Source organism: Ornithodoros turicata, chromosome 2 (genome assembly GCF_037126465.1).
Source record: "Ornithodoros turicata isolate Travis chromosome 2, ASM3712646v1, whole genome shotgun sequence".
In the NCBI taxonomy this organism is placed as follows: Eukaryota; Metazoa; Arthropoda; class Arachnida; order Ixodida; family Argasidae; genus Ornithodoros; species Ornithodoros turicata.
The window spans coordinates 50,292,455-50,364,543 of record NC_088202.1 but is presented as its reverse complement, the minus strand read 5'-3'; the positions used below and the strand labels follow the sequence as shown (position 1 = coordinate 50,364,543).

At 46.4% G+C, this 72,089-nt stretch overlaps 3 protein-coding genes across 3 annotated transcripts; 2 read left to right on the top strand and 1 right to left on the bottom strand.

Moving 5' to 3' along the window:
- Positions 1 to 23,398: 23,398 nt before the first annotated feature.
- Positions 23,399 to 26,501, top strand: LOC135384627 (myb/SANT-like DNA-binding domain-containing protein 1). The gene is made up of 3 exons (XM_064613823.1): positions 23,399 to 23,610; positions 24,182 to 24,323; positions 26,112 to 26,501. Exons 1-3 carry the CDS (start codon positions 23,399 to 23,401, stop codon positions 26,499 to 26,501), a joined length of 744 nt encoding a protein of 247 aa, XP_064469893.1.
- Positions 26,502 to 26,600: 99 nt separating this feature from the next.
- On the bottom strand, positions 26,601 to 27,206 carry LOC135384626 (uncharacterized; the record flags this gene model as incomplete). The annotated part of the gene is made up of 1 exon (XM_064613822.1): positions 26,601 to 27,206. A coding segment is annotated over one exon (606 nt), but the record flags the coding sequence as incomplete, so codon positions are not given.
- Positions 27,207 to 37,508: 10,302 nt separating this feature from the next.
- On the top strand, positions 37,509 to 38,687 carry LOC135384625 (uncharacterized). Its single transcript, XM_064613821.1, has one exon. It carries the CDS (start codon positions 37,509 to 37,511, stop codon positions 38,685 to 38,687), a length of 1,179 nt encoding a protein of 392 aa, XP_064469891.1.
- Positions 38,688 to 72,089: the final 33,402 nt, after the last annotated feature.

Here is a 72,089-nt window from a genome sequence, read left to right as displayed (position 1 = left end):
TTTGGTAACGTGTACAACTCTGCAAGAAAGGGAGGATCACAGCACCCTGCACAGCAATCCCATAATTCGCGGTCACCCCTCCGCCGGCGCACTCCGCCACTATGCTCAGCCGTTATGCGGGAAGCGGCCTTTCAGGATGTGAATTCAATGGGAGACAGCGCTTATGCCAATTAACAGCAAAACAGAATGGATTTTTAAGATGTCATCATCTACTAGAGAAGAACACCTTGTAAAGAACCCATGGAGACATAAAAGGCTCTAGCAGAACATAAACCTAGTGCACCCTGGCCAGATGAATTTTAGTCCATTGCGCCTATGGGGATTCCGTCGATTTTTGCAGAGCGCCCATGTTTACACTGCGATTTTTCGACAAAGACAGTGAAATTTTGAAAATGCCATCGCCTATTTTTGTTCAGTACGTCCTCCAGGCCATATACCAACCACGGCACGATGGTTGATGGATCCTGATGCACCCAGGGCCTTGAAAGTTGCGACTCAGACAGGGTTCCCCTCGTAGGCGCTCGACGGACTAAGTCCCAGTATTATCATAATACACATGCGCTGAGACTGTAAGGCTGGTCTGGAGAAGTTCGAAAGGCGAACGGTCATTTTTTTACAGAACTCGAATGCGCTGACAGAATAGACAACTTTATGATGAGTGAGTAATATACAGTAATATACCGTTTTGTATTTTATATCGCTTTTATATTAAACTATACAACTTGGTAAAACTGTCCATTTCGAGTGCCGTTGTGGAAGGGATTTTGTCAAACGCGATCTGTCAGGGTGCAACAGGGGAACAAGGTACGGGGTTCCAACCCCGTGATCTTACTTTCAGATATACATATTACAAAATTAGCTTAGAACATCTTTAATATTATTGTTATATCAAATGATATTAAGACCCGAAGTTGACGAAATTGGCCATTTGGCCACTTCGAGTGCCGGTTTGGAAGCGATTTTATTAAACGCGACCTCTCAGGGTGCAATAGGGGAGCAAGATACGGGGTTCGAACCCCTTGATCTTACTTTCAGATATACATATAACAAAATCAGCGTAGGATATCATTAGTATTATTGTTATATCAAATGATATTAAGCCACGAAGTTGACGAAGTTGGCCACTTGGCCATTTCGAGTGCCGTTTTGCAAGCGATCTTGTTAAACGCGACGTTCCAGAGTGCAACAGGTGAACAACGTACGGGGTTCAAGGCCCGTGGTCTTACTTTCAGATATTCAAATTACAAAATCAGCTTAGAAGATCTTTAATATTATTGTTATATCAAATGATAGTAAGCCCCGAATTTTATTGAATTGGCCATTTGGCCATTTCGTGTGCCGTTTTTCAATCGATTTTGTCAAACGGGACCTCTAAGGGTGCGACAGGGGAACAAGGTACGTGACTCAAACCCCGTGATCTTACTTACAGATATACATATTACAAAGTCACATTAGGACATCTTTAATATTATTGTTATACCAAACGATTACGCCCTGAATTTTATGAAATGGGCCATGAAATGAATGGGCAATGAAAGCCGTTTTGGTGGCGATGTTGTCAAACGCGACCTCTCAGGGTGCAACAGGAGAACAAGGTACGGGATTCAAGCCCGGTGATCTTACTTTCACATATACGGATTACAAAATCACCTTCGGACACCTTTAATATTATTGTTATATCAAATATTTTAAGCTCCGAAGTTGATGAAATTGACCATTTGGCCATTTCGAGTGCCATTTCGGAAGCGATTTTGTAAAACGCGACCTCTCAGTGTGCAAAAGGGGAAAATGGTACTGGGCTCAAACTCCGAAATCTGGATGTGATGCATACATTTTGTAAAACGAGCTTAAGACATTTTGTTATATTATTTTTATATGAGCTCATATTAAGACCCAAGTTTGATACCGTTTCTTTTTTTCTTTTTGCCTTCGCCCCGAGTGTCGTTTTGGAAGCAGCTTCTTCAAACGCGACCTCTGCATGTACAGGGGAAACAGGTACGCCCTGGCACCACGATTAAAGGGGCTTCGCACGTTTTAAAGGGCTCCATCTGCTGCGGAACGTTGCGGTAGCCTCTGTTACAATCCCAGTAGAAGCCGTTCATAGTATCTTTTTGGCACCATGATACAAATCATTTCAGCCATTGTAAAGGACCCTGCTGCCGACCTTTCAAAATTTTGTGGTTGTTTCCGATGGAATCACAGGAGAGGGGCATAACATAAGCCGTCGCGCCTTTATATGTGTGTAAAATGTCAGCCACTATGATTAAAGGGTCGTATGTCCGTTTTAAAGGGCTCTGCTGCAGCCTTTTATGGAGTTTGCGGCCGCATCCGTTATAATTCCAGTAGAATGGCAATAGCATAAGACGTTCTGAATACCTATATGACTTTGGGACTATGATACAAGGGGTATCGACCGTTTTAAAGGGCTCTGCTGCCGCATTTTTCGTATTTTGCAGTAATCTCTGTTACATTCCCAGTAGAAGGGCATAGCACAAGCCATTGATGACATGTCATTGGCAGCATGATACAAGGGGTCTCGCCCGTTTTGAAGGGCTCTTCTGCATCTTTTTCAGATATTTGCGGACGCCTGTGTTATGATCTCGGTAGAATGGCATAGTATAAGTTGTTGATTAATAAGTCTTTGATAGTATGACACAAGGGGTTTTGCTCGTTTAAGAGGGCTCTGCTGCCACGTTTTCCGAATTTGGCGATCGCCTGTGTTATAACTTCGGCAGAACAGCATTGCACAAACCATTGATAATTTTCTTTCTTTCGCTCCACGATACAGGGAGTGTCGCCCGTTTTAAAAGGCTTTGCTGCCGCCGTATCCGAATTTTGCGGTCCCCTCTTGTGCAATTCCGGTAAAAAGGCATAGCATAAGCCGTCATGATTATGCCTTTGGTACCATGATACAAGGGGTTTCGTACGTTTTAAAGGACTCTGCTGCTGCCTTTTCCGAATTTTGTGGTCGCTTCTGTTGGAATCCCAGTAGAAGAGCATCATAAGCCGTTGATAATATCTGGTTGGAACCACGATTAAATAGGTTTCGCCCGTTCTAAAGGTATTTTAGGGATTTTTGCGGTCACCTCCGTTACAATCCCAGTGGTAAGGACAATAGCATCAGCCTTCTCGAATATGGCTTTTGGCACCATGATACAAAAGGGTTTCGCCCGCTTTAAAGGGCTCTGCCGGCGCCTTTTTCAAATTTTGCGGTCACCACTGTTCCCAGTACAAGATCCTAGTAGAAGTCGTTGATAATGGCTTCGCTATGCAGAATATACCAGTGACTCGGTGTGGTGTATTCCTTGGATGCCCCTGCCATCATCGTAGTTGCCCCAGAAATGTTACTTTTTACATTTCTCAAAGAAGGTGGCAAATGATGCAATTTTTCAGAAGGAGACTGTGGGTCATTTCTTGCAGGTATAGATGCGAATCATGGACTTCTCTATGCGTGCTGCATTTCGAGAAAAACTGGTTGATTGCCATGAAGAGTGAAATTCAAACGGCTTCGTAACGGATATGTATTTTCATCTACGATGTCTTTTCCTCAGACTGTAGAACCAGTGCTCGTAGGTGTCTGCTGCCGTGTAAATGTTCGGACTGCCGGCGATTTGCCGTGCAAGTTCACTTTTGTGCCCCGTATCTTGGCAAGTTTTTTTTTCCTTGCTTTGTCTTGGCGGCTCTCTCATGCTGAAATCAAACGGCAGGTATCAGCTTTTAGTCCGTTGTGCAACTCGTATCAGCACCGAAGAGCAAGGACAATTTCTTCTTTGTCATTGTTGTTGCGACTGGCACTATCATCAATGCGCATAGAAGCCAAGATGCGGTACCCGGCGTGATAGGATGTCTGCATGATTTCGAGTGGAGCGAGCCATGGGGCGGTATATATCTTTATGGATACCTATCTATGGGTATATGCATTGGTGGCCAAGCTGTATCAGGAAATCTCATGAATTACACGGCTGTGGTTGGAAAAATTCAGGAGGTGTGTACACCTCCCTGGGAAATGGGGGTAATGAAACCCATGGAAAGGAGCGCAGTTATAGCAAAGTACCTTAGCCTAAACAGCTGAGCGGTACAGTTATTAGGCATTCGCATGTGCAATTCGTCAATGAAAAACTTCACTTGGCATACCAACAGAAACAAATCAGCTTCTTTCCCGAATGAGACACGGAAAATTTGAAAGGTGTTTCAAGTTCTTTGTACATAGTTCTTCGCGAACGCTTATCCCAACGTTCAGGAGCACTGAAATTGTCGGATTACACACTGTTGATTTTGCTTGCATTTTCAACGTGAAAAAGAAAAAAAATCAGGGAAAGTCATTACAAATTTTCACACAATGAACCTCGTACATAACTACTCAATCTCTCTTTTTCCCCTTTTGTTCTCTGCGCCTCTCTGTGCTGCGCATGATATCCGGAGAGGCTGCTGCTATGCTGCAACCCCATAACCTTAGTGTAATAATTAAGATGATGCCATTCTCTGCACTTGTCTCCACTATTACATTTATCATATTACTTACAGTGCAGTTTATCAAAATGCACATTCAGACCTGGTCGCTATAACTACTTGTTGAGGTTCATGAGTCACAAGAACTGCTCGAATGTGAATGTACTTCTTAACGTCGACAGGAACAGCACTACATCGAGCAAGGGTAAAAACGATGCCTGAAGACCTGGTTTCATTCCGAATTCTTCATTATTGGGGGGGGGGGAGGCAGGGGGGCAGCTTTATTCTATTTAGTGGTCAACAGCCCTCGGGGCACAGGATAGCTGACTGCAAGCCATGTACATGCGGCCTGCGTGTGTGAGAGCCCCGATTACCCAGATCTAAGCATCGCTTCATCTTCATCGAGCAATAAATAATGTACCCGAGTGCGCGTAGCACTTGTTTAGCGTTATCTCCAAATCTGCTAATGAACAACTTTATTTTTGATGTTCGGGTGTCTAACCGCCACCGGCGATATTCTATCCTGTTCCAGTTTCTACTTCCCTACACAGGCTATACTCAATCCCCATGACAGTCTTCATACCATGGATCCATACAACTGGTTACTGGAATTCTACAATAACATTGGAGATCAAGTTGAAAGGTATAGGATGATATTGAAGGAACGGGTCGCACCATCAAACCGCGTTATTGTTGTTTCGCTTCAAACTGATCTAAACTGGCTGATTGCTATGCAATTAATTTTCGGAGACCCTTCCACGTGGAGTCATTTTCCACGTATAATTATACTACTGAATACAACTGACATCTGTCGACGTCTGTACGCCGCTCATAGCCATAGTTACTTCGCAGCGCTTACAAGTAATAAAAAAAAACTGAATGCAACAAGATCCGTACGGTGCATCCGATGCACCCTACATTTGTACTTGTAAGGGACTAATGTCGCCTCGGTAGAGATACTTCCATCCGCTGGATAACGTCACGGGAATGTTTCCTTTCCAGGCGGGGGGCGGCAGATTTAGCTTCCTTGCGTAGTCGTCTGCTATCACGTCAAGCCGGCTTTCAGAGGGGGTGTCCCTGAATGCTGCTGTTGATTCAGGAATTTTCAGGGAATTACATAACGCGTCAGCATTACAAAATCGCGCTGGCACTAAGGCGTCCAGATCGGGCATCGGGGACAAGGTAGCCCGTAGTTCCGCTGCGTACTCGCCCATGCGCCTTCGCATACCTCCAGCCGCGCTATCCCCACGAGCTTGCACCTCCGTCTGCACCGTTGCCAACCTTAACCTTTGAAGCTCAATCTGAGCGCCTCCAAGTCCCTTCGATCCACCCCCAGCTTAGCGGTCGCATTTACCAACTCCTTACTACTCTGCCTCACGGGGTCTCTGCGCATACTGTCCTGCTCAGAGTCGGTCGGTCCTTCTATATGCCCAGGAGACAATGGCGCCTGATGTGCCCCTTCTAGTGTCAGATCCCTACCCTGTTCTGCCCTTCCCATTCCCCTCGTCCTCACCTGGTCCTTCCGGAGAAAATCATTGAGGTTCTCACCCGTCCCTGAGCTCGCCACCTGTCCGCCACTGCAAGAATTCTGCTGCTGCAGCCGATATCACACTGCGCAAGGTGATTGACGTTGCCCTAGATCGGCATGCCAGAAGTCCGGTCCGCCGTGCTGCCCTTGCTTCGTAGCGATCAGAGTTGTGGTGTAGGTTGGCGGGGAAACTCCGTCAACCTCTCCTGTTAGAAGCGTGAGGTTGGGTGGTCCTGTCAAGTGATCCTGTCGACTGCGCCAGTTAAATCTCTCCCGGACCTACGACCAGACAACGTCAGCAACGTCGTGTTCAGGGTTTATTGTTCTTCGTCCAAGGAGACGATGGCCGTGAGCCACTAAGGGAGATTGGCCAGGACAAAAGGGGCGAAAGATGTTTCTCTATGTCTATGGCTGTGCAGTAATGGTACGGTCTAAGGCCAGGTCAGATCCAAGTAACTTATGACATATATATGACGTGTGATGACTAATACATGAACAACTGGGTATGTACGTATGTAGGAATATGCGTATGACAACTACACACGGCCAAAAGTTTGACTGTATGAATGTGTATGTACGTGAAAGTGTATGAGAGTAGGAAGGAAGTGCCTAGAAGCAGTTGGAGAGCACGATGTACGATACAAGACCCGCTAGCACAGCCCTATGACAGAGCGCAGTGCGTGATGCTCCGAGAGACAGCACTGACGCCAATGATAGTGGGGCACCTAACAAGCGCAAGGGGCTCCAGTGTACCTGTGGCGTAATTGGCCAAACTCAGAACAGGTTAGCAAAAAGTGTTCAGTTGTTTCATCCAGGCCACAGTGGGAGCAAGCAGGGGACAAAGACCGTCCAGCAGGGCGGAGGTGAAAATTTAGCGGTAGCGGCAGGCATCGAGCTCTCGTCACCAAGACTTCTGTCTGCCTGGAGCTGCAGAGGTTAGGGTTCCCGAAAGGACGAGATGTTCATATGGCGGGCGTGGGGGGGGGGGTGCAGCTCGAGACAGACTTGTGAGCCGTCTATACCTGGCAACAGAAGTGCGAACAAGTACTGGGAGGAGTGGAAGAATGTCTCCGAAGAGGGACATTTTAGTGAGGGTGTCAGTGGTTTCGTTAAGGGTGAGTCCGCAGTGGCCAGGAATCCACGTGATGATGACGTTGCGAAGATGAGTCGGGGCAAGACGTACCAAAATGGATACCAATGACTCTGAGGACGGCAGGAAACCTGAGGGCGACGCCAAGGCTGAAATGACGGATAGGGAGTCCGACACCAAGAAAACTTGTTCGAAGGCGGGAGGAACCCTCCTAAGCAGGGTGTGGAACCGAACCCGAACCGAAAACCGTACCCGAACCGTTATTTTTGTCGAAACCGAACCCGAACCGAAATTTTCATGACACTGTTGAACCTGAACCGGAGCAGAACCGGAAAAAAATAATAGCGGTAACCGGTTCGCAACAATACGGTTCGGACATAAAAGAAGTCAGCCTAAGAGTTCCTCTCTATCCCCGAACGAAGACACATTGGTATCATCACGCGCCTATATCATGGATTTCAGAAATTTTCACCTAGCAGTCAGACGACGACGTACGAGTAAGTATACTTTCAGCATCTTTTTAACGTGTTGAAGCGCAGTTGTCGTCGTGAGCGCCGCGGCTAGCGCCCCACGCACGCGGTGCGGCATCTATACTCTTCAGAGACGAGGTGCCACGCGGACGAATGAAACAGGAATGGAGTAGGCCAGTTATGTAGCTCTACAGGACGAATATGTGATCAAATAAGCGCCCAAGATTTCCCTTTACACGTGAGCAGTGAAAATTAAACAAGTCAGAAACATGAGAAGTGGAGAAGGAGCGTACGCAGAACGGTGCCTGTTTGATTGGTCGTGGTTTGAAAAGTAAATCTGGTCCTGCTTATTGGTAGTGCAGTTGTGTCGTGACACATTGCCTTTGTGTTGTGGACTAACTAGCACACTGCTGTGAGCTCGGACAGAGTAAGGCTGGCAGGCTTATTTTTGACATGCTTCAGTATATGGTTTCAGATCGATCCACGCTGCGAAGGCAGTGTGCCGGCAAGTACTGTCGTCTATGTTACGCTGTCCATCTTATTAGGCTTCCTTTAAGTGTATCTTGCTGGCACTGTGCGGAACAGAAAGTAGCAGGACTTCACCGCTTCATCAGCGTGGACTCTATTTGCAATAGTGTTCATCCATTTCTCATTTCTCTCGCTAAAGGGCTACCTCATTGCTAATGCAAACAATGTCTCAATGCAGACAACAGCAGTAAGCTATTAGCCACGCATTGCCTGATAAAAGCAGTTTTATGGAACATATAAAACGCAAGCGTTGAACCGGTTCGCGAACCGGTTCAATTTTTGGCGTGGCCGAACCGGAACTGAACCGGAACGAAATCAAAACAACGCGAACCCGAACCCGAACCGAACCCGTATTTTTTGCGGTTCGACACCCTGCTCCTAAGGGCAAGGGCCACAGCTAAGAACTCGCTGTGAAAGGGTGGGGTAAAGTCAGGGAGGCGAACCGGAAATTGGAAATCAAGTTGTGGGAAGAACAAGCCAGCTCCAGCGCGCTCCGCAGAAACCGACGCGTCCGTTGCAACGATCAAGTACTGCGCGTAGCGATTTAGGTGGTACGTTAATGTCCTCTGTAGAGTGCTGAGTGGAAGACGCTTGGCACCCGCATGAAATATCTCGGAGACCTGAATCAAGGGGGCATCCCGGTGAGGACCAAGTACACAAACATCCACCAAAGAGATCCTCAGTGGCGCGAGGAGCTGTTCAGCGAAAAGCAGCTGTGGTGTGTTCCTATACCGTGCCAACGACGTGTTAGCCAAAGCCGACAGTCTCTCATCGACTCATTATTCCCCAACGCAACCGGGTGTTGCGTTTGCGAGAGGTAGCAACAGATAGCAAGAGACCGAAACCGTTCTTTCAGTGAAGGTAGACGGGCTTCAGAGAGGCGTGCGTCGTTTGCCGTATATTTAGGGAGACCTAAGAAGAGCCGTAGGGCGCGCCTCTCTCAGATGTATAGTTTACTCAAGCGCCAGTCAGGAAGAGAAGAAAACAGAACACAGCCGAACTCTAATATAGGCCGGATGTACAGTTTATAAATATATAGCAGAGCAGCTCTGCGCGTACCAATGTGAGGGCTGCAGCAACGATGAAGTATGCTGCGAGCTTTCGACGCCTTAGCGCTCAAGTAGTCGATGTGTTGGGACCAGCACAGATTCTCATCATACCACACACCCAGGTATTTTAGCTGGCTCACCTGACGGACAGACTGGAGCCCCACCCTTAGATCAATAGGGATGGCCCCATCCAGCGGGAAGACGAGGATAACAGACTTTGCCACGTTGAGCGACAGATGGATATTCTCCAAGTTCCAAGTAGACTCGAACTGCCAGTGTGTTCTTCTTATTCTTCTTCACCTCGCCACGAGCCATATTAGATGCCACAGCCTCATCGTCGGTCGCCGGAGCTGACAACATGACAACAGCATTCAGCAGCTAGTCATATTGCCACTAGCATTCCACCAGAAACCAGCACAGGGTGTAGCTCAGCCCTGTTAGATTTTGCTAAAAAAAAGCATCCCGTTAGGGTCAGTATAGCTGCTCCAGTACAGCTTACACGAATCCCCGTATAAATAGCTACCTCTACCTCATGTAATACATATTTGTTTACATGTGACCTAAATTTGAGTCATATGTCTATCATGACTGCTCTTACCTGTGAAACAATGGCATCTTTTGAAAACACACACCTCTTTATTTCTTCTGCGTGTTACAGGTACACTGTATGAATGAGTAAGGCTGGCCTGTGTAACGGCAAGTATAAGGAAGACAAGCAAAAGGGTGTATTACATAGCAAAAAATGACAAAAACAACGAATGAGTAATGCCGGAGAAGACCATTAAACTCTTCTACAAGATTCTTGGTAAATGACCCACCAACCCGACACATATAATGAGGTTAACATTTGCTCGGCGCGTAGTAGACGCCCAATGCGGGAATCGTGGTTTCGGAAACGGGGAACAAAGAAAGGCGGCTATGGTGATTGCATAAACCGTGGTATCATTTTGATACGAGTGCGCCGAAGGTGGATTTAATTCATTGGCATAACACGCTACGTTGTCACCTAAAGAAACGACTTGCGATAAAGTTCATTTACCCTGTCGCGTATCTAGCCTACGTAACGGATACTGAGTCGCAGTCGCCACTACATACAGGGTGTATGCTATAAAAGGTCAGTCGCGTGGCGCGATACCTACTTGACTTCCGCTGCCGCAGAGTGAAGAAGTTAAGGCGAGTTCCCACATAGAGCGCTTCGCTCTATAGGGCTAGAAAGTAGCGCTCGAAACCTTGTTTTTCCGTTTGCCGTTCTCACATACAACCGAGCACATAGCGCTATGCTGCTGGGGTCACGGGATATCTCTTTGCGACGTGATGCACCGGTGCTACCGTGATTGCTTACTGTCGGCGTAGGGTATCCGCAGCATCCAGGGGGATGACACTTTCGATGCTGTGATCGCGATACCAGACTTAGTAACCAAACACCCATGCATTGGCAGTTGAAACTCGTGGCCATTTTCACGTCGTCGTCGTCGTCATCGCCTTCCCCCCTTGCTGCTTCGAGAGATCGGAAGCAAAACAAACCCCAGCTTCCGCGACGTCACGGCTGAAAGAAGCTCACGATTGGTTAACGCAGACTCACCGCTCAATATAGCGCTAGAAAAGTTGACCGGGGCTCTACTTCGGCAAGAGCGGTTTTATAGCGGTTCGTAGCAATGCGAGGAGGAAAATATAGCGCAATTTTCTAGTGCTATGTAGCAAAGCGCTATATGTGGCAACTGGCCTTGATCGGCCAGTTCGCACTTGCAAAGCGGTACTAGCGCTATAATTTAGCGGAAGTTCGGTGGTCGTTTCCGGTCTCTCCTATCATGGGCGCCTCCGGAGTTCGACGACACGCGGACGAACAAGTTCGATCAACTGAGTGAACGAAAAATTACCAGACATTTTGAATGACAGACTCGCCGGTTCCAATGCGGTCGCCGTGCAGTGAAATGCGGAAGCAAAACAACTCCACGACCTCTTCGACGTCATCGCTGGAGGGCCGCCTCATTGGCCACAAGAATGTAGTGCTAATATTAGAGCTGAAGAAGTTGACACGAGCTCAACTCCGGCAAGCGCTAACTTTTAGCGGTTTGGACCGCTGCGAGGACGAAAATATCGCCCTATTTTCTAGCGCTATATAGGAAATCGCTATATGTCGGAACTGGCCTTTACGGCAGGAAACCATAAAAAAAAATCGTCGATATCAGGCACTGCGTAACAAAATAGATACGGCCACGCAAACTTTCGTCTTCATACATATCCTATGCGCTATACCGACGTAAACACGCCAGTCTGTCGATAGTTGTTTGTAGCTTCCGCATGGGGCGCGAGTGACGTTCAATCCACATGTGTACGCTCCTGAACGGTCAACTGGCGCACAGCAAGCACAAATGATACAAAATACGACAGAAACAAATGGAACACGAACAAATATAATAACAGCAATAATAGAGTCCAATGAAACTGTATAGAGACACAAAATGAATGAAATAAAAACGTTAGAAGGGCGGCTAAAAGTGTCGTTCTCGCAACAAAGCAATCGCAAACAGACAGCCGTCTGGTAAGAGAAGAAGCAGAAATGTTTCGCTAGGAAGCGGCATACGAACCGCTACATGTGCAGAAAACATCTAAAACAAATCGTATGTAGCTTCGTTAAACGTAAATCTCAATGAGTACCACGGGTACGTACCGTGCATAACAGAAATACGCGCCCACATGAGTTTGTTTCGGATTCAACGTCATTAGCGCCCCATGCGGAAGGTACAAACAACTATCGACAGACTGGCGTGTTTACGTTGGTATAGCGCATAGGAAATGCATGAAGACGAAAGTTTGCGTGGCCGTATCTATTTTGTTACGCAGTGCCTGATATCGACGATTTTTTTGTAGGGTTTCCTGCCGTAACTTCTTCACTCTGCGGCAGCGGAAGTCTGTCTGTCAAGTAGGTATCGCGCCACGCGCGAAAATGTGACTGACCTTTGATAGCATACACCCTGTACTTCGCTACATATTTGATATTCCACACTGCACTGAAACCAAACAGGGACTTATGTTGTAAAGTTCTCACCTCCCAGTTGCACAACATCGGCGACGTAGAAATGAAATGCAATCACGAAAGACCTTGGAGCTGGCATGGCATGCATCGCTTTGTCCGCTTTGAAACTTTGAAAACGGTTAACGGATACGCGGTTCAAAAGGAGACTACGGATATGGATTACCTTGTCTACAAGCGGCTTTTTCATCCCCCTGAACATCTGCAACCACCACTGAACCAACTGAACAAACATGATTTTTAAATTCATTCTCAGCATTGTCATAAAATGTAAATTAAATTTGAAACAGGAATCGTTATATTATTGAAATTTCTTTCGCCACAACTAGCGGACTCCGCCAATGGCGGGCAACTCTGCGACGCGTAAAGGTCAACCTCCATGGAGCGAATGTACAGCGAAAAAGCTGCGAACTTCGCTCAGCGTCGGATGCCCTGCGCGAGGCGTCAAAAATATGAGCGTTCGCCGCCGATCTGCCCATGCCAGCGTCCGCGATTCCGGAAGCGTCAACTGCAGATGAACCAATCGAAGTGCTCTTCCGCTACGAATCTACGCCAGATCGTCTGCACGTGGTCGTCTGCTCTCGTGAATCATCGTCATCGTCCTCTTCCTGCAACTGGATGCTGTCGTCTGCTCGCTGTTTCGCCAACTGCATCGTTAGAACGTGAGGCATTCTCTGCCAAAAAACATGTTTTCTTTCTTTCTTTCTTTTATTGCTCTCAAACAACGAAAAACAACATACAATAATAAACAGGACTGCGAGGGCAAGCCCTGGGAAACCTGGGAAACTGCAAAACTTTCCTTTCGCAGTAGTGAATATGCCTTTCGGTACGTTACTGGGCGCATCTTTTCAGACAGTTGTTGGATTTAGTTGCAAAATTTGTGACATAAAATGCACTTTTTCGAGCAACTGATTTCACTAAGCTTTCACCTTATACCCTGGCAACAGTGACATCACAGCATGACTTCCCGACGCCGTCCGCTGATTTTTCGCTCCATGGAGCTGGTGCCGGCGAACAACTGGCGTCGGAACGCGCGTGGCAGTCTGCCGCGCGAACTTCGTTGCAAAAATTCGCTCCATGGAGGTTGCCCTTAATGGTGCTTCGTGAAATCAAAATGATCGAAATGTGTTCTGCTCCTAGTGGTGGAAGAAGAAGGCCCCTTGAAGAAGATCGTTGCGTGCAAGCTTGCTTGGTGAAGGCTGCTTCTCCGATAGCTCCTGCGGGAAACGGTCTGTTAGCGAAAGCCACTAAGTGACTTTGCTCTTGGCCTCTGGGTCTGCCACTTGCCCATACCATGTGGGTGACCGGCGGTGTCGAGGTAAGGGGGTTTGGCCGGGGCTCCCCGCGGTCGTAAGATGCCGGTCAGCGGCGGGGCGGACCTGTACTGGTCCGCGTCCAGCGACATTGGTTCCTTCCCTTTAGAACACTTCTTAGAGAACGGGCTCTCTGTCATTCCTGTTGTTCTAATGCCTACGAATGGGTCTACCATGGCTCTAAAAACCCTAAGATACTTATTCAGTGCCTAGAGGGTGTAACTCCCGATTTTAAGGATATTAATGAGGTACGTCAGTACGGAAAAGACGGCATCTTTTGTAGGTCCTCTAACCTGAACGTGGTTCGGTCTTTGCTCCAAACCTCTACATTCGGAGGCCTTCCTGTCAAGTCCTACATTCCCCATCACTTAGCGTGCGTCAAAGGGGTGCTGAAGGGGGTTGATGTCTCGTTGCCTGCCAATGAGCTCCTTGACCTTTTCTCCCATCTCGGGGTGCTTGAAGCTTACCGGTGTAGCGCACCCGGTAACGACAGTCGTGTATCTACAGCGTCAGTCATAGTGACCTTCGCGGGGCACAACCGTCCTTCGGAGATAAAGTCGTGGCCGCTGATATTTCGCGTGGACTTGTTCAGACTAGACCGCTACAGTGTAAGCGCTGCTACCGCTTTGGCCACGTCACTAAGCACTGTAAGTCCGAGATGCGCTGCCAGCGCTGCGGTGATTCCCATGACGAATCTGCTTGTTCCCCTGATTCCTCTTTGAAGTGCTGTCTATGTGGAAGCGATCACAACGCTGATTTCCCGGCTTGTCCCTGTCGCGATCAGGAAATAGCTCTCTTGGATCTTATGGATTGACGTCACTGCTCTCGTGTCGAAGCTGCTTCTGTGCTTATGGGTCGTGGTGATTCGTTTGCCGCTAGGACTCAGGCTTCCGGGCTTGCCAAGGAGAGACTTGAGAAAATGATTAGTGATGCTGTGGAGTCCGCTGTCGTCAAGCTAAAAGAGGACATTTGCTCTCTCAACTCCCTGCTAGCTTCCTTAACTGCTGCCCTCCAGGACACTGTGTCCTCAGTGCTTCTGCGGCTCGTGGTCCTGGCGGCTCGGTGTCTGCCGAGGCAACTCCGCCTCTAGGTTGTACGCCCATTCTTGCTCGCCCCCCGGGTGACTGCCAGGATTCCGAAATGGATCCCGACATAGATTCCGTACGTTCCTTGCCCAAGCGCGGCGCCTCCCCTGCTGCTTCAGGATCGGGCTCCCCTCAAGGCAAGCGCAATAAGAAAGGTCGTAAACAGCAAGTGAGTAGTGACGTTCTTGCCACCGCCGTTGCTGAATCCATACTCGCTGATGAATAGCCTTCGCATACTCCAATGGAACTGCTACTCTGTACTCAACGGCCTTCCAGACCTTAACACACTAGTTTCCTCTTGTTCTCCAGATGTTATTTTACTTCAAGAGACTTGGCTTTCTGCTTTTCGGTCCTTTTCTCTTCCCGGTTTTCATGCGTACCGCTTAGACCGACCAGCTGGCTGCGGTGGTGGCCTGCTGACACTTGTTTCCACATCCCTCATTCACTCTTCCTCTGTTTTCTATGAGCAATCATCTCTGGTCTGCGAAGTGCTCGGCGTTCGCCTTGCCTCGCCGTCCCTGAATATCTCTATCATCAACGTCTATTGTCCTGGTGGCTTTCTCCCCGCCGGGCCCGTGGATGCTGCCGTGGCCAAGGCTTCTGGTGATGTTTTAGTAGCCGGGGATTTCAACTCCCACCATGTCCAGTGGGGCCATAAGACCGACTCGCGAGGCCGGGACTTGTGGGCTTGGATTTGCCAGCGAAACTTTTCTGTGGCTAATGATGGATCGTCTACGTTTCTCCGAGGGACTGCGCGCTCTGCGATCGACCTGACCTTGTGCTCTCCCCGGATCAAGCTGTCTTCGTGGAGGGCCATCGATTCGTCCACCAACAGCGATCACCTACCCATTTAATGCGAACTCCTGTCTCCTGTCCTCCGCACTGTCTCTGTGTGGTCCCACTGTAACCGCTCTCTGCAGGAGAAGGAACTTGCTTCATTGTTGGCTGGAAGCGACGATCTCCCTCCTCTGGACAGCGCAATCTCGTCTCTTTCCTCTCTCTCTCAATCTCTGCAGCAGTCCACTTTTAGGGTGGAGAAACGTACTTCCTCAAGCTGTGCTCCTTGGTGGACCGGTGACTGCACAAGAGCCTACAGACGCCGCAAGGCAGCCTGGAAACAAGTGCTTGCTAACACATGCTACGCGAACTGGACACATTTCTAGCGTCTCAAGGCTCTTTATAAACGCACTATTGCAGCCGCCAAGCGTGACTTTTATTCGGGTCGCATCTCATTCCTCTCAGCTCCGAACTGCAGGAAAGCGCTACACAGACACATTGCTTTTATCCGCAGATCCTTCTCCACAGCACCCCCTGCCCTAACCGTCCTTGCCGATGCCGACTCTGGCTCGCGCCTCGAAGGAGTCGCGAGGGGGCTTGCTCTGCGGTTCTCGAATGCGGTAGCCGTCGTATTACCTGCCCTTCCAGCTCCATCCTCTGGGTTTCATGGTGTCTCCCCCGCGGAGCTGGAATGTGCTGTGGGGGCTCTTCCTAACAGTGCTCCCGGTCCTGACGGGGTTAGTGCAGCGGTGGTTAAAGCTCAGCTCCGCCGATTTTCGACTGCGATAGAATGGAGCCATGCTTGGGCTGTGCGTTCGTTTCCGCACAGGGAGCATACATGTGAAAAATTTTCACCCATTTGTTTGTAGTTTTTAAGAAAACAATTTTTAAAATTTCCCTGGTACGGCGGTCCTGTGGTCGGCAAACCCTGACCAATCCCGGCTTCGTCCTGGCTTAGCCGCGCTCGTGGCTTGGCTAACGCCGAATCGTCGATGCGATGGCGGAGATCTATGGGCGAAGGTGAATGTTTTGGGTCTGTTCCGTGATAATTGCTGTCGTTAATAGCCTCAAAGATAGTTTTGCCGGTCTTCTTTAACAAGCCCTACAGGATGGCCTCGTTGTGCAACGACGGCCGTCGTGAGCGGACATTCTGTGCCCGCACTGTGCTTCATGCTGCCAACAAGACCTAACACCTAACGTGTGACGAACTCGTACGCATTCTCAATAGCTTTGGCAGCGCACTATACGTGGACTTGCTGCGCGTGCAGAAAGCGCCACCAAAGCTATTGAGAACGAGAACGAGTACGTGCTCGAAGACGAAGTATTTCTTATAAGAAACATGATAAAACGGTGCGGTGGTCCCCGATAGCTCGTGACAGCTATTTCAGCACGATACAGCGGCCATGACGGAGTGTAAACACAAACTGGTTGCCAGGCAGAGCTGGCTAGGTGTGGCTATCCAATCCGCGCAGTTCCATGTATGACGTCACAAGTGGTACCGCCGCCCGGTAGTTTTTCTCAAATTTCTCACGAAGGAGTATGGAAATTTGGAAAGCAATGTGCGTTTATGAATGAAGTTGGGACCACGGTTCTGAATATCACAACGTCTTCATACTTTCGGAACAGCAGCGGAGCTGCACTTTAAGTACCTTTGGGCGAACCATCGATCTGTATTGCTGAATATTGTGAATTCGTCCTTGGAGCACGCATGGATCCCCCAGGTCTGGAGGCGGTCGCGAATTGTCGTCGTTCAGAAGGTGCCCTCCAGGGGCCTCTCTCTCGACAATATTAGGCCAATCGCACTGACGTCAGTCCTTTGTAAGACTGTCGAGCGTATCATTCACCGCCGGCTATCGGCGTTTGTAGAGTCCTCTGGTGTTCTCAACTAAACACAAATAGGTTTTCGCGAGCATTGCTCCATTTGGTTGGCCCACACCAGCCTCGAGTGCCAGATCCGCCTCGCCCGCGAGAGGGGATTTCTCTCTGGGCTGATGGCTCTAGGTGTTGCTAAAGCCGATGACAGCGTAGAGCATTCGGTGCTCCTCCAGGAGTTAGTGAACGCTAACACTCCCCCTTAGCTGATTGCTTGGGTCATGGCCTTCCTCTGTGATCGCTCTTAAATTCCTAAAAATAGATTTTGCTTCAGAAAATTCTGAAAATGCTTCAAAAATTTTGCAAATCAGCTGTTAAAATTGTTAGAATTTTAAGAGCTGATTTACCGAAAGAGAGGCAATTTATCACCGCATGCAAGCTGCTTGTGACAACAACAAAAATAAATAAATAAAATAGAAGCTACCCTAATAACAGCTGAAGACAGCCGAAAATATGTCGCTGGATGAAGCATGTCTGGTGAAACTCGTGTTTGCGAAAGTTTTTGCTCCATCTTTATTACTCTACTCTTGGGTCCATCTTTACTTTAGACAAAGCAGAAACGAATGATCAAGACCTACTCCAAGGGACCCAGCCGATCATTATCAGTGGATGACTTCTGATAAGAGACACATTGATAAAGGCGAAAGGCATGAATGGGGCATAGTTTGTTTTCTATTACACACAAGGAAGTGTATTTGGAGGGTAGCTAGCGCACTTTTGCCCAGCGACTGAATTTTGGGTTTCAAATTTTGTTGTCGAAATGTTGTGAAAACCTGTGTGGTTTTCATCGGAATAGACCTATCCCTGTTTACAAGCAAATGACGTCAGATGGTACAACAGCGCCGCCAACTTGGTAGAGTGGAACTATTATAGCAAAAAATCAATAAGTCTCAAGAACGCCACGTTTAAACGTGGCTTCTGATACTGTAAGATTTTTTTTTTTTTTGCAATTCTTTACATATTGTTAGTTGTATGACCTTTTTCTCCTCCATTCTACCGGAAGCCCCTTCTTTTCGGTAGCCCTTTCTAAAGTTGGCTACCGGGCTCTTCCATCTTCTGGAGCATGAAGGGCACGAGTTTCTCTCGGAGTGCACGTGGTGTCTCTATACAAAGCAAGCGCGAACGAAGTCCTAATAACAAACAACATTCATCACAGGACTATGACATTGACTTTCAGACGGTGCAACTCTTGGTATGAAGCCGCCTTTTCTTTCCGCGGTGGACTGGGAACGCGAATGAAGACAAGAAAGCGACTAAAAACGTGACCCCATTTGTGTGTACCACTAATACAAGAAGCCACCCGTGACCTGCGTGAAGGAATCTGGCTTCGTGAAACGGCGGTGTTGTCAACGCGCCCTGCTTCGGTTTCACTATGTCTGTCAGCATCATGATAATGTCACGGTGACGCTTCTTCGGTAGAGGTCTATAGAGTGTTGTCCCCAGAGGCTTCTGAATTCAGGGGGGAAATGCTGAGTTTGCTGAGCAATGTTTAGAGATTCATTATGCAACTTCGTGCAAACAGCCTGTTTGCACTGCGGTGCCTTAGTTCCCGCTTGTTTGCCTGTACTTCAACATTCTTTTTGACAATCTATTTTTTAGGATTTTTCTTACCAACACTGCATTGCGGAAACCCAGCCTTTCAAGTCACTTACTGAAGAATGGAGCTGTGGCCCGTCTTATGCATGCATGAGTGAGCAAGTCTGTGAGGCAGGAATAAGTCTGGGGTAGTTGGCACATTATGCTTAGGGTTCTTCTTTTTCCGGTTAAACCCGGTTTTCCACGATAGCTCCCCTCGAACAAGTTTTCAAGAATCCGGGTGAAACCCAATATCTAGCCGAAATCCTTGCGGTCCAAGTTGTGGTTGTAGGTAAGCTGTCGGAAAAGTGAATCATAATGTCAGCAAAGAGAGCTATTTGTGTCAGCCTATTTGTACCTTTGATAATCCTCTGCCGCAGGAGAAAAACTTTTGTAGAGCTCGGACATGTGTATGAATACCACGGTCACTCACTGCCGCAGTTCCCAGCGGGAATATAAAAATTATTCTTTCTCGTCCCAGTGTCACAGCAGTGGCTTGTTTCATATACCTTTTGTTTCACCCGAAAATACCCCGATGACATATCAGACAGAGATCGAAGTGCCCGATTTCTCCCCGAGTTCTCTTATGTAAATAGCACCCGATTTTTACCCCCCAATTTGAAAAACCATGAAACCCGAAAACGAAGAACCCTAATTGTGCTTGTTGTTGAGGAGCAGCAGCAGACAAAGCCATGGGTTAGAACGCATAAACATAAAAACAGTCGGCACAGATTGCAGTAGTGGTGTCTGTTATATGTGTTCTAACCCTCCTTTGTCTGCTGCTGATCCTCAGTACCAAGCAAGTCTGCATGCGGTAAAATTGCATTAGAAGTGAGTGGATGTCTGTGTAGTTTGTTTCATCCTCGTTGTCTTTTTACAGCCTTATCATGCAAGCAGGGATCTGTACCGAAACTGAACTGGAATAAATTTAAGCCGTCACCAGTTCGCGAAAGGATTCATACTTAATGCGCGTTGTGAGAGATCGGAACTAAGATTTACACAGCGGATTGAGCCGTGTAGCCAAAAAAATTCGAAACTGGAACTGAACGAAACAAAACGGCAACTGCGCGAGGTATTTGCTCCTCGTAGCAATTGAGTTCACTCAGTTTTTGGGGTTGTCCTTTTGGCAGTTAAATAGGCTTCCTTGTGCGCGATTTTTGTTGTCCAGCAGCCCAAGTTTTCATTTTGTGCTCTGAAACTAACGGCCATCCTGGGGGCAGGGACTGGGACTCACAACAAGAAAACAGTACGTATTGTCATCAAGTAAGAGAGCTGCTATGGAGGTAAGCCCTTTTACACCGACTCTATCTTGTACTGTTGACTGATTAGATGAGTCACAGAATTTGTGCGCCCATACCAGATAACAACGCTCCAAATATATTTTGTTTTGTTGACTTTGAGATCTATGTATTGGCATCGTAGCGGGCAACGCTCCAAACAGTGCATTTTAAGAAAAAATCTTCCTAGGAACATCACCGCAAGCGATACTGCCCCGAGGGCTGTTTTATGTTGAATTCCAATGGCAGATTCGGAGCGCCTCCGGAGCAAGTTTTGTTGCTCCGCCGAGAGCAAGTCTGTTCGAATGGCAGATTGAGAACAGTGCTGGAGTCTTCCAACGGGAGCTTCGGAGCGGCATTCGAGCCAAGGTCGCTCCAGGGAGCAACCCAGACTGCTCCGCCAAAATAGGCAGCTTCAACCGGAACTCTACGTGACGTGTTACTTGTCGCTCGTGCTTCCTATTTCCTGTCTCTATTTCGCCAACATGGCTGCTTTGCAACGCGTCTTCGCTGTGACTAGTATTTCGCGTCGTACGTTGGCGATTTTGTTTCATGAAGGGCGAGAATGCGACATTACCAGGGCAACGTTAGGAGATTAGGAAGACCTTGATGTTGCAAAACATGGCGTTATAATGTTACATGAGCATCTTCTTCTTCTTCCTCCGTCTCTGGCCGCCATCCACCAAGGGACGTTACCCAGCGCTAACTCCAAGTTGTGCGGAAGTGTTCCAGTCGCAGATTCGGATCACTTGCTCTAGGCCAGATCAAGCCGCTCCACTGCGGAGCCTGCCACTTGCTCCGACTCTGCCATTGGAATTCAACATTATAGGCCGCGCGTTCAGAGGCAGAGGAGTGTAACCTCATCAAACAAGAGAACTACTGTAGGCAGAGAGTTAGACCTAACGCTGGTGAAGAACATAAGTCGCAATGCAGTATGTATTAAGTCGCATGTATTACACAGAGCTTGAACTACACATGTGACGGTGTGGTAAATAATCTCAGTCATTAATTGTGACGTGGCATTGGGTGTAGCCCACCACACATCGGGTGGCAGGGGATTTGCGAGTATTATCTTCTTCCTCAATATCTTCAACATGCGCGACACTTCTACTTTGTCTCCAGATCAGAAGAAAATTTCCTTGCACTTGTAATTGACGAACCATTTCGTTGGTCCTATGGTAGACCGGTTGCTGCGAGTCCCTGGTCAGTCCCTGAGCAGGATGTAACGGGTTGTATACGATGGGTGAACATCGGAAGTATTCATGGTGTCCCAGAAAACGTGTAATTGAATTATAATAAAAAACTACGTCACCTAGAATCATGCGGTCAACATCGTTTGTTCTTATTAGGTTTGTAGAGGACGGTGGTCTTCCTCTACATGAGCCCCGACCGGCGATGATGGTATGCCACGGAGAGGCGATGACGGTGGCCTATCTCCATGGCCGCGCCGGTGGAACTGAGGCAGGTGCTTCAGGCGCGTGGCCATCTTCGTCATTGTCCACGGCCCGCTACAGGGCTCCCCCCTCAGACGCGGAGCGGCGATAAGAAAGATGGAAGAATCACGTCTATACCGGAGGGAGAGAGCGAGAGCGGCCGTGGATGACGTGCACTACTGGACGAATTCGTGGGACGGCACAATACCCGTTGCGTGAAGCTCTCGATGAGCGAGGCAGATGAAGGGCGAATCGTTGGGCGTCAGGATCGTGGCCTGGGGTGCCGGAACCGGCACGGGCGCGTGAGCTGATAGGGTCCCAGGAAGTGATGCTGCGTACCCGTGAGGACTGCCGTGAAAACTGCCGAGACGCCGGCTAATGCGGGCCGTGGCGTCGGCGGCCGCGACTGCCGAAACCGGCAGGCGAGCACTTTGCTCTGTTGTCGCGGCCGGCTGTGAATGAGCGTCGAGAGGCGGAAGGGAAGTGGCGGGTAGTGAGTGTGCCGGGGTCCGTGCACAGCGCAGGGCGGTCCCCGGGATCCGTCAAGCGATGGTCGGTTAGAGGATCGTATGACCAGTGAGCGGTCGGAGCGTTGCATGGTCGTCTGAACCGGTACCGTGGAGGGGGGCGGTACGTAAGCGGTCGGCGAGTCAGTCGCTAGGAGAAGGGGAGACGTGATGTTGTCGTCGTGAGCCGGACGGTGAAATGCTGCACGGCTGCAGAGGTGGGCGGGCAGTGCTGGACGGTGAGGCCGCAGACGGAAAGGCGCCGGGTACGTTAACGGCGGGGTTTGCTGGCGGTGGGTCCATGTATAGAGCGCTGTGGTAGTGCTCGTCGAAGGCGTCGTCAGGAATTTGGGATAGTAACAAGCCGAATTGCTCCGAACATGGTGTTCGTTGTTCGGGTCACCAAATGTAGAGGACGGTGGTCTTCCTCTACATGAGCCCCGACCGGCGATGATGGTATGCCACGGAGAGGCGATGACGGTGGCCTATCTCCATGGCCGCGCCGGTGGAACTGAGGCAGGTGCTTCAGGCGCGTGGCCATCTTCGTCATTGTCCACGGCCCGCTACAGGTTTTTGCCGCTTCCTCATGTGAATGTCATGTATCGTAACTTTAATTATGTGAATATTTGCAAACTGAACTCGGAAATTTGCCAAGTAAAGGTCCCTTTTTTACCCCACCAATATGAAGAGCGTGCTAAATTCACTCAAATTCACGATAATTGACAGTGATATTCACGAGTTATGCCATCGGAAGAAATAGCGGAACATCGTGCTTTTTGGAGCAGAGGACTATAACGCGCCATGACTTTTTTAGCACAATCGCACTCAGTACCACGAAAAAAGGTTTGAAAGCCAGCCCACAGAGTGATAGTAGAAAATGTAACCATTCCTAAAATTGGGAGAGGGAAAGCATTATCCAAGCGAACGTCGGACGCGATAAGCCATGCCTGTGTTATCTCTTTCTGCGATGCCAGGGTGGGCTGGGTTTCTAATACCCCTGTCACACGGACTAATTTAGTGTCACTTTCAACGAGTGTCACTTGCAGTTAGTGTCATTCGGGTGCTGTCTGACGACATCGTTTAGTGACACTCGGTAGAAAGTGCACTTACGATTTAGTGAGTTCCCCAAACTCACTTCACTTGGTTTCGGCGTTCCAAGTGCATAGCCTCGCCGGCAGGCTTTGGCGCACGGGTGAAAAATACTGAAGAAATCAAAGGGTCATTGCGATTATAACATTTCTGCACGAGTATTTTCACTTGTGCGTTTATTTTTTATAAGCACAGTGTAACATTCTGCCGAAACAATACGTAGTTACTCTCGTTAACAGCGTGTGAAAAGCTACGCGCTGTGTGGTTGCCGTGGTTGCCCTCGGAAGACCATAGTTGCAATATTTTTTTCTGCTAGTGCTGCGATGGCAGAATTAAAAAAAGATCGAACGTCCTGGACAGAGCAAGAGACTTTTGCTCTGATCACGACGTGGGAAGACCATTTGGCGGACCTGCGACGTACAAAAAGGAATGCAAAGGTGTACGCCGACATCGCGGACGCCCTACAAGCCCAGGATGTCTCCAAGTCAGTCAAGGAGGTCAAAAAAAAGATAGAGAACCTCGCGAACAAGTACAGGTGAGTGACACAAAAGTTTTGTAATTAAGTTTACTGCATATACGTACTTACAACACGTTAATACAACGTTATGTGTTGTGTAGTAACTGCTGGAATTTGAGAATCTGAAGGCTCCGAGCGATGGACGGCATTCGTCATCCCATCAGTCGCCGTAGTGCTTCGCTACTCTGCTGCCTAGCATTTGGTAAATGTGTGTATGTGTGTGTGTGAGAGAGAGAGAGAGAGAGAAACCGAGCAGAGTGATCTTAGCCCCAAGCTGTATGCAGTCCTCGGTAAGTAGCCTGTAAATGAGGTTCATTGTTTGTTTATTAAAAGAACAGGCATATCATGATGAAATAGTATTGTCAAGAGGCAAGGGGTCAATAGTAGATGCTGAGGTATAAGATTACGACAGTGGGAAGAGTGGAAACAACAAGCACAGTGCTTTGTCTTGAAAGGTTTTTCGTTCTCGATAGCGTAAAACATTTGATATGAGAAGCAGGTAGCTCATTCCACAGTATTGCTTTTCCATATTAGCATGTCGAATTATGCTTGTTGAATTAAGGGTGTGTTAAAACATGATTTCTCGCAGGTCTCTGTGTCGAACAAGAACAACTGGCTCGGGGAGCGTCACCTGGAAGTTCTATTGGGACCTGCACAGATTTTTGGGGACGCTGCCGGCAAATGATATCAGCCTGACAGAAGAGTCTGTTGCTGTGCCCTCTCCAGAGCAGGTGAGCTTGGCTCTCGAACTGAAGTGGTCTATAGCGCCAAAGTGAAGTTGGAAAGGGAGCCCCAGAAACTCCAAACATCTGACTCCAGACGTAGCAGATATACGCATTGAACTTTTGTATATGAACATATCAGACACAACCTGTTGGGCGCACATCGAGAGTAGGGGCGACAACATGATGGTAACACAGGACAGAAAACAGCATAGCAGTACTTTAAACTAGGGATGTGCCAATCGAATCCGCCAATACTCAAATCCTAGGCAGGGATTGGAGATTCGCGAATCCAAATCCTGGTGCCTAAAACGGCGAATCGAGTCTTTAGAATCCACCAACCGCGTTTGTATGTTCAGGGACTTAATGTTAACGTTGCAGCACTATCATTATATCAATGTGTCTGCTGTATTTCGAAGGATGCGTAGAGCCAACAGTGTGATTCTCTTGCAAGAGCAATGTGGCACCTGGTAGATTGGGGAAACGTCGCAGCTTAGAAATGTGACCTCTAGGCAACGTCTGAAACATTGCAGCAACATCGAAACAAACATTTCTGCAATGTTGCACGTTCTGCATGCAGCATTTCTGAGGCACTTGCTCCGAGTGCGCCAGAGCACAATGACTGCACGATCTTGTTCTATCTGTAATTCCAACCAATAAACAGAGAATGGAATCTTCGGAACTTCCCGTGACGTTCACCCGCCATTTATCAACTTGTTTTTGACGACGTGTTCAAATATTGTGGCAATGTTTCATGTACAAATGGAATGTCACCACAATGCTTCGGGTGCAATGTCGGTGCAACATTTTGAATGAACGAATTTTTGAAATGTTGGTGCAGCATTTTGAACATCACGAATATGTTGCTCAGGCATTGTTTCACGTGCGGCAGTGACGGAACATTACAGTTATGTGACCATTATGGGAAGAATTAATTCAGACTGAGAGAGAGACATTCTGGGACAACACCGCAGACGCACTATGGAAGATGACTATTGACAAAAGGATCGAGACGAGGACAACATAATGTCAAAGAAAATTAATCTGACTGAGAACTTGAAATTCGTTGCAATCCATTCTTACGCACATGTGAATGCGCGCTGATCCTCGATATGGCGTTCTTCCATAGCATCGGTGTTGTCAATGTTGTTGCAACGTAACGAAGCTGGTCGTTAGCAATGTCACATCAGCATTGCGATTTCACATTTTTCCAATGTTGCTTCAGTAACGTCGTTGCAGCATAACGAAAGCGGCCATTAGAAACATAGCATCAATATTGCATGGCACTATTGGTGCAATGTCACTGCTACAATTTGTGCTGACTGGGTGGGTATGTCTTCTCCCGAAATTTGTTTTTCTTGATTTCTCGAAATTCTGGATTCGTGCCATCCCTACTTTAAACCTTTACTATGTGAAATACAAGAAGAGGAAGCATACTTGCTCGAGATGGCACTGCAATCAAATATGACACATACACTTGTTCCCCCGGTAGAAAGTGCGGCTGCTGTTCATCTGTCCTGTCTCACTGATGAGGAATGTAGGGAAAATATGGAGAGATGGGATCCTGCTCAATCAAACTTTGGAATAGACACCTACATGTTTTGATGTCACCACAGCCGATAATGCCACGTCCCAACGTGCCATTTATTTATGTGTCTGTATGTTATCTCTGTACCCTGTATGTATTGCCATAATGCCTTTAAGGGTCTTTTTAAATGAAATGAAACCAACATGTTGTTCATCACTTTGTGCTCCCTTTTGTGAATGTCTGATTTTAATGGCTACACATAACTGCAGCTCTTCCTGGATATGGTGGGGGCATCAGGGTCAAAGGACGGCCTGGAGGACGACGATGTGGCGCCGGTGGCTGCAGCATCAGCAGAGGAGCCATCACAGTGCTCCTCTGGCTCACCAGAGCTCTGTGGTGGCAACAGTCCATCACGTGCCACACCCCCTCCTCCTCAGAAGACGAGGAAGAAGCGCCAGGCAGCACAGAGCACGCTCCTGGCGCAGCTGCTTGAGGAGCAAAGGCAGCTCAGGTACGCCCTTGAGCAGTCTAGGGCGAAAGAATTGGAGCTCAGGGAGCGGCAGCTAGCTATTCGGGAGCGGCAGCTGGAGCTCCAAGAACGTGCTGCCCAAAGGGAGGAAGCACTTATAAACGTGCTTACTGAAGCTTTACAAAAATGAGATAAACAATGAAATTTAAAAAAAAGCTTTAGTATGCAACTTGTGTCATATATTTAACCTTGAGCTCGCAAGAGCTCACATTACCACAGTCATATTGTCCTAGTGTTCTTTCCTGTGTGGAGCATTCTTCCAGAAGTACTTTGTTAGTGCACCCCTCACTTGATCACCTCTACTGCTGCACACGTCCGTGTTGTGCGAAGGCTGGCCGCACTGGCCGTCGACAATCTGTGCCTCTTGCAGCCACTGTTGCTCTACACTGTCTTTCAGAGCTTCACAAATATTGTTCAATGTGCAAGCAGCACGGATAGCACGTTTTGCTGTTGGAATTCGGCATTCCATGCGCTTCATTATAAATCGAAAACGTGCTTTCAGTCGTCCAAATGCGTTTTCAACAATGCGTCTTGTTTTTGACAGATTGTAATTGAATGCTGCCTCGGGCGTGTCCTTCGATGCATTCGCAAATGGCTTCATCAAATTTGCAGTGAGCGGGAATGCCTGGTCACACAGTATTATCGGTGCGACGCTGGTTTCCTCAATGATAGTCACTGGTGAACGGAAATGATCACCATTAACCAGAGCACACAATCTGGAGCGCCCATACACATGCGCATCGTGGCACCTCCCAGGGCTTCCCAGGTTGATGTACCTGAACCGATAGTGGTGATCCACTAACGCAAGGAGTATGATGCTGTACCTGCACGGAAAAAAAAAGAGAGATTATGCGTTTAATGGCAATGGAAAAAAGAGCACAGATTGATTGATTGATTTTATTTATTTTATGCCTATAAAACTGAGATAAAACTGCATGTATATTGGTTCGATAGGACGAGTAACAGTCAATTTGAAATGAGTCTGGGATGAAAAAAAAAAACACTCTTAAAGAGGTTGGGACAGTTTCATAAACGTGACTCTACACCATGGTCCCATTGTACTGCATGCCAAGACACTGAGGAAAAAATTATTATTCTTCTATGTAGGGAATTGTCTCAGAACAAGAGCCATCAATATTTCGAACAGAGACTGTTCCGTTTCCTCACTGACAGCAGCTCGGGCTGCGATGTCAGAGCAGCATAAGTGAGTTTCGGCATCCGCGATGCCAATTTTCTCTGCTTCTATTATCCTCTTCGCCATGAAACTTTCAATGCTGCTTCACGTCGATGCAACGAACAGTCCTTTGTATTTATCTGGGATAACTTGTCGCAACCCTTTTAACTTCAAAGTCTTACAATTTACACACTGCTACACTTTACTCATTCTTTTTGTGCTGTAATCCTAGTATGTGATTGTATAGTTTCAATCAGCCCTACATAGTAATTATCTGTGCACTCTACACACAGAGATGTGGTATTACAACACTAAATTGATAAAGGAAGGTGCTTACCACCCCTTGTAGTTGTGGTAGTCAACTGCATGGAGCTTTGGGGGGGAGACGGGAAAGTGGCAGCCGTCCAGCGCGCCGACAGCATGTGGAAAACCGCTGAGAGCAAAGAACTCTCGCATATGCGACGCCATTTCATCAGGGCGCACCATGCGTAGCCACTCGCTTTCGAGGTGCTTTATCACTGCGCCACAAAACTCCCTGAATATTGTGCTCACTGTTGATCGACCAACGCCGAATAGATGAGCAATTGTCCTGTCCTCTGCTGTCGAGCACAGCCTGTAGAGACCGACAGCAACACGTTTCTCGAGCGATATTGCTCCTCGCATGTTCGTATCTTCACGCTCGAGGCTTCGTAGAGATTGAAGAAGGTACCGGAATGTACTTGGTGACACACGCGGGGCCTGCTTGAAATGGAAGTCCCCCAAATGCGGCAACGTGTCCTCGAACCACCTTTCGTTGCGTTCGAAGGCCCACCGTCTTCGATGCACTCTCGGAACGCAATCTGCGATCACGGCGGCTATTGTGAACATGTTGGCATGTAGCTGGTCCTCAATATGCCTTGAAATTCGTGCCCTTGCCTCTATGTCCATATCTAGGTCGAAATGCATTTCGTCACGCATTTCGTTATGCTGCCGCCTAGCTCGCAAGTACAGCAGCGCCGACACAAGATGTTTCTTGCGTTCATCATCCATTCTTGGGGGATCGTCGCACGTCGCAAACGCGGTCGCCATGTTCGCATGTGGATTTTGGATCTGCTTCATACTTGTTCTGGCATGTGGCGCTTGGTCACAATTATTTATTTTTGACCAGGCTAGTAAATTTTTTCCATCGTTTCTACAGAGACAAAACTCGTCTCATGGCATAAATCATTGTGAATTGCTTCATGGATCGTCGAAGTTCCACCTCTTCTATCGTCATCGCTATCATCCCTTAGTGACACTTACTTATCTCGTGTAGCAAGCACGTAGTGAAAATGAACTTCGCTGGGGTGAAGTGCACTTCATGAAAATGACACTAAATTAGTCCGTGTGACAGGGGTATAACCTCCTTTCGTTGGACTGACGAAGATTGCGCTGAAAAATTCATCGCGCGCTATCCTGTGGGAGCCCTGTACAGCATGATGTCCGGCTATTTTTTCCGATGGGATAGCTCAATATCCCTGTCAATTATCATTGATTTGATTAAATCAGACACACTCTTCACATTAGTGGGGTAAAAAAGTGACCTTTACTTGGCAAATTTCAGACTTAAGCTCGCAAAAATTTACATAATTAAACTTACGTTACATGACATTTATGCATGTAGGTGGCAAAAACCTAGTATGAACAAATGCAGTTGACTGGATGATCCTAGGTGGTGTGGTTTTTTTATTATACTTCAATGAATTGTTTTGTGGGACACCCTGTATATAGTATGGTACCGTAGCGTTGCACCTGAAATATAGACCTGTCACACGCAGTGTTGCTGTGAACTATTGCTGTGTCGGCAGCAACAAAAGTACATTTGTGGCCGGTTTCGCGTCAGTTCAGGTAGGGAGGTCCCATCGACGTCTTGGATTTTCATTATTTTTTTTATATTTAGAAGCTCATCGTACTTGATGACCAACAGCGGTAAAACGAATAATTTCTACGGAATAGTCTTCGTGCAAAAAAATCGAGTGTTTCTGTTTTGCCGTGTTTGCACGCGTATATCTCCCGAGTATTTAAAGATACTGCAGTGAATTTTTTTTATGCTTTAGTATGCCTACAGGCCAGCAGTACGAGCGCAAATTTTGGCGCGCAGGAGCAACGGTCTGTGATATAAAAAATGGCGAACATGCTCTCTCGCGCAGTTTTGTTCCAAATTCGACGCGTGATTTCTCTGGCTGTAGATATTCCTGACTACCACATTTGGTATCACTTCACTCAGCTTTTCATGCATTTTCATCTGATATATATATCGCGCGTATCAGGTATCTGTTGAAACAGGCAAATGTTAAGGTATATTTAGAAAAAACAAGGATTTTGAGCGTCCGTTTCTCGATAAGGCCCGTTTTTATTTCTTTTATATTTTGCCAGGCCATGGCCCGATGTTAGACCTTTCATCTTACGTAAAAGAATTCTGCTTCAAAATGCGTACACCGTCAATTAGCGCGTTAAAACGCGGCCCTAGTCTGCGTGCGTACGTGTCGGAGCCCGGCTGCCGGTACCGCGGGATGGCGGGCCTCGTGTCGATGCTCCCTTTGCCTGAGCAAGGTTGTCTGGCCTTAGCCTTACCTGAGCTATTCGTCAGCAAACTTTTGACGTCCTGCTGGAGAAATAATTCACTTCTGGGAATTTGTTATTTCCAACAAAACATCTGAGTGAAATCCTACGTTGCCATAAAGCCGTATTTCAACGGCTAGGTCAAACTTAATGGCCAGCGAAGGTAAAACGTCACTCTTGCAAGCTCCCTACACGGCGATACCAATACTGTGCAAATAAATATCGAGTTAGGAATTGCGTTTTTCAGGGTTCCCACAAGTTCCTGCGAAGCTTGCATTACTTCATCTTACGATATTTTTAAGTTATGCAGAGGGTTTTTAGCACAAAATGCGTGTTCTGTGCTGAACTGGCAGCAGTACATTTCTTCTCAGAGCTAGGGAAGTGAGCGGGTTCTCGCATTTGTCATAGTTACATTAGAGACGTGCAGAGGAGGGCCATACAGGAGACGCATCTAATGCACTTCGATTTCGCTCAGAACTGGACGGTAGCCATGCCTAGCGAAATACAAGTGTGCCCCTGTAGAAAACAGATTTCGATATTCACATGTGGGGTAACAGCTGGCATGGAAATGCACAGTTTTGGTGTGGTGAGTGAAGACTTTTGTCACGATTCAGCACAGTCACTGTTAGCTTCCATAGCTGTTCAAAAATGTCTTGACGAGAATGTTCCTCTTGCTGCTAATGAATCACGTTTCAGATGGAGCGGCGAGCCAGTTTAAAAATCGGCATAGGCTCTATGAGCTCTCCAAATCTACTTTTGCGAGCGCGACATGGCTGTTCAGGGACAGGCCACGACAAAAGTGCGTGTGACAGTATCGGTGCACTGGATCGGTGTGACAGGAATCAAGCACCATGCCACGACACCTAACTTGCGTTCACTGGAGCAAGACGTCATCTTAGAGTCACAAGATATGATAACGTGCTTGTCAAGACACCTAACGCGCGTCCATTTACTCCATGTACGGGCTGAGGACGTGGCTTCTGTTAGAGTGCAAAAAAAAAAGCAATGGGTAAACCTATACCGCACCAAGGTGGCATACAGGTTTCGCATGCGTGGCAGAGCAAGACACCGGACAGACTAGGCCGAGACAGACATGTACAAGATACTCAAAAATGTATTTAAGATAAGATAATAAATACTGACGTTAGAATGTAATTAAGATAGAGTATAAATACATGAAAATTAAAGTAATTAAGATAGAGTACGAAATACTTCATTTAAGATACTATTTATCCTTGAACTGAAAAAGTCACCAGTCACTGGTCAATGCGCCGAGTCGCCGCTATGTGACATGAATCACCTAAACCCCGCGTACTATGCAAGCCGTTCCTGTATGATAGGAGTCATCTAAACAGAAGTCCCAAAAGAGATATCATATAACTCCACTAAGTATATGTGACCCAGAACAAATCAAACTTCTAGCAGGTCCCTGCTGGGCGAGGTCAGAATTCGGGGTTACCACATTAGGGCACACATAATAGAACCTTCATCCGCAAAGGATTAGTACATACGGGGCAAGATCTCTAAATGGAGACTTCCAAAAAGGGCCAATGTCCGGGTCAAGTCCGAGGGACTCAGGAAATATCCACTGAACACGCAATATAATGGAAAGACGAGACACAGAAAGTTTGAGAGGGAGATCCAAAATATGTAATTAGAGTATTGAGTAGAAAATACCATAACATGTATTTTAAATAGAGTACAAATACACTAAACAAAAAGTATTGAGTAGAGTACCAAAATACCGCAAATTGTATTTAAAATACAGTATTTTAAATACAATACTCCAAATACGTACAAGTCTGGGCCGAGAAACATTCATAGCTAGTACCGTGGACAGTGAGTGCAGAAGAGGGACGTTTTCATACAAAGTGAGTGAAATCATTTGTCGCTGTCATTGCAAAATGCTGCTTTTTCGCAGTCTTGTAAATATATCGACATAAACTACTACTTTTGATTACACAAAGTTGTCCCTTTCTTGTAGGACATCGACAGGAGGCCCGCCACCCCGCGGTACATGCAGACGGGCTCCGACAAGTATCACAGTAAATTTTTTTACGCCCTTCCCAGTGTAAAAAGGGTGTACTATGGGGACAAACCCGAATTGCACTTATACTACACTCCAAAACCACACTGTTGGTGCAAAAGGGGTGTAATGTACCAATACAGCCCGATCACAGTTAAGTTACACACCATGCTAAATTTTGGAACACCCGTATCAGTGCAAAAGGAGTGTATGCCGCACAATGCTCAAAGCTCGTGTAGTTTTCTTTTTAATTGTGATAATGTTCGTAATATATATATATATATATATATATATATATATATAATAAATGAAGAAAAATAGCATACGCTCTTTGGCTGCACGTTGAACATATGTTTTTAAGTCCCAAACGTCGCCACACCAGCATTGGACAGCTGTTTCGGCCTTATTGGGCCTTCATCAGCAATGCGTAGGTGGGCGACGTTTGAGCGAGTGGCGTCGGAAGGTCACGTGGAACGTGATGTCCTCCCGTCAGGATGAGTGACTCACTTCTGAAAGCCCAGTGCGAAGCCAGTAAAATATTAAATGAAGAAAAATAGCATACGCTCTTTGGCTGCACGTTGAACATATGTTTATAAGTCCCAAACGTCGCCACACCAGCATTGGACAGCTGTTTCGGCCTTATTGGGCCTTCATCAGCAGTGCGTAGGTGGGCGACGTTTGAGCGAGTGGCGTCGGAAGGTCACGTGGAACGCGATGTCCTCCCGTCAGGGTGAGTGACTCACCTCTGAAAGTCCAGTGCGAAGCCAGTAAAATATTAAATGAAGAAAAATAGCATACGCTGTTTGGCTGCACGTTGAACATATGTTTATAAGTCCCAAACGTCGCCACACCAGCATTGGACAGCTGTTTCGGCTTTATTGGGCCTTCATCAGCAATGCGTAGGTGGGCGACGTTTGAGCGAGTGGCGGAGCACTCGGAGCCACATCTCGGAGCACTGTCAACGGTTGTACATGACGTACAACGCAAGTACGTCATGTACTTCATGACGTACTTGCGTTGCAGAGTTCGTCAGTGCAGAGTTCGTACTCCAACGAAGAACGACTGGACATGATCCTGGCCTTCGGGTAATCTCAGAGGAACGCATCTTTGGCTGCAAGAATTTACGCCCAGAGGTTTCCCCAGAGGCGCAACCCGGATCATATCACAATATTATCCGTCTACAGAAATCTTTCAATCTACGGCACCTTCGTCAAGCCCCATACGAGAGAGCCATCTGCGCGGAACGAGTAGGTCACGTCCAGTGTTCTCGAACATATCCGCGATCATCCACATGCAAGTGTCCGTTCCACAGCAGCTGTCCTTGAAGTGAGCCGAGCGACAACATGGCGCATATTGAAAAAGGCCGGTAGACATCCTTACCATCCCCACATACATCAAGGACTCATTCAGGCTGACTACGGCAGAAGCGCGGAATCACTGTCAACGTTAAGAAATCAGGCCGCCTGGTTGAGCTTCTTTCTTTCCGTTCCTTTCTTTCCTTTTTCTTTTTTTTTTTTCAGCAAAGTCCGAAGCAGCACTCACGCTGCGCAGGAATGTTTTTCCCCAAATATGGAGTATACGTTGTTAGTTTGAAGCGATGTGTGATATCCTATATTCAAACTCAGGGCCAAAAACTTCGAATTCGCCTGTTTATTGCTTTGACATCACCATAGTTTCATTTTATTAACTAACTAACCAACCAACTAACTGCTTCAAGAAGATTACATGTGATTCACGTTCGCAAGCGAACTGCGTGCCCGATGCCCTGTAGAAAGCTCTCGAGTGTCCTCCTTTCGTCTGCATAATCTTGACAGAGGCGACGGAGCCTCTCCTGCAGCTGTAAGGTGGAAGCCTTCTGCCTCTTCACGAGCGGAACTCCCGCGAGTGACTGTGCTAACTTCCCTTCTACCGTTGAATGCTCCAGGCGGAGTGCATCTATTGCACGCCATACGGTGGGGTGGGAGTGGCCGATCAAGCTGCCGAATCTTCTGTTCCATGCTTCGCAATGGTTGTTTGTTCGATCTCCCCCGTCGAGGGTGACGTCGTGGGCATTCCATACTTCAGGGGGGAACCTTGCTGGTGTGCGACGAATCCGTGGGTTCTCGTCCAGTCTTTCAACGTGACGGTACGTTCCATTCACGTATGTTTCGTCGAAGTAGGCGACCAGAGCTTCCGCTTCTCCTGGAGCGGCAGCTTTCAGAAACAACATCCCCGCTTCTACGTCACGAAGGGGAAGGAATGCGAGGCCATCTAGCATGCCAATAAAGTGACGAAACTCCTCTTCTTCTTTGTACCTTGTACTTAGTCCCGGCTGCTGAATGTTTGCCCATGTACTCTGGCACTGGTGAAAGAAAGCAGCCTCGTGTCTGTACTTCTTCACCGAAGACCTGCTTCACGGCGTTCATGGTGCCTTTTTCGAAGTCCGTGATGACAACATCAGGTGAAGGCATCATACCATAGGCAGCGCATGCATCGACGATTGCTTGAAAAAGTTCCTCATACGCTTCCTGGGTTTTTGAAGTCATAAAAGCATAGACAACTGATACGGTGCTGTCTCCGAGAAGTGCTAAAATAAAATAGAGCTGCTTGAATAGCTTTGGAGCAGCATCAAAGTTGCCATCCATGAGCCATAACGTGCTCTCGCTTAGATGCCTCCTCGCGCCACTAAACTTCCAACTACACACACACGCTTAGATGCCTGAGAGTGAGCCACTTGCTGCGGCAAATACAATGATGCGGTTTTCAGCATCTGGTCCGTTGTCGTGTATTAAGAATGGTTCCGGGGTGGTGCCGCGTGTTAATGTCCAGTCACCATCGATTATAAGGTCACGAAGGGCTGTGGAGGATAAAGCGAAGATCTTTGGGCGCGTATGCAACGCTTCATGCTCTCCTCTGATCTAAGCGAAGCTTTTTCCCCCAAGAGTAAGGCATACTGTTGTTTGGGCAACAATAGCTGCTGGCTTCTCTGTCGTCGATGTCGCCATATTTTTCATCCTGTACAATGCCTTCGCAACGTTAACGGCGCCGCTGTCGGGGGAAATCGTGCTCAAAACACCCCAACTGGACACTTTTTGAAAACCGAAAACAACAAATTGCATAAATGACGTACGTTTACAGTGAAGCTGCATCCTAAAAAAAGAAAAAAGTCAACGGGACCATTTTTTCCGCCCTCGCAGCCGGGACCATTTCTTCCTACACCCGGCATTGACGAGTGCTCAGTCACCCTCCCAGGTGGATATCACTCGCTGAGCGAGCCCTGGTTTGCCAATTCCGAACGATGCGCAGCTACCCAGAGCTGACGAGCCGCAAACACGGCGAAACACGTGTCCTCTGGTGCTGTCGCATCGTTCAATGAGTATCTGTTTCTCTACGTGCAGCCATAGAAGCCATTTTAATCTGTAAGTTTGAATTTCAAACACGTCTAGCATCATTTACTTATTTTCTTAATGGCTTTTCCCCCCTCTTCATAATTCACTGGCTTGCACTGTGGCATTGAGGAGTGCTCAGTCACCCTCCCAGGTGTATATCGCTCGCTGAGTGACCGCTGGTTTGCCAATCCCGAACGATGCGCAGCTACCCAGGGCCGACGAGCCGCAAACACGGCGAAACACGTGTCCTCTGGTGCTGTCGCATCGTTCAATGAGTATCTGTTTCTCTACGTGCAGCCATAGAAGCCATTTTAATCTGTAAGTTTGAATTTCAAACACGTCTAGCATCATTTACTTATTTTCTTAATGGCTTTTCCCCCCTCTTTATATATATATATATATTGAACAAATAGGTTAATATATGAGACGGCTACGAAGTTGAATAAAAGTGAAATAATAAGACTTGGACTAGAGATTACAGGAACGTTAACATAAACTAATTTATTTATTGGGCAATTTAACACATAGACTAAAAAAAGAATGGTCGACGTTTCGACAGTGGCACTGTCTTCGTCAGGACAAAAGAGGTACAAGGGTTGCATATCACCCAGGAAACCTATTTAAGCAATATGCAACCCTTGTACCTCTTTTCTATATATATATATATATATATATATACTTGAAGGTCTTGAAGATTCAGACGGCGCCGTATTAATACACAGAAGAAATAAGTTCGCACAGAGCACCACCAAAGGAATATTTTCAGATGACTTCATTTAATTCATTTTGAAATTACACAGACACGACGTTTCGAACGGTGGACCGTTCTTTTTCAAGTGAAAAGATATAATGAGTTGGTCAAACAGAAAGCACTCACTTTCGTGTGCTTCGACAGTGGCGGGGGAAGGGAAATCGCAGTGCGTTGAGGTTGCCGAAGGGAGGTCATAAATTCTTTGTGCGGGGTCCTGTCGAGTGTGTTTCGCACGTGGGTGGGGGTTTTGGGGGGGGGGGGGTCTTTCCCTAAGACGCATTTGTGTGGAAATGACTCGTTTGCGTCGCGTAAACGGGTGTAGCTTCTTGTTGTGTTGTAGGCGTTATTATTTCTTCATGTTTTTCACAGTGGACAGCGATCCCGGGTGTTCGTTTAGTGCCGGATTGAATTTATGTATTAGAAATGATTCCTTCATTTCACGATCCCTATCGCTCTTGAATCCGGATTGTAATATGGCAATAGAGAGTTTCTCAATCGCATGTTCTGGAAGGGCCATATGCCTAGACAGCGGGAGTTCCGGTTTTGTTTTGGTGTGGGACTTGTGGTTGTTGAAGCGAATTCTGAATGATGTGCAGGTTTGTCCAATGTATTGAGCTTGGCATATGGTGCAATGTAGAAGGTATATTACGTTTTGAGTCCCACAGTCAAAAGTCCCGGCGTCGGGAACTTGGCGCCCCCATCGCCCGGCAGTAGCCGCAGTAGCCCCCTCCTGCACTCACGGTTGGGTCGCCGCAGGAGGGAGACCCCCACGTATAGCTGTGCGTGGCTTTCCCGTGTCTGGGGAAAGGGGGATCCTGGCGGTTGAGTGGACTCGGAGGTTTGGTTGGACCCTTCGGGGCCCCTCCGGGAAAGCAACACACTGCTTTGGCCCCTGCTTCCCATAGACGGGTGGTCCTGGAAGGCCCGGCCAGGACTATTCAGCTAGTCGCCATCTACTTTTCACTACCTTTTCCTTCTGCCTTCTCCTCTCTTCCCCTTTCTCATTTCACCTTCTTTGGCGGCAAGGGTCAACCGTGTGCAGTTCTTTCACCTCTTGCGAAGCTGCACTTGGGTATAGTGCGAACGTACCTGTTATCGCGTGGAGCGCGATCCCGTGGTTGGGTTCCGTGGTGGACGGCAGGGCATTTGCACAGAACATTGCATATTATTTTATGGCATCACGTAACCCTAAAAGAAACGATCGGGACCGAAAACGGTTCCGCACCGAAGGACAAGCAATGAATTTCTTAGAGACACCTGCGGAAACGTGGTTTCCAAAGTTTTTGATAATTCATGCTGACAATGACACTGGTACTTTAGGCAAGTTATCACCATTTGTGACAGCCAAGGTTATCGAACAAGCAATTGGGAAGTCGTATCAGGCCAGGAAACTTCGTACAGGGGATATCCAGATTGAGGTGCAAACCAAGCAGCAGAGTACAGCTTTAGAGTCACTGAAACAGATTGGCGATATACCTGTGACGGTAACGCCTCACAGAACACTGAACACAGTGAAGGGCGTAATCTCACAAGACGAGCTGCTGGACTGTTCAGAGTCTGAGATTGAGGACGGTTTGACGGAAGAGGGTGTTGTTTCTGCAAAAAGAATAACGATGCGCAGAGAGGGCAGAGAGATTCCCACAAAACATGTAATCCTTTCGTTTAAGCGTCACACACTCCCATCGACCATAAAAGCCGGCTATCTCAACTGTCACGTTAGACCCTTTATTCCCAACCCGAAGCGCTGTTTCAAATGCCAGCGCTTTGGGCACAGCTCACAGACTTGTCGGGGACAGACGACATGCCCGAAATGCTCTGGAAAGGACCACATGTCAGAAACCTGCCAGAATGACTTTAAATGTGTGAACTGCCAGGGTGGGCACCCAGTATATTCCAGGTCCTGCCCTCGATGGCAAGACGAAAAACAACTCCTCAAGATCAGAACGGAACAGAACATTTCATACAAAGCAGCTAAGGCCCAACTAGAGTTCCAGAAGAAAGGTTCTTTCTCTGAGGTGGTGCGCAGGGGAGTGGCGCCCCTCAGAGTGTCCGTGGAGACCCAAACCGTTGGGCCTCCACTCCACACTCCCCAACAAAAGGAGAAGGACATGGAAATGTCCCCTCCTCCAGTATCTCCTTCCAGCCAAGTGGCTGGTAGTACTAACGAGGTGGCAACAGCTTCCGTAGAGGCTGCTGGCAACCTCTCCATCTGGGAGGGCAGCACTCAGTGCTCGCCTCTAAATACAAGCCATAGTATGGACGTCGACGACGATGACTGCTCGTCGCAGAAGTCGTCGTCGAGTCTTCCTTCTTTTTCCCAGGCTATGGAGAAAAGAGAAAAAGAGAAGGGCAGAGGTAGAGGTATAAAACCCAAAGATCAGCAAAGGGTACCTGCACCTAGAGTACAGCCCCCTTAACCACAATACAAACATGAAAAGACAGTCAATGTCCGCACACATCCGAGGTACTGTGCAGTGTTATGCGCTTCTATTTGTTTTGCCCGTCCTTTTCCCTGCTATGGACCAGGCTATCTGGCAGTGGAATTGTCGAGGATTCTATTCCAATTTAGAAGATATTAAGGACATTCTAGACAAGAATAACACTATTTGTGCATGCCTACAAGAAACTTATCTAAGTCCACAAAACATGAATCCCCTCCGGCACTATAACATGTTTAGGAAAGACCGCATGAACAACGCACGAACAGCTGGCGGTGTGGCTGTGATCGTACCACGGTCACTTCCGGCTAAAGAAATTTCTGTTGCAAGTCAGTTAGAAGCTGTTGCAGTCCAAATCTGTCTAAACAAACTTGTAACTGTCTGTTCTGTGTACCTCCCTCCTTCAGAAAGAATATTACAAGCAGACATTGAGAATGTATTAGACCAACTCCCACCTCCTTTCATTGTCTTGGGAGACTTTAATGCACACAACTATCTGTGGGGGAGCTCTAAAGTCGATAGTCGGGGGAAAATTCTAGAGAGGATCTTACTTGCTCGACCCATATGTCTTCTTAACACGGGTTCACCAACATACCTCCACACAGCCACACAGTCCTTCTCCGCCATTGACTTGTCCTTTTGCAGCCCATCGCTGTTCCCAGACATTGCGTGGGCAGCGATGACAAATCCGATGGGCAGTGATCACTTCCCAGTGAAGTTGACGTATGTTTCAAGTACAAGTACAATAACAACACGTCAGCCTCGCTGGAAGCTCCGAGAAGCCAACTGGAGTTTATTCAAAGAACAATCAGAGTTCACTCCAGTATCTTTTAATGGAATGTCGATAGACGACACCAACAATTTTATTACCAATGCTATGTTGGAAGCTGCAGTTCAGAGCATCCCGCAGACCTCTTCCCGACTACCTAGGCATCCAAAGCCATGGTGGACAAAGGACTGTGAGGACACACGGAAGCAACAAAATCGCGCTTGGGGTGTCTTTCGTAGGTATCCCACACCACAGAACCTCTTAACTTTTAAAAAGGCACGTGCTAAGGCAAGGTGGACACGGCGCCAGGCCAAACGGTCCTCCTGGCGCAATTTTGTCTCGTCTTTAACGCACAAGACCCCATCAAAGATAGTGTGGGACAGAATCAGAAAGATCAAAGGAGAGTACAGAAGTTTTTCTGTCCCTCTGCTTGAGGTAAATGGAACTCCATGCCAGAGCCTAAATGAACAAGCTGATGTATTGGGTCAGCACTTTCACAATATATCAAATTCCTCCCATTACACAGACAAATTCTTAAGTGTCAAGCGACGTGAAGAACAGCGAATTGTCACAACAACGGGAGATGAGAACTGTGCATATAACCAACCTTTCACTGCCCGTGAGCTCCTGCAGGCACTATCATCAGTAAATGTTAGTGCTCCGGGCCCAGATCGAATCACGTACTCCATGCTTGTCCATTTGTCAGAAAAATCCAAAGAAGGTTTGCTGAAGTTTTTCAATGACGTCTGGGATAGTGGGCAAATGCCGTCAGCATGGAAGGTCGCTACAGTAATTCCTCTCCTGAAACCAGGAAAAGACCCATCAAACCCTACAAGCTATAGGCCCATTGCTCTCACTAGTTGTATTGGAAAAACTTTTGAGAGAATGGTTAACAACAGGCTGGTGTATTACCTCGAAGTGAATAACTGCCTAGACAATAATCAATGCGGTTTTCGAGCTGCGCGTTCTACTACCGATCATCTTGTCCGCTTGGAAACCGCAATCAGAGAGGCATTTGTCAGGCGGAGTCACTGTGTCTCGGTATTTTTTGACCTAGAGAAAGCGTATGATACTGCGTGGCGGTATGGTATCATACGAGATCTGCATTCCCTAGGCATAAGAGGCCGACTTTTACGTTGTGTCGTCAACTTTCTTCACGGGAGAACCTTCAGGGTACAGTTGGGCTCCACCCTGTCAAGGCCATTTGTTCAGGAAAACGGAGTACCTCAGGGTTCAGTTCTCAGTGTGACTCTTTTTATTGTGAAAATGAATTCAATAGCTACCGCAATTCCTCCTTCTGTATCTTACTCGCTGTACGTCGATGATGTTCAAATCTCCTACTCCTCGACAAATTTGAATACATGTGAGAGGCAGCTACAGCTGACGATAAACAGACTTGTCAGATGGGCTGACCAAAATGGATTTAAGTTCTCCCCAGAAAAGACTGTGTGTGTCCTATTTTCCAGAAAAAGAGGACTACTTCAAAGCCCAACACTGTCCATCAATGGTCGGGACCTTGCAGTCCAGGACGAACACAAATTCCTGGGAATGGTCTTTGACAAAAAACTCACTTTCTTGCCACACATCAAAGAACTGAAAACAAAATGTATGAAATCGTTGGCTTTGATGAAGGTTATATCACACAACACCTGGGGAGCAGACAGAGATATGCTGCACAAAATATACATCTCAGTAATTAGGTCCAAGATGGACTACGGTTCTGTAGTATATGGTTCCGCTCGACCGTCTGTCCTCAAGTTAATTGACCCTATACATCATCAAGGGCTACGGTTAGCGCTTGGAGCTTTCCGAACCTCGCCAGTGGAGAGTTTGTACGTAGAGTGCAACGAATGGTCTTTGGAGAGACGTCGTTGCTACCTCAGTATTCTCTACGCCCTTAAAATTAAAAGCTATCATCAACACCCTGCATTGTCTAGTGTCCAGGGCACACAATTTTGTCGACTTTTCATAAGTAGATCATCAGTTGTACGTCCGTTCAGCATGAGGGTATCACACTATCAAGAACTCTACGATTTCTCTTGTCGGGATTCTTGGATCTTAGAATCCGGAATGGAAGTTCCCCCGTGGCAGCCAAAACCTGGCTACAATTATTCCCTAACAAAGTATGACAAGAAGGCTACATCGCCCCTAGTTCTTCAACAGGAGTTTGAGGAATTGAAACACTCCTTTGGGGATCACGTGGAAATATACACAGATGGATCACGAACCACTAGCAGCGTTTCGTGTGCCATGATCTCTGCAGCAGTGACAAGGTCGCATCGCCTAAATCCAGTCGCATCTATTTTTACGGCCGAAGTGTACGCAATTATCTTAGCCCTGAATTTTATCTTGCAAACCAGCATTAGATCTGCTGTAATCTATACAGATTCTCTAAGCTCTCTACACGCCCTGCACAGTCTGCAGAGAACCAAGAATCTGTTGGTTAAGAGAGCGCTTTCCTTGGTAAGTAGAGTCATAAATAGAGGTTACAGACTAACATTTTGCTGGGTGCCCAGCCATATGGGTATCCCAGGAAACGAACAGGCAGATCGAGCTGCTTCAGCAGCCCTTACCTTAGACATCAGTCCACTTGACATGCCCTTTCACGACTTCAGACGGGTTCTAAAATGCGCCATTAACGCAAAATGGCAAGAATTCTGGGATTCACAAACACAGAACAAACTTCACCTAATAAAGCCACACATCAGTCATCACACGGACACATTGGAACACCGCTTCTGTGATGTCCTGAGGCACAGACTCAGAATTGGACACACTTTCCTATCACATGGCTTTCTACTTCGTGGGGAGGAGCCACCACAGTGCACTCTCTGTGACGAGCCAATTTCTATTGTACACATTTTGATATCGTGTCCAAAACACGAACCTCATCGAAATCGTCACTTCACTGAGTGCTACAAGTACTTTTTACCTCTTCACCCAACTCTTCTACTGGGTGATGAGCCTTTTGTTCCTTTCGAGAACATTTTGAGTTTCTTTAGAGATATAGGAATGCTTAGGAACTTGTAACTTTTAGCTAAATTTTTTATAACAACCTCTATGTCTAGATTTGCTTCTCTGTCTTAATTCCATCATTTTACTCTTACTTCTAAGTTGAGTCATTTACAACCATAGTTTTTGGCGCTCTATGGTCTCAGTCGCTTTTGCGCCAAAAACCTCCAATTATCATCATCATCAACCTAACGCGCGTCCATTTACTCCATGTACGGGCTGAGGACGTGGCTTCTGTTAGAGTGCAAAAAAAAAAGCAATGGGTAAACCTATACCGCACCAAGGTGGCATACAGGTTTCGCATGCGTGGCAGAGCAAGACACCGGACAGACTAGGCCGAGACAGACATGTACAAGATACTCAAAAATGTATTTAAGATAAGATAATAAATACTGACGTTAGAATGTAATTAAGATAGAGTATAAATACATGAAAATTAAAGTAATTAAGATAGAGTACGAAATACTTCATTTAAGATACTATTTATCCTTGAACTGAAAAAGTCACCAGTCACTGGTCAATGCGCCGAGTCGCCGCTATGTGACATGAATCACCTAAACCCCGCGTACTATGCAAGCCGTTCCTGTATGATAGGAGTCATCTAAACAGAAGTCCCAAAAGAGATATCATATAACTCCACTAAGTATATGTGACCCAGAACAAATCAAACTTCTAGCAGGTCCCTGCTGGGCGAGGTCAGAATTCGGGGTTACCACATTAGGGCACACATAATAGAACCTTCATCCGCAAAGGATTAGTACATACGGGGCAAGATCTCTAAATGGAGACTTCCAAAAAGGGCCAATGTCCGGGTCAAGTCCGAGGGACTCAGGAAATATCCACTGAACACGCAATATAATGGAAAGACGAGACACAGAAAGTTTGAGAGGGAGATCCAAAATATGTAATTAGAGTATTGAGTAGAAAATACCATAACATGTATTTTAAATAGAGTACAAATACACTAAACAAAAAGTATTGAGTAGAGTACCAAAATACCGCAAATTGTATTTAAAATACAGTATTTTAAATACAATACTCCAAATACGTACAAGTCTGGGCCGAGAAACATTCATAGCTAGTACCGTGGACAGTGAGTGCAGAAGAGGGACGTTTTCATACAAAGTGAGTGAAATCATTTGTCGCTGTCATTGCAAAATGCTGCTTTTTCGCAGTCTTGTAAATATATCGACATAAACTACTACTTTTGATTACACAAAGTTGTCCCTTTCTTGTAGGACATCGACAGGAGGCCCGCCACCCCGCGGTACATGCAGACGGGCTCCGACAAGTATCACAGTAAATTTTTTTACGCCCTTCCCAGTGTAAAAAGGGTGTACTATGGGGACAAACCCGAATTGCACTTATACTACACTCCAAAACCACACTGTTGGTGCAAAAGGGGTGTAATGTACCAATACAGCCCGATCACAGTTAAGTTACACACCATGCTAAATTTTGGAACACCCGTATCAGTGCAAAAGGAGTGTATGCCGCACAATGCTCAAAGCTCGTGTAGTTTTCTTTTTAATTGTGATAATGTTCGTAATATATATATATATATATATATATATATATATATAATAAATGAAGAAAAATAGCATACGCTCTTTGGCTGCACGTTGAACATATGTTTTTAAGTCCCAAACGTCGCCACACCAGCATTGGACAGCTGTTTCGGCCTTATTGGGCCTTCATCAGCAATGCGTAGGTGGGCGACGTTTGAGCGAGTGGCGTCGGAAGGTCACGTGGAACGTGATGTCCTCCCGTCAGGATGAGTGACTCACTTCTGAAAGCCCAGTGCGAAGCCAGTAAAATATTAAATGAAGAAAAATAGCATACGCTCTTTGGCTGCACGTTGAACATATGTTTATAAGTCCCAAACGTCGCCACACCAGCATTGGACAGCTGTTTCGGCCTTATTGGGCCTTCATCAGCAGTGCGTAGGTGGGCGACGTTTGAGCGAGTGGCGTCGGAAGGTCACGTGGAACGCGATGTCCTCCCGTCAGGGTGAGTGACTCACCTCTGAAAGTCCAGTGCGAAGCCAGTAAAATATTAAATGAAGAAAAATAGCATACGCTGTTTGGCTGCACGTTGAACATATGTTTATAAGTCCCAAACGTCGCCACACCAGCATTGGACAGCTGTTTCGGCTTTATTGGGCCTTCATCAGCAATGCGTAGGTGGGCGACGTTTGAGCGAGTGGCGGAGCACTCGGAGCCACATCTCGGAGCACTGTCAACGGTTGTACATGACGTACAACGCAAGTACGTCATGTACTTCATGACGTACTTGCGTTGCAGAGTTCGTCAGTGCAGAGTTCGTACTCCAACGAAGAACGACTGGACATGATCCTGGCCTTCGGGTAATCTCAGAGGAACGCATCTTTGGCTGCAAGAATTTACGCCCAGAGGTTTCCCCAGAGGCGCAACCCGGATCATATCACAATATTATCCGTCTACAGAAATCTTTCAATCTACGGCACCTTCGTCAAGCCCCATACGAGAGAGCCATCTGCGCGGAACGAGTAGGTCACGTCCAGTGTTCTCGAACATATCCGCGATCATCCACATGCAAGTGTCCGTTCCACAGCAGCTGTCCTTGAAGTGAGCCGAGCGACAACATGGCGCATATTGAAAAAGGCCGGTAGACATCCTTACCATCCCCACATACATCAAGGACTCATTCAGGCTGACTACGGCAGAAGCGCGGAATCACTGTCAACGTTAAGAAATCAGGCCGCCTGGTTGAGCTTCTTTCTTTCCGTTCCTTTCTTTCCTTTTTCTTTTTTTTTTTCAGCAAAGTCCGAAGCAGCACTCACGCTGCGCAGGAATGTTTTTCCCCAAATATGGAGTATACGTTGTTAGTTTGAAGCGATGTGTGATATCCTATATTCAAACTCAGGGCCAAAAACTTCGAATTCGCCTGTTTATTGCTTTGACATCACCATAGTTTCATTTTATTAACTAACTAACCAACCAACTAACTGCTTCAAGAAGATTACATGTGATTCACGTTCGCAAGCGAACTGCGTGCCCGATGCCCTGTAGAAAGCTCTCGAGTGTCCTCCTTTCGTCTGCATAATCTTGACAGAGGCGACGGAGCCTCTCCTGCAGCTGTAAGGTGGAAGCCTTCTGCCTCTTCACGAGCGGAACTCCCGCGAGTGACTGTGCTAACTTCCCTTCTACCGTTGAATGCTCCAGGCGGAGTGCATCTATTGCACGCCATACGGTGGGGTGGGAGTGGCCGATCAAGCTGCCGAATCTTCTGTTCCATGCTTCGCAATGGTTGTTTGTTCGATCTCCCCCGTCGAGGGTGACGTCGTGGGCATTCCATACTTCAGGGGGGAACCTTGCTGGTGTGCGACGAATCCGTGGGTTCTCGTCCAGTCTTTCAACGTGACGGTACGTTCCATTCACGTATGTTTCGTCGAAGTAGGCGACCAGAGCTTCCGCTTCTCCTGGAGCGGCAGCTTTCAGAAACAACATCCCCGCTTCTACGTCACGAAGGGGAAGGAATGCGAGGCCATCTAGCATGCCAATAAAGTGACGAAACTCCTCTTCTTCTTTGTACCTTGTACTTAGTCCCGGCTGCTGAATGTTTGCCCATGTACTCTGGCACTGGTGAAAGAAAGCAGCCTCGTGTCTGTACTTCTTCACCGAAGACCTGCTTCACGGCGTTCATGGTGCCTTTTTCGAAGTCCGTGATGACAACATCAGGTGAAGGCATCATACCATAGGCAGCGCATGCATCGACGATTGCTTGAAAAAGTTCCTCATACGCTTCCTGGGTTTTTGAAGTCATAAAAGCATAGACAACTGATACGGTGCTGTCTCCGAGAAGTGCTAAAATAAAATAGAGCTGCTTGAATAGCTTTGGAGCAGCATCAAAGTTGCCATCCATGAGCCATAACGTGCTCTCGCTTAGATGCCTCCTCGCGCCACTAAACTTCCAACTACACACACACGCTTAGATGCCTGAGAGTGAGCCACTTGCTGCGGCAAATACAATGATGCGGTTTTCAGCATCTGGTCCGTTGTCGTGTATTAAGAATGGTTCCGGGGTGGTGCCGCGTGTTAATGTCCAGTCACCATCGATTATAAGGTCACGAAGGGCTGTGGAGGATAAAGCGAAGATCTTTGGGCGCGTATGCAACGCTTCATGCTCTCCTCTGATCTAAGCGAAGCTTTTTCCCCCAAGAGTAAGGCATACTGTTGTTTGGGCAACAATAGCTGCTGGCTTCTCTGTCGTCGATGTCGCCATATTTTTCATCCTGTACAATGCCTTCGCAACGTTAACGGCGCCGCTGTCGGGGGAAATCGTGCTCAAAACACCCCAACTGGACACTTTTTGAAAACCGAAAACAACAAATTGCATAAATGACGTACGTTTACAGTGAAGCTGCATCCTAAAAAAAGAAAAAAGTCAACGGGACCATTTTTTCCGCCCTCGCAGCCGGGACCATTTCTTCCTACACCCGGCATTGACGAGTGCTCAGTCACCCTCCCAGGTGGATATCACTCGCTGAGCGAGCCCTGGTTTGCCAATTCCGAACGATGCGCAGCTACCCAGAGCTGACGAGCCGCAAACACGGCGAAACACGTGTCCTCTGGTGCTGTCGCATCGTTCAATGAGTATCTGTTTCTCTACGTGCAGCCATAGAAGCCATTTTAATCTGTAAGTTTGAATTTCAAACACGTCTAGCATCATTTACTTATTTTCTTAATGGCTTTTCCCCCCTCTTCATAATTCACTGGCTTGCACTGTGGCATTGAGGAGTGCTCAGTCACCCTCCCAGGTGTATATCGCTCGCTGAGTGACCGCTGGTTTGCCAATCCCGAACGATGCGCAGCTACCCAGGGCCGACGAGCCGCAAACACGGCGAAACACGTGTCCTCTGGTGCTGTCGCATCGTTCAATGAGTATCTGTTTCTCTACGTGCAGCCATAGAAGCCATTTTAATCTGTAAGTTTGAATTTCAAACACGTCTAGCATCATTTACTTATTTTCTTAATGGCTTTTCCCCCCTCTTTATATATATATATATATTGAACAAATAGGTTAATATATGAGACGGCTACGAAGTTGAATAAAAGTGAAATAATAAGACTTGGACTAGAGATTACAGGAACGTTAACATAAACTAATTTATTTATTGGGCAATTTAACACATAGACTAAAAAAAGAATGGTCGACGTTTCGACAGTGGCACTGTCTTCGTCAGGACAAAAGAGGTACAAGGGTTGCATATCACCCAGGAAACCTATTTAAGCAATATGCAACCCTTGTACCTCTTTTCTATATATATATATATATATATATATACTTGAAGGTCTTGAAGATTCAGACGGCGCCGTATTAATACACAGAAGAAATAAGTTCGCACAGAGCACCACCAAAGGAATATTTTCAGATGACTTCATTTAATTCATTTTGAAATTACACAGACACGACGTTTCGAACGGTGGACCGTTCTTTTTCAAGTGAAAAGATATAATGAGTTGGTCAAACAGAAAGCACTCACTTTCGTGTGCTTCGACAGTGGCGGGGGAAGGGAAATCGCAGTGCGTTGAGGTTGCCGAAGGGAGGTCATAAATTCTTTGTGCGGGGTCCTGTCGAGTGTGTTTCGCACGTGGGTGGGGGTTTTGGGGGGGGGGGTCTTTCCCTAAGACGCATTTGTGTGGAAATGACTCGTTTGCGTCGCGTAAACGGGTGTAGCTTCTTGTTGTGTTGTAGGCGTTATTATTTCTTCATGTTTTTCACAGTGGACAGCGATCCCGGGTGTTCGTTTAGTGCCGGATTGAATTTATGTATTAGAAATGATTCCTTCATTTCACGATCCCTATCGCTCTTGAATCCGGATTGTAATATGGCAATAGAGAGTTTCTCAATCGCATGTTCTGGAAGGGCCATATGCCTAGACAGCGGGAGTTCCGGTTTTGTTTTGGTGTGGGACTTGTGGTTGTTGAAGCGAATTCTGAATGATGTGCAGGTTTGTCCAATGTATTGAGCTTGGCATATGGTGCAATGTAGAAGGTATATTACGTTTTGAGTCCCACAGTCAAAAGTCCCGGCGTCGGGAACTTGGCGCCCCCATCGCCCGGCAGTAGCCGCAGTAGCCCCCTCCTGCACTCACGGTTGGGTCGCCGCAGGAGGGAGACCCCCACGTATAGCTGTGCGTGGCTTTCCCGTGTCTGGGGAAAGGGGGATCCTGGCGGTTGAGTGGACCCGGAGGTTGTTTAGGACCCTTCGGGGCCCCTCCGGGAAAGCAACACACCGCTTTGGCCCCTGCTTCCCATAGTCGGGTGGTCCTGGAAGGCCCGGCCAGGATTATTCAGCTAGTCGCCATCTCACCTTTCATTGCTTTTTCTTTCTCCACTCCCTTCACTATCTTCTTTTTCCTTTCTTCACCTTCTTTGGCGGCAAGGGTCAACCTTGGGCAGCTCTTTCAATCTCCGTTGATGCTGCACTTGGGTATAGTGCAGAAGGATGTGTTAGTGTGCAGAGCACGTTCCCTTGGTTGGGGTCGGTGGTGGCCGACACACCTACTGCACTGAATGGAAAACCAAAATATATGGATAAAGAAAACTCCAAAAAAACTGATCGGCACCTGAAAAGGAGCCGCACCGAAAGGCTTACGCAGAATTTTCTTGACCATACCCCAGGTCCCTGGTTCCCCAAGTTTCTTGTCATTCAGTCAAATGAAGGCGGAAAATCACTGACAAAAATCTCCCCTTTTGCCGTGGCAAAGGAGCTGGAAAAAGTCATAGGAAAGTCATATAAGGCAAAAAAACTGAACACTGGGGACATCCAGGTTGAAGTTCAGAACCAACAACAAAGCACTGCATTGCAAACATTGAAAAACATTGGGGATGTTGCTGTAACTGTTACCACACATCGTACACTGAACATGACGAAGGGCGTGATCTCGGAGGACGAGCTGATCGAATGTACAGAGGCTGAGATTCAAGAGGGTTTGAGTGAGCAAGGCGTAATATGCGCAAAACGAATCACGATCAGAAGGGACGGCAAGGAAATTGCCACAAAACACATTATTCTGTCCTTCAAACTGCACACGATACCCACTAACATAAAGGCAGGTTACCTGAGTTGTAATGTCAGACCCTACGTGCCAAATCCGAGGCGTTGTTTTAAATGCCAGCGTTTTGGGCACAGCTCACTTGCATGTCGCGGACATCTGACATGCCCAAAGTGCGCTGGAAAAGACCACACAGGAGAGTCTTGCAGTAATGAATACCGTTGTGCTAACTGCCAAGGTAACCATCCAGTATACTCAAGATCATGCCCACGCTGGAAAGATGAGAAAGAAGTAATCAGAATCAAAACAGAGCAGAATATTTCCTATAAAGCGGCTAGAACGCAACACGAATTTCAAAAGAAAGGCAGTTTCTCCGAAGTGGTGCGCAGGGGAGTGGCACCACAGAGGAAATCCGTGGAGACTCAAACCTGCTCGCAGGTTATTGAGCCTCCACCCCACACTCCCCAAGAGGAAGCTGGGGGCACTCAGGTGTCTCCAGCTGCGACGGAGGTCAGCCGTCCAACTGGCCAAAAAGAAGCAGCCACGGCTCTTTCTAAAGCCGATGGTCTGCAGTCGATTTGGGACGGAGGCGTGACAACCCCCACCCAAAAATGCACTCAGAGCATGGAGGTTGATGATGACGACAGAATGTCGCAAAAGTCATCATCAAGCCTCCCTGAAATGCATCCAAGAGAAAAACGAGAAAAAGGCAGAGGAAGAGGAGTAAAGACAGGTGAACCACAGAAGCCACCCCCGCGAAGGGTCCAACCGCCTAAATGAAACAAGTGTTACTTAGTCGGCATAACCAAATGCTGCGCTTCGTTTTCTTTCTTCTTGGAATAAGCGCGACTATGAACCACTTCCTCCAATGGAATTGCCGAGGTTTGTTTTCAAACTTAGATGACGTAAATGATCTTTTCGATACTTATAATGCAGCATGCTTTTGTCTACAGGAAACTTATTTGAATACTACCTCTCCAACTCCTTTACATAGACACAACATATTCCGAAAGGATCGAAATGACACGAATCGTTCATCTGGAGGTGTGGCGATTGTCACACGAGCGTCTATTCCAGCCAAGGCAGTTAACCTCAACACACAGTTGGAGGCTGTAGCAGTGCAGGTGTGCCTGGACAGAGTAATCACTGTCTGCTCCGTTTATCTACCCCCAACAGCATCCATCACGCAAAACGACATAGAAGATCTATGTAGCCAACTTCAAAATCCTTTCATTCTTTTAGGCGATTTTAACGCGCACAACCCACTCTGGGGTAGTACAAGGACCGACTGTCGGGGAAAGATGATAGAAAAGGTCTTGCTATCATCTTCCATCTGTCTTTTGAATACAGGGTCACCTACGTACGTACATTCCGCTACACAATCTTTCTCGGCATTAGATCTGTCTTTATGTAGTCCATCTCTTTTTGGAGTTTTAGAGTGGTCAGTAAAAGAAAATCCAATGGGAAGTGATCATTTTCCAGTGGTATTGAAGTATCTGCCTCAAGTAGGTATCTTGACGTGTCCCCCTAGATGGAAACTGGAACAAGCCGACTGGAAGACTTTTTCTGAGAAATGCGACCTGTCTTTAATCCCTGTTGATAGGATGACAACTGACGAAGCAAACGATGTCATAACTAATGTCATCCTTGACGCAGCAACACAATGCATTCCTGAAACTTCTGGTCGCTTGCCTAAGCGACCAAAGCCCTGGTGGAACAAGGAGTGTGAAGAAACACGAAAATCTCAAAATCGTTCGTGGGGTAGATTTCGAAGATACCCCACCAGTGAAAACCTTGTTCTCTTTAAAAAGGCGAGAGCCAAAGCAAGGTGGACGCGCAAGCAAGCCAAGCGGTCCTCTTGGCAGAGCTTCGTTTCATCCCTGTCTTCCAATTTTCCTTCTAAACTTATTTGGGATCGCCTTCATAAGATCAGAGGTGTACACATGAACCGCGCTACCCCTCTTTTAGTAGTGAATGGTCAGCCATGTGAAAGCCTACAGGAACAAGCCGACGTTCTCGGTGAGCATTTTGAAAGCGTTTCCTCTTCCTGCAACTACACCAGTGAGTTCCTTAAATTAAAGAGTAGTGCAGAGAAGAGGAAAATTCCAATGCACTCTGGAGACAATCTTATGTATAATCAACCTTTCACGAAAATAGAGCTTCATCGTTCCTTAAAGTGTACAAAAGCAACTTCACCAGGCCCAGACAGGGTGATGTATTCTATGTTGAGTCATCTGTCTGATGCATCTAAAGAGGTTTTACTCAAGTTTTTTAACCAAGTTTGGACCCAGTGTGCATTACCCTCAGCCTGGAAAATTTCAAATGTAATTCCTCTGTTAAAACCCGGAAAGGAACCTTCAAGCCCGTCCAGTTACCGACCAATCGCTCTCACGAGCTGCATTGGCAAAACGTTTGAGCGTATGGTCAATGCTCGACTCGTCCATTTCCTAGAGGAAAATAAGTGCCTTTCAGAACTACAGTGTGGTTTTCGCGTTGGACGTTCCACAACAGACCACCTCGTTCGAGTGGAAACAATGATTCGTGAAGCGTTCGTCCGAAGACAACACTGCCTGTCAGTATTTTTTGATCTTGAAAGGGCATATGACACTACTTGGCGGTATGGCATTCTACAAGATCTATACTCTTTCGGAATCAGGGGGCGCCTTCTTAGGTGCATAACAAACTTCCTTCAAAACAGGACATTCCGAGTACGGCTTGGAATGATACTATCCCGTCCTTTCATCCAAGAAAACGGGGTGCCGCAGGGATCTGTCCTTAGCGTCACTCTGTTTCTCGTGAAAATCAACTCAGTAGCTAGCATAATTCCACCTTCCATGTCTTATTCATTGTACGTGGATGACATTCAGATTTCCTTCTCTTCCACGAATCTAGCAACATGTGAGCGACAGGTGCAGCTAGCTTTAAATAAACTTACCAAATGGTCTCTCGAGAATGGATTCAAGTTCTCACATGACAAAACCGTATGTGTTCACTTCTCGAGGGTCAGAGGGCTGTTTCCTTCACCTACTCTTAAGCTGAACGGACAGGACCTTGCTGTTAGGGGTGAACACAAATTTCTTGGGGTCATCTTTGATAGCAAGCTCACTTTCTTACCCCACATCAAGAGCCTTAAAACAAAATGCATGAAGTCACTTAACCTGTTGAAGGTGCTGTCCCACAAATCTTGGGGAGCAGATCGTGACACCTTGCACAGGGTTTATGTGTCCACAGTGCTGTCTAGAATGGACTATGGATGTGTTGTTTTTGGGTCTGCGCGGAAATCTGTCCTGAAGATTTTAGACCCAGTACATCATCAGGGACTGCGTTTGATAACTGGTGCTTTCCGCACGTCGCCAGTGGAAAGCCTCTATGTCGAGAGCAACGAATGGTCACTCGAAAGAAGGAGGTTTTACTTATCTGTTTCGTACTCCTTGAGGGTAAGAGGTTATCCCAATAACCCAGTTATTACCTGCATTGGAGGCACGCGCTTCAAACAGCTGTTTCTTAATAAGCCCAGCGTTGTTCCCCCATTTAGCATGCGTGTTCTTCAGGGATGTGAGGATTACAGTTTCCCATATAATGATTTCACCATAGTAGAGGCTAGTCCTCGGGTCCCGCCGTGGCAATCACCTCCATGTTTCAATAGCTCCCTGACTATGTTTAAGAAACAGAACACACCACCTGTTGTGCTCCAGCAGGAGTTCGAGTCCCTTAAAGAAAGTCTTGGGCAACACAGAGCTTTTTACACTGACGGTTCCAAAACACGCACCTCAGTCTCATGCGCAATGGTAACCAATGGACTCACACAGTCATATCGTCTACCTCACATGCTCTCCGTTTTTAATGCCGAAGTATACGGAATAATCCTCGCACTGAACTACATCTTAGAAAGTCACACCAAGTCGTCAGTCATTTACACAGATTCTCTGAGCTCTTTTCAAGCAATAGGCAACATAGTGATGTCCAAAAACCTCCTTGTGCAGAAGGCACAGTGCCTTGCTGGTAAGGTAATTAAAAAGGGTCTCTCTTTAACATTCTGCTGGGTACCCAGTCATGTGGGTATACCCGGGAATGAACTCGCTGATGCAGCTGCTACAGCTGCTCTTTCATGTGAGGTGAGTCCTTTTGATGTACCGTCCCAAAACCTCCGGCCTACAGTTATGAGGGCCATAAATAGCAGATGGCAGCAGCACTGGGATACACTACACACCAACAAACTTCACCTGGTTAAGCACAACATTGTAAAACCGACACAGATTTTTAACAGTCGTCTTCATGAAGTTGTTTCTGCCAGGTTGAGAATTGGGCACACTCATCTGACCCACAGTCACCTCCTCCGCAATGAAGAGGCCCCGCATTGCATGCGATGCGACGAGACAAAATCAGTCCTTCACATGCTCATTACATGTCCATCACATGAAACACACCGACTTCACCATTTTCACGAGCTCTACACATACCACACACCTCTACATCCATCCCTTTTGCTGGGGGATGAGGCTCTTGTACCATTTGAACGGGTGTTTAGTTTCTTTGAAGACGTTGGTGTTTTAAACGCATTGTAGTTTTAGCTTTATGTCCTTTTATTCTCTAACTGTACAGTTTTATCTTAGCTGAATCACTATACTTTTAACTAGTACTTTCCCTATCATTGTCTTGGCGCATTATGGCCTTCGTTGCTTATGCGCCAAGAAAACCTGAATCATCATCACCCACAGTCAAAAGTGCCATTGATATGGAATTTGAAGTTTGTGGTGGTGCTGGTAACCTCCCGTGCTGACAACATGAGGGGACAAATTTTGCAGCGGGGTTTTTTGCAAGGCCTGCAGCCAAGGAATTCTTTTTGTTCCCTCGTGACTTTTGAGTTCACCAGTACGTCCCGTAAGTTTCGCGGTCGTCTATAAACAATCTTGGGAGCCTCTGGGAAGACTTCCCGAAGATGTTCAGATTGGTGCAGAATATTGAGATGGCGTTTCAGAATGGATCCGATGCCAGCTACATTTTGATTGTAGGTTAAAGTTAAGCTCGGCGCGCAGTACTCATCGGTTTTTGAGGAAGCTGTGGGCTGGTTGGGACCTAAACGGCGAGCTTTTTCAATTGCGTCATTAACGACATCGGGAGGGTAGTTGCGATTGGTGAATGCGTGCCGTAGATCACCTAGGTTTTGTTCGAGGTCGCTGTCCCCTGTGCAGATACGCCGGTATCTGCATGCTTGACTATAAGGTAGAGAGAGTTTGCAGTGACGGGGGTGTGAGCTATTAAAGTGTAAGTATTGCTGACTGTCAGTTGGTTTTCGGTACACCTTAGTTTCCAGTGATTGGTCCCTGACTGTTACTGTGACGTCCAGAAAGTTCGTAGTTGTGGTCGAATAGTGGTGGGTGAAATTAATGCTGGGGTGCGCGTTGTTGAAGTCCCGAATGAATTCCAGTAGTGAACTCTCAGTGTTGTCCCAGATTATGAATATGTCATCGATATACCTCTTATAGAGAAATGGTCTGATGTGGCACCGCGACAGAAAACATGTTTCCAATTTACCCATGAAGATGTTCGCGTAGTTTGGGGCCATTTTTGTGCCCATAGCTGTGCCATTTATCTGGACGTAGTGTTGGCCATTGAATTCGAAGTTGTTTAGCGTTAGTATCATTTCCAATAGTACCTTCAGTGTGGCGCTGTCCACGTGGTAGGGACTGTCCGACGGTGATTTCGTGTAGGCCTCCACGACCGCCTCGATGCCGTCAGAGTGGGGAATATTAGTGTAGAGGGACGCTACATCAAGGGTGACAAGGAAGCAGTTCTCAGGTAGTTTGAGGTTGCGAATGGTCTTTAGAAAATGGTTGGTGTCTTTCACATATGACTGAAGGGTGGGGGGGATGTCCTTGATGAGGTAGTCCACAAGCGTTGACAAGTTCTCTGTCACTGTGCTGTTGCCAGATATGATGGGTCTGCCTGGATTGCCTGGCTTGTGAATCTTGGGTAACAGATAAAAGCGACCAGGTTTCGGAGATTGTGGAAGGAGTTGTTTGTGTGTATCAGGCGTGATTTTTTTGCTATCACGGAGGTCGGTTAGGGTCCTCTCGATCTTTGACGCATAGTCTGGTGTGGGATCGCGATCAAGCCTCTCATAAAACGTTGTGTCTTCCAGTTGGCGGGCTCCCTCGCGGATATATGCCTCGGTGTCCATGACCACAATAGCACCTCCCTTGTCCGCGGGTTTGATGACAATGTCCTTTCGTTTCTCAAGATCGCTGAGTGCTTTGCGTTCTTCACTTGACAGATTGTGTCGTGGGGGTCCTTTTTTCGACGTTACTTTGAGGATGTCCTTTTGCACAGCTTGGATGTAATCATCGAGATGGCGGTCCCTGTGTTCAGGGGGTGACCAGCTGGAACCTGTTTTGAAAGGAGAAGCTGTCTGTCTGGAGTTCTCTTTATCGTGGAAAAATTCCCTCAGGCGCAGTTTACGGGCAAAATTTTCAAGATCTGTGTGCAGTTGGAATTCGTTCAATCCTGTTGTACTTGGACAGAAGGAGAGTCCTCTTGATAGAAGGCGTTCCTCGATGTCTGTTAGCGTTACTGATGAGAGATTTACCATGGATTTGGAGGGAGTGTGAGAACGGCCTGCCAAAGGTGGTTCAATAATGGCCTTCGTCGGGTCCTGAGGCGACTGCACAGTTCCCTGGTGTGCCGACGGAAGATCGCGTTCCATTTTTCTGTCCTTTACTATCCGCAAGGCATTGGATTTTTTTGTCTCAAAATCAGCGAGAGCGCGTTTTTCCGTAGACGTCAGAAGTGAGGTCATTTCGTGTTGCTTTTTTCGTAGGTCGATGAGTTGATCTTCGCAGTGGCGTGATGCAATAGAGAGAAGGGCGAGCGACGCATCATGTAAGACAGCTTCCCACTCGGACAGATGAGTTGCGTTGAAGTTAGCAAAAGGTAGCCTGGATGAGAGTCGCGCTCCCTTTGGAATCGATTTGTTGTGTAGATGTTTGGAGATGAAACTGAAATGGCTCTCGTAGCGCATGATTTTGTCAGACAACTTCCTGGATTTCAGGAAAGCTCCGGATTTCTTTTCTTTCGAAGACGGTGTGTGAGGCAGTCTGGTGTCTAGTTGTGACAGACTTGTGGGTTCTTTTACCGTGTCGGTTGCATATTCAGTGCGGCTGCGGTCCTGTCTACGGTCTTGCATTTCGTGTAGTCCTGGTTGTTTTTGGTACCAGCAGGGTCTTAGTGTCCGTGAATCCGTTAAGCATGCTGGATGTCTGGATGTATATGAAGAATATCGCGCTTCTAGCAAGGGTATTATGTGCGACAGTTGCGATGACATTATGTCGGTTCCGAGCGGACTGGGGTGCAGTCCGTCGGCTGAGAGGACTAGAAGGGGGTCGTGGTCATAGAAACGATGATCCAGGCAGCCAACTCTTTCGTCGTTTGCAGCGAGCTGAAGGAGCATTGTGTTGAGCTGATGGGTGTCAATATTGAATCGCGTAATGCGCCCCCAGTCAGGGCAGTGTGGATGGCGATTGACGAAGCGGGGAGGCACGAATGTTGCGATTACTTTTGCTGTCCATGGTCTTGCAGTATAGATATGATCGATCACAATCTTGTACTTCTCGAAACATTCAATGGGATGCGAATCCTCAAGGTCGTGAGTTCCAACGTAGAGAAAAATCGTAGTGACGTGAGAAGGAAGCTGATTTATCATAGGAATAGTGTCGAATATCCGAGCTTGATCTCTTATTATAAACAAGGGAGGATGGTGAGTGTTGTCAAACCTGGTATGCAGATGCTCGAGCAGAGAAGTTCCGATGATTGCAATGTTGCTCCAGTTCCAAGGTTCATTGGTTGTGGACACTCTGATGCGAGAGGGAACAGGTGCCGTTGGCAAACACATTCTTGAAGGTCTTGAAGATTCAGACGGCGCCGTATTAATACACAGAAGAAATAAGTTCGCACAGAGCACCACCAAAGGAATATTTTCAGATGACTTCATTTAATTCATTTTGAAATTACACAGACACGACGTTTCGAACGGTGGACCGTTCTTTTTCAAGTGAAAAGATATAATGAGTTGGTCAAACAGAAAGCACTCACTTTCGTGTGCTTCGACAGTGGCGGGGGAAGGGAAATCGCAGTGCGTTGAGGTTGCCGAAGGGAGACGAAATCACCGTCGGACAGTCCCTACCACGTGGACAGCGCCACACTGAAGGTACTATTGGAAATGATACTAACGCTAAACAACTTCGAATTCAATGGCCAACACTACGTCCAGATAAATGGCACAGCTATGGGCACAAAAATGGCCCCAAACTACGCGAACATCTTCATGGGTAAATTGGAAACATGTTTTCTGTCGCGGTGCCACATCAGACCATTTCTCTATAAGAGGTATATCGATGACATATTCATAATCTGGGACAACACTGAGAGTTCACTACTGGAATTCATTCGGGACTTCAACAACGCGCACCCCAGCATTAATTTCACCCACCACTATTCGACCACAACTACGAACTTTCTGGACGTCACAGTAACAGTCAGGGACCAATCACTGGAAACTAAGGTGTACCGAAAACCAACTGACAGTCAGCAATACTTACACTTTAATAGCTCACACCCCCGTCACTGCAAACTCTCTCTACCTTATAGTCAAGCATGCAGATACCGGCGTATCTGCACAGGGGACAGCGACCTCGAACAAAACCTAGGTGATCTACGGCACGCATTCACCAATCGCAACTACCCTCCCGATGTCGTTAATGACGCAATTGAAAAAGCTCGCCGTTTAGGTCCCAACCAGCCCACAGCTTCCTCAAAAACCGATGAGTACTGCGCGCCGAGCTTAACTTTAACCTACAATCAAAATGTAGCTGGCATCGGATCCATTCTGAAACGCCATCTCAATATTCTGCACCAATCTGAACATCTTCGGGAAGTCTTCCCAGAGGCTCCCAAGATTGTTTATAGACGACCGCGAAACTTACGGGACGTACTGGTGAACTCAAAAGTCACGAGGGAACAAAAAGAATTCCTTGGCTGCAGGCCTTGCAAAAAACCCCGCTGCAAAATTTGTCCCCTCATGTTGTCAGCACGGGAGGTTACCAGCACCACCACAAACTTCAAATTCCATATCAATGGCACTTTTGACTGTGGGACTCAAAACGTAATATACCTTCCACATTGCACCATATGCCAAGCTCAATACATTGGACAAACCTGCACATCATTCAGAATTCGCTTCAACAACCACAAGTCCCACACCAAAACAAAACCGGAACTCCCGCTGTCTAGGCATATGGCCCTTCCAGAACATGCGATTGAGAAACTCTCTATTGCCATATTACAATCCGGATTCAAGAGCGATAGGGATCGTGAAATGAAGGAATCATTTCTAATACATAAATTCAATCCGGCACTAAACGAACACCCGGGATCGCTGTCCACTGTGAAAAACATGAAGAAATAATAACGCCTACAACACAACAAGAAGCTACACCCGTTTACGCGACGCAAACGAGTCATTTCCACACAAATGCGTCTTAGGGAAAGACCCCCCCCCCCCAAAACCCCCACCCACGTGCGAAACACACTCGACAGGACCCCGCACAAAGAATTTATGACCTCCCTTCGGCAACCTCAACGCACTGCGATTTCCCTTCCCCCGCCACTGTCGAAGCACACGAAAGTGAGTGCTTTCTGTTTGACCAACTCATTATATCTTTTCACTTGAAAAAGAACGGTCCACCGTTCGAAACGTCGTGTCTGTGTAATTTCAAAATGAATTAAATGAAGTCATCTGAAAATATTCCTTTGGTGGTGCTCTGTGCGAACTTATTTCTTCTGTATATATATATATATATATATATATATATACAGAAGTTAAAAAAAAAGACGCGGAAACAGATTTTAGGGAAGTTACAAACACTAGTTTACTACATGGGGAGACGTTAAAAAGTAAAATGGGCAAGGGGTCGACGTTTCGACAGTGGCACTGTCTTCGTCAGGACAAAAGATGCGTAGCTGATTACACATTTCTTAAATAGGTTTGCTACATGACGTCATAATCGGTACGGGCACGCCACAGGCGTTTGTCAGTGAGTCAGATTCGGGAATATTCCAGAAGGTCAAGTCCGGGAGGTGATGTCATTCGCCGTAGGTCACTGTCCGCTTTGGGGAAAATTCCGGGCAGGGTGAGCGCTGCTTCACACTTTGCTGAAAAAAAGAAAGAAAAACAGAAGGGAAACGAAAAGGAAGAAAGTGTAGCTCTTCTAGGCGGCCAAATTTCTTACCGTTGAAAGTGCTCCGAGATCTTCGCTAATGGTTGATTGGAATTTGTAAATGAGATAAGATTCGCGTTGTTCCCTGCACCGATCTGAGCTAAAATTTGACTGGGGAATAGAAAGTGACACGTTATTTAGTGAATGACCTGGTTGTTTGAAATGGCGAGAGACCGGGAGGTTTGGCTTTCTGGTAACGTCAGATCGGTGGTTGTTGAACCTGATCCGAAATGGTGTTTTAGTCTGACCTACGTATTGTGCTTGGCACATGCCGCACTGAATGACATAAATGACGTTAGATGAGTTACAGTCGAAGTCACCATTAATTTTGACGGAAAAATTGGAATTAGTAATTTTAAGTACTTGGGTGCTTTGCATTAATTTGCATATTTGACACCTTCGACCATCGCACGGGTGACAGCCGTTTCCTGGATGCGCTGCTTTGCTAACCTTAGAGCTAACTAGACTATCGTGCGGGGACGAGACTGGGGTACTCTCAGGAGCACTACAGGATCATGTCAAATCTTCCAGTAAATCTGCTTTCATTTCTCACCTTTAGAAGTGAGCAGACGTTTACAGTGGAAACGGACTCTCTCTCTTGCAGTTTTCAACCGGGGCCACCAGCTTGTCATTTTCCGTTTCTCGTTTTTGATTGTTTTTCGATGACGAACAATGGGTGCCGTGGTATAAAAAGCAAAAAATATAAAAGGTCATGTGCCACTAAGTGTAAGACTAAGACAGCCGACTTTGAAAGGAATATCCAACAGTGGCATTTCCTTTCACAGATAAAACATATGCTATATATTGCTTATCTTGCGAACTCCCGCATGTGCGAGAGTCCTCCTAGCATCTCAGTCAAAACCAAGGGTGAGGTACCTAAGTTTAATTCAATTTCATGCATAAGCAACACACCAATGACCAATTCCTTGGAGTATAAGGATAGAACCAAGGTAACGTCCGTGTTTCCTACTTAGTTGACTTAAAACATCCACGGAAAGTCAAGCACGCACTGTAATATGCCATCACTTTTCCGTATCCTCCGCGGAACTGCTCCGCGGAGCATCCCGCCAGGGACCTTGCACGGATGTTCATGGCAACAAGATCACAATGAAAGGTCTAGCAAGCTATATTTTATCGCACATTGAACCCGGTGCATGGAGTGTACATTGAAATCATTCAATTTGTATTTGTACTACTGTATTTTTGTATTTTCTCTTTGTAGTATTTTTGTAGTTTATACATGATCACTGCTGATTTGGTTGAATTTGGTTATGACAAACAAACCGAAACACTAATTAATGGGCGCAGGCATAGAAATGCACATCGCATTATTAAACTAATTTACTTCTGCTATATATGTCCTCCGGCTGGCGGCCGCAGGATGTACGCAAATGACTATCACTGGAAGATCCTATGATGACACTCTCCGGATCTACTTCGGACATCCCATCACGGACGAGGACGCAGTGACACTTTGAGGACGTCCTGAGGATCGCGAGTGGTCTTGGGGATGAAGTTGTCCCTTACGAGCTTCCTTCTGACATCTACATATACATCATTTGTGCGCTTTCCTTGCCTGGTGTTAGAGGGGAAGCACGGGTCTGCCATCCCAAAGGGTATGTAGAACGAGAATATATCTGGTGACGTGGTGAGAACTCAAGAACGGAGCACATTTGGAGTCAAGGTTACAATAAATTTCTGACAAATTAGCATTCTTGAAGGAACTCTAGATTATTGATGCTTGTAACTGATTGCTTGTGATTAGCTTCACATAAAAATATCAAGCTGATCTATATTCATTGTTTAACCATGTGTTTGAGAATATCAAGCACTTGCAAAAAATTACTTTTTTTCAGATAGTATATTCACATATAGGTCGTCTAAAATAAATCTTCCCTTATTTGTATAACTAGTCCTCTCCTGCAAGATATTGAAAATCTACAGGTTTATTTTTCTTTAAAAAAATTAAAAAAATGTGTCACCATAATGTGCTGCAGCTTGTTCGTCAGTTGAGGCCATCTAGGAAGCGAAAAAAATAAAAGATGCCCTTGTGGCTCTCTCCAGCGAAAATCGACGCTCTGCTTTTCCATTTTGAGAACCTACAGGTGTATTTGTTCTTACGCAAGAAAAATGTTTCGTCAGCTCGTTCGCATCCCATCTGTATGACGCTATAGCACACTTTGAACAAATTTTGCATTCAACTGTTCTGCCCAGTTCTACAGATTAGTTGCAGTCGCTGCTTCATAACAGCTTTGTAAACATTTATGATTGTTTTCACATACCTGAAGTCATCTGGAAAGTGAACAAATCTCATCATTTCAAAGGCATACCCTCTCCTATGGCATGTTCAGAATCCGCTGGCATGTGTTTTCTGTAGATCTTATAACATCAGCTGACCATATTGGCTCAGATCATGTCAGAATGCGAGTCGTATGCGAGTCGTGCGAAGTCGTAACAGCTTTTGGAAACAGTTTATTATGATCTCGTGTGCCCTTCAACCACAACAGAAAAAAAGCCCACAGTCTTTCTTTCAGTGGAAATAGGTGTTTTTGCTGCATTAACAGAAGGTGGCTCAAAGCAATAGTACCTCCTTGTGGCCTGGGTGGAGCATGCCTCACTGTGCTTTATGTCCAGTAATTTATTCTCCAACCGTATCTCTTTGGCAGTGAGCCACAACCTATGCAGTTTTCAAGCTTTCTTTCACCAGGAAGAACAGCGTACAGCTCTGCAGGCATCAGAATACCTGCACGCAATAGGGGGCTGCAATCTAGCCCTATAGGTGCCAACGTTTTAAATGGTACTGCGAACACAGTCATCGTACCCTTTATCACGGCACAAAGCAATTATGTCAAAGTCATGCTTGTGGAGGCAAAGCCATGCTTGCCAAAGCCAAAGATGCACAGTGATGCTTATGGAGGGTTTTATTATGCCCTGCTGCTCAGTGTATGGCTTCTGTTTTTAGCTGGAACAAACCAATAAAAAAATCTGAGGCAAGAAATATGCCACCTTCAGTTGCCATCGACCAAGCAACCTAAGTCAATAATGGTGGTTGTTATTCACTCTGCTATGTGATTGTGTTCATGTTAACTCACCTGCTTGGTACTGTGGTACCAGCTAGCTTCCTTGTAGTGTAACATATATGTGACCGCATGGAGGACAAAGAGGAGGAATTAGCTAGTCTGGCGTAGGAGCTCTCACACTTGCATAGCTGGTCAAAAAGAAAATGTGGGCCATACCATCACATAAAACGCAAATACCAGTATATTTCCAGCAAGCACTGGCTAATTTCTAGTAGGTGCGGTGCATATAGCGTGTCCATGGACTGATTTTTTTATTCTTAAAGAAATCATATTTTTGCAGTTATAAGGGACGACAACATGTTCTACATCTGAAGTGGATGTAATAATTAGGTCTCGTTTTATTATTGGAAATAGAAGGTCGGTGCAAATGCAACGTCGATTTCCTTATGTGCCGCTATAGTTTTCAAAAGTATGCTCGTGACCATTTAGTGCGAGGACATGGCCCCGAAATAATGGTTGTGTGAGACTAAGTCTCGGGGAGTTCTTTTTGCCTTTTCACTTGAACGTGAGGAAGAAACAACGCTGCAGAACTGCAAGCAGCACATTTAATGTAATGTCGTGCAGAATGCAAGTTTTACAGCGATTTCATATTTCAGCACAATACTTATAAGCTGTAAAAATAAGTGCAAGGGTACCATACAATGAAGTAGCTGGTACCGTAAATTTTAGACCTCTTCTTGGCGTTGGTGCTTGGCATAAAGAGCGACCTGCTAATAAACGTACTTCGGGATTTCAATATGTGAAGATCATAGGAGAGAAAGGAAGGCAAACAAATACAACAGAGGGTGCCATTCATTTCTCGCACTTCTGATTTCAGTTACTTATTGCGCTTGGTTTTCTTCTGTTCCGACATTTGATAACCAGAATTTGCACTGTATATCCATGTGAATAAAAAAGATGCAAAAATTTATGTGAGAAAATTTCGCGGTATTGGAGAAAATGGCATTCTTAGGTTCCAGGGTATTTAAAGACCAGTGGAAACAAAGTGCTTGAAGTATTATGTCTAGATACATCTTTTGCAGCTTTTGCATGGCAAGGAAGGTGCCATGTCCAGGAAGGTTCATGGTTCTAGGAAGGTTCGTTGTCTAGGAAGGTGCGCGAGTCAATGTGGATGTTCCTGAATTTAGAATCTTATTTCGTTACACTTTGAGAGTACCGTATGCTGGTTACAAAAAATTAGGGCACCTCTGCTGGCTCAAGTTATTCATCCGAGAGAAAATAGTTTTTTCTTGCAAACAAACAAACAATTTCTTCACATTCATATGCAGCTTTTTTGCAGAAATGCATTTCGAGAGTGTCCAGAACCTGTTCCCTGCGTTTATCAGAACGTAGGCTCACAAGGAAAACCACAGGCAGGTTCCGATTTCACGATTCTACGGTTCTGAGGCTGGAACACACACAAACACATACAGACGGACAAACACAACACATCTACACGGTATCGGAATCAGGCTTTTTCGTCGATCGTCACTTTTCAACTCTACGACTTCACAACCAAGGCAGCTCTGCAGGAGAATGGGATGTTCGCGACAATGTTCATAATATAGCAGGTGTCCACCATAGCTGGAACCAACACCGGGAACTCATTTGGTGACACGAGACGAATTCAGAGTTCGACGTACTCAAATTTGACAGGCGAGCAGCAGAACAAATCATTAACTGCAGTGTCAACAGAATCCTGATAGCCGGCGGAGAATACAGTAAACGATTCGTCCAGACTCAGTACTCTCGTTCCCAGCCCATCGCAAAAAGCCTCACCCTGCGGGAAGCTATTTTGAGACGCGGGAGCCAAAAGGCTTCGCTGCTCTGAGGCTGTCGTGCCTGTCGACCAACCAGAGACGGTTTATTTTGAAAGTTTGAATCTGAAGCGTTTGTATCGCAAAAGTTGATTTTTACGGCTTTATCTTTACACCGTGGATTTTTTCGTGATTTATTTCGAGGAGTTTATTCTCGAAGTTTATTTTGCGAAGTGTAAACCAGAGTGATCCCGCGAGGGGTACGCATGATGGCATGATGTAGAGCGTATTATTGTTCCGCTAAGTTTGCAGTTATTAGAGGTTTTGTACTGTCGTTCTCAGTTGATGCTGTCGTTTAGGAACCTGTCGGAGAAAGAGTCCGCAAGCGGAAGTGTTTCTGTCAACCCCTAGCAGACCAGTCAGGCTCGTTTGAAATGTCAAGGAGTGAGGACGCGGCTCTGGATCTAAAGCCAAAATCGCTGTTCGCCATAAGGATTTTTGCCGTGTCAGGTGTGCCATGCATTGTCATTGTAGGTTTCACTCCATTTGCAGGCAATCTGAACAACGACAGGGAGGTGGAACGCAAGATGAAACCGTGAGCGACTGTACGGTTTGTGCAGACAGTGTGTATATGTCTTGACACCTACTGCACATGGCTATGCTGTCATCGTGTTTTCTGAAAAGGTATTTCCTGCAGATTAGGCGTGTATTGTGCAACGGGCACCAGGAAGGAAGACGCAGGCATTGTGTTCAATGTGGTGGAGACTCATGCACGTCATTACACGATTTGCAAATGCCTTGAGAAAGACAAGTTGGACCGGAAGTGATAATCTATGTGCTTTTTTTTTATTGTTATTCATCGTCCGATTATTGCGAATTTCGTGGCCGCCGGAGACGAGCGCTCAGGTGTGTTGATGATGAATGGGGATGCTTTCAGAGGTACGTATTTGTGAGTGGTGAATAAAGTGATTTCTTGCTGTTATCTACTGTTTCGCGTGGGTTTTTGCGAGTTCTCATCTTCTCCTGACATGAGCGGCTTACTTAGCAGAACATTTCAGAAAACATGTAGACAGCGAGGGGAAGGGCGATGAATAGCTTGCCGTTGTTGGCCACACAGCAGCATTTTCAGGATCGCCATAACCAGCATCAATGCAACTATTGTGTCACATCAGCATCAAGGCAGCCCTCATGTTAGCATGGGCATCAGAGCGGCTCTAGTGTTAACATCAGCCTGGACAGCTCTCTTAACATTAGTATCAGAGCAGCTCCACGTGTTAACATGATCATCAAGACAGTGTTCCCAATCGCATCAAACCTGATATCACTCGTCAATAGGGAACACACCCATAAACGTGTGTTTCCACGGCAGTGCCTCTGCTACCGTGGTTACATGCTATGTAGTAGAATGTGGCATAACTTTGTTCTCTACACAACCTGTATATTTTTCTCTCCATTCTGCTAAAAAATGCTTATAAACCGAGCATATGTGTAAGCTCCTAGCTGCTGTGATACTATTGTAGTTTCCTATCTTACTTTTAATTCATTCTAGTCGAGAGTATTTTTATGAAAAGGTGTCTTATTGTACTCAGTCAGTACACCAATAAATGTTGAAGCTGAACCAGATATTTGAATCATGACATTGCTCAAAGTATATACTCCTAGCATAACATAAAAAACGTCCCAACAAGGTACCAGATCATGTCGCTGGAAGATGTCATCCCAGTGACATGATATGGATGATTGTTTTAACATCCATGGGATGTTCAGCCTGCCATCATCGGGAGGATTGTGGACATCCATAGGTAGTCCACATATCCTGGTAAGGATGTAGTCATCCTAGGGACATTTATGGTTTACTGGGACCAAGCTTCGTCGCGGGCGGCAGCCTGTTGAATATTTCCTCGCCCTGCGTAGACGAAGACGACGACGTTCCGGTCACGTCTCACGCGATGTCATATCCTCAGTTCATTCCCTTCTTTTCTTTCCACCAGTAAACAGCTCATCCCCTCTCACTGCCCTGTCTTGTCTTCAATAAGGACATTCATCTTCTCTACAGGCCACGAGATAGAACTGCACGTGGCGCTGCGGTAACGCCGTAGTTCGTGTGTCTAAATAGTATTCAGGCACCCTACACTCTTAACTCGGTACCCTTTATTGTAACTTTTAGCAATGTGTAACCTTTATATAGACGTAGATTTCCAAATATCCTAGAGGTTACACGTTCGATACCTCTATTTAGAGGAAGTGACACTGGAGGAGCAATAGAGGTTACTTCAGAGTTCAAAAGAAATCCAATCGTTGTAACTTATAAATGACAGAATGGCGTAAATGCAGGCTGGCTGGTGGATAAATTCCGTGATAGGCAAGCCTGAGTGATGCGCAAGAACACGTAGACAAACACAAACACGAAGGCTCAACACCAGCAAGACGTTTAAACGTCTTGCTGGTTTTGAGCCTTCGTGTTTGTGTTTGTTTACGTGTTCTGGTAACTTATAAAGGTACCCTTTATAGGAACGTTGTAACTTCTAAACGAATTCCGCGTTTGAATTTCCTTCGTTTGTTTCTCTTGTTTCTTTGCAAGGTAACCTGTATAAAAGGTACTGCTCAAAAGTCACTGTGTTCTCGTTCAAGCCGCACATTCAATCATTCAGTACGAGAGTTTCGGACCAGTGTACGCTACGTTATTGTGTGTCTGCGTCTGTACAAACTGCGGATCGTGTTCAGAATTGTGAAAAAAGCACAAAGTTGAAGTGGCGGAACTTTATCAGGGTATTACTACGGTATGTTCACTACAAAGTTTACGTGGTTACGTTTTTGCTGGACAGTCTAGGAACACTAATCACAGCACAGTCTTTCTCTTCAACACGGGTCAACGGTTCAACACAGTGTGTACGTGTGTGTGTTACGTCCGCTATTTGCTTAATCCTTTATGATCCTTGTGTTATACTTCTTCGTGTGCTTCTGATCAACCATACCAGCGTCGCTGATGTGTCATTCTGACATGTCAGAAAGGAATAGCAATGTTTTCATCCTACTGGGGAGGAAGTTGCAACAACGTGAGGACTGCAAAGAGTATACCTCCTTGAAACTGAATGTCGTTCACCACATCTGAAGTGCATAGTGCAGACATTGCATAGTGTGACATCCTCGTGCTCTTGCCTCAGCTGTAGTTCCAGGTCCGCCAATTAAATAATACGTACGCTCCAGTTGCAATTATTTCTTTGTTTCATTTGTTGTGCATGTGAACCTGTACATGTAGTGATCACTCACTTTTCGCCACTGTATGCCTTTAGATGAATTATGCATATTATAGCTACATGTTGTGAATGGCAGTATGCGTTCTGCACTGATGAGAGCTCATTTTGAGCACCATTTGTTCTCTAGCGTCTGTGAAGAGGCTAGCATCTTAGAGGTGGTCATGCCTGGCGAAACTGTAACTTTTGCGTCGGCGTGGCGGTTAGGAGACAGTAACCTCCATTTATAGGCGATCTGTGTAACGTTTATAGATGGTATTGCACATAGGTTACATGGTAACTTCTGAAATAGAGGGTAAAAATTTTGAAATTTTTACCCTTTACTAGAAGGTACCAGGTTTAGAGTGTATAGCCTTGGTGGAAATTCGGCAATATCTGGCAGCATGTGCACGTCCTTTTGTGTGTGTCCCAATCCCTCGGGATGAATTCGCTATATTCGCATCTCATATGAGTAAGCTTCGCTGACTGTTCGAATACACTACACAGTACTGGAAAAGGTGTGAGCTTTAGAGGAGAAGTGAGGTAAGGTGACACTAAACCTCGTTCGAAATCCTGCCTCATCTGTCAAGCTGTCCACGATGGTCACCATGGAAGCTATTTTCGCTCTGTGGTGCGTTAGAGCTGTGCAATCTAATTTACAAAAAAAAAAAAAAAAAGGAAGAAGAAAAAAAAAACAGCCGGAGAAAGCAGCCGTGGACGGCCGACGGGTTGCGGTCGTGAGGTGGTGAAGTCTCTGTGCCTCATTTCTTCGTTTTTTGCTTCGCAGCTCACGCGCCGCTTATACATGCTTGAGCTGTGTCGCCGTACGTCATTGGTCACTGGGAGGTAGTAACATACGTCACGACGCCCTCTCGTTATACGATGCGTTCTTTTCACGAGGAGAATGATTTTTCAAATGTGTGCGGAACAGAGCACTCGCACTCTCTCTTTAGGTCTCCTGCGCTTGTCGTTCTTTCTGCGAAATGCTTTAAACTGACTAAACTAACTAACTAAACTGAAAAGGTCTGTAAGCATGCAGATAGCCTAGACGAAGGATATTGGTCCAGTAAGCGCTCCGGTAATGTCAAATCTGTAAGTAACATACGCGAAGCATGTGATTCTTTTGAAGTGGCTGACCATCACGATGTCGATCTTGGATTTGACACTTTCCTTTATCGTGTAGTTTTCGTAGAGGGCTACAGATGTGGTAAGACAAGACTTGTGCAATAACTTTAAGAGATTATAAGTTATTGTCTTAAATACTTTCGCGAGACTTGGTATTTTGCAAATATTTTCAAAGCTCAGTATAACTTAAATACGAAGGTTCTTGCTACCTTTGTGAAGGCTTTTGCTACCCCAGCAGGTGGTTTCTTTGAGTGTACCGCATTAACTAGTCTGATTAGCTTAATTGCCTCAAAAGTTTGGCAAAAAAGTTATTTTTCCTCTGCATAATTTTGAGTTCAGTTAAGGTAATTAGCCTAATTAATGAGGTGCACTCATGCAAACCCCCTGTTTAGGTGGCAGAAACATTCAGAAGTGTCATGAAGAAGGTTTCCCATATTTATTTCACGCACATAATTAGGGGCAACACCCTGTATGAAGTAATATGCCGGGTGTTGCACGAGAAAGTGATCCCTAATTATTAAAACGAATCTACGTGAGATAAAAATGAGAAACCTTCTGCATAACACTTATCTTAATTGAACTCACACTTTTGCCAAGGAAGGTAACCTTCTTGCGTTAATTAGAAACTCCATGGCCACCACACGCTCTCACGCTATTCGAATCGCAATTTAAAGTTTCTTCAACTCCCCAAATGTTTGACACCCGAAAACTTGCAGTCTCTGGAAGCGTGCTTTCGGATAGCGGCTAGCGGCACGGCCCGAAGGCACTCCCATTGCGGATGTAAACATGAGAAAAACTTTTTTCGGTTTTCTCTTGTTTTCTAATCAACTGATTTAATATCAACAGATAAAAGGAACCAAACAAAGAAGGAAGCAGGAAAAATGGGATGGACCTGGCTTTTTTGGTTTTTTCTGTGTTGTAGTTTCCTCCTCCTCATACTTTAGGCTGGGCAACTTGGACGGATGGGCGACTTTAAGAGCGACGGCTTTTCTGGCCATTGTTACGTGTTTTCGGGTGTCCAATTTTTGTGGAAACATTGTAAAATATTCTGTATTTGTGACTGAATGGTGTGTTGTGGCCATGGGCTTTCTAATTAAAGAAAGTTGCATAAAAAAGTTGCATTTCCCTGGCAAATTTTCGAGTTCAATTAGGCTAATTAGACTAATCAGTGAGGTACACTCATAGAAAACACCTGTTTCGGTAACAAAAACGTTCACAAGTGTCGTGCAGAAGGTTTCCAATTTTTATTTCACGTATATTCTTTTTAATAATTAGGGCTCACTCTCTTGTGTAACACCCTGTATATAAATGCATATGCGGCATATCAAAACTGCGTACACGTTTGTGATTGGGAAAACACTTGGTTTATGCCCCAGTTCATTAAAATGATTGCTGCCATAGCGTCAAACAGGACTGTGCATCGTGTAACTCGTGTAGCGCGAGTTACGTGGACACTATCGTGACCTGAATGAGGTCACCACTACGTGAATGAGGGCGATTTACAGTACATATTGTCATCTGAAAGGAGGCCAGTTGCTGACAAAGTAAACATTGTGAGCATACGCACGTTCAGAGACACTAAGGCATTCATCTCGTGTTGGCATGGAAGTGGAATGTTACTGTGCTATGAATTGTAAAGTCCCAACGAGGAAGACGAGAGGGCGGGGCCACGAGCAAGAAAGAAGGTGGGACAGTTTTAGTGTTGGGTTCCTTCGGGAAGGAACATTGCATGAATCATACATGAGACTTAGTCTGAGGGCATAATTTTTTAATCGGAAGCAGGTCGTGGTGTCCCCATAAATGTCCCCTTCATAACTCATCAACCAACTATTTTGTATCTGTTGTCTCCTTCCTTGCTGCTTGAACCCAAAATGTGAAAGGATAAGATGCTGGTTAGAGGTTCCTTCCGCACTTTGTCTCTTAAGAAGGGGAAGGAAGTGTAAAACACAGACTTGTTTTACTTACAGACGTTACTGAGAAATTGGGCAAAAAAAGCCAATTTGCTGCAGCTTTGTTTTTCGTAAGCTATTCTTGCAGGACGCGCGCTGAAATCTCAGGATACTGAGTCCGTATTTTACATCCCTCGTGGCCCGCCCTGATTCCTGAATAATCCGTATACTCCCTCGCCCCCAAATTGGCGGCATATTTGACTGGGTTTGAAACCGAAGCGGCGGGGCCAGCCCACTTCCAACAAACAGAAAATCCTGTTATTCCTCGAAGTGTGTATTATAGGAACATTAAAGTACAAAGATGTCTCCTCGCGGAATGAAAAATGTCGTTACCTTGGCACAAACGTAAAAGAAACAACAACAACAACAACAAATAAGTTAATGACAATGAATGGGGAAATTCGCCACTTGAGGTGCGGCCCACTACCCCAAGGCACAATGGGGCAGGATGTGATGTGTCCTGATGATGAGGTGATGAACGATGCTAAATAGGGATAGTCACTGGAGTCAGTATGACATCAGAACGGTAGGCAAAACCACAGCACACAAAAATACTACACACACAGCACACAGGTACGCAGGCAGATCATAGGGTAGACAGGAGACCAGTGTCCCGCAGAAAAATCTTGAAATACGCAAGAACTTGACGATGGTCAGTCTGGTTAGACCCAGGGCCGAGAATGGTTGCCAATGTGAGTGGTGCGGCCGTGATCGACTGCAGGCGACACTGTATAGAGCTGCTCTTTGGGAGGTGTATAGATGGCAGTCGAGGAGCACATGCTTGGTGTCCGCCAAAACAGCACAACGAGAGCAGAGCATCGAGTCAGAGCGGCCGATCAGATGCTTGAAATGGGGGGTGAATGCAACCTCAAGACGAAGCCTGTGTATCAGCGACGCAAAATGGCGAGGCACACGAGAAGGCATGGTGAAGCCAAAGTCAGGGTCCACTTCACGCATCAGAACTCTTGATGGAGAAACAAGATGCATCGGTTGTGTTGTTCGTTATATATCAGCGCAATTTTACGCAAAGCTCTGCTTCCCACGAAGTGCAACAATGCGGAGAGACCTCGAATTGGTTCTGCACAGACGATCTCCCTCGATGACTAGATAAATCCATTGAGGAGACCAATGAAAGCCAGGTCCACATGCCAGGTTGGCCTTCTCGAG

Bases quoted from the DNA above. Each gene is read 5' to 3' on its own strand.
- LOC135384625 (XM_064613821.1), top strand. From the start codon at position 37,509: ATGAATTTCTTAGAGACACCTGCGGAAACGTGGTTTCCAAAGTTTTTG.
- LOC135384627 (XM_064613823.1), top strand. From the start codon at position 23,399: ATGGCAGAATTAAAAAAAGATCGAACGTCCTGGACAGAGCAAGAGACT. The intron at 23,611-24,181 runs GTGAGTGACACA...GATTTCTCGCAG, and splicing joins AACCTCGCGAACAAGTACAG to GTCTCTGTGTCGAACAAGAA. The intron at 24,324-26,111 runs GTGAGCTTGGCT...ACATAACTGCAG, and splicing joins CTGTGCCCTCTCCAGAGCAG to CTCTTCCTGGATATGGTGGG.